The sequence below is a fragment of the Blennius ocellaris genome (assembly GCF_963422515.1).
Source record: "Blennius ocellaris genome assembly, chromosome: 13".
NCBI classification, from domain to species: Eukaryota; Metazoa; Chordata; class Actinopteri; order Blenniiformes; family Blenniidae; genus Blennius; species Blennius ocellaris.
This window is the reverse complement of record NC_137662.1, coordinates 22853664-22924463: the sequence shown is the minus strand read 5'-3', so window position 1 is coordinate 22924463 and position 70800 is coordinate 22853664. Positions and strand designations below refer to the sequence as shown.

Here is a 70800-nt window from a genome sequence, read left to right as displayed (position 1 = left end):
GGAGGAAACCGTGGGTGAGGAGGGTCACCATGGGAGTTCTTCACATTCATTATCGTGTGAGGAACTAATTAGATGTGTGTGGGAGTGCGTGAGCTGTGTGTGTGTGTGGGTGTGTGTGTGCTGGCTAAACACAACGGCCGAGTATGTGTTTACATGGTAAATAAATGTGTGTGTTCAGAGTTGAGGTTGTGGAATGTCACATGCTGATCGAATGCTTACTGGACAACAAGGCGGGGAAAGAAAACATGGTGGATCCCTTTAACTCTGCTGCTGCTTGGACACAATCACAACAACAGCTTTTCAACCAAATCTTTCAGAAACAATGCAGCCGCTGAAAACTGAGCATAGCTATGAGCACGTTTTTATATATTCTCCCTCATACGTGGCTTCAGTTCTGCTATGTTACTAAGAACTAGGTTGCTCGGTAATTCGAGTCCACGTTTTCACCCGCTTACGTCAGATATAGCTTTAATGCTAATGCTATATTGCGTGCTCTAAAGCTGTTGGCAAAACACATTTTCATAAACTTACCCTCATGCTTAGCTTAAATGCTAGTACTATATCACTCACAAAATGTTCAGTTTATTAGCATGTTTTTACAAACTTACCAAGTTATATATGCTGTATTGCTAACAATAAGGTAGCTTGCTCATGAGCGCGTTTTTCCCAAACAATGCTAATGCTATATGATAAGGTTGCTAGCTGATTAGAACATGTATCGCATTGCTAATAATGTATCCTGAGCAAAAAAATGCTGCTCGCATTTTTAGCTAGAAAGCACGTTTTCACAGAATTACCGTTTGGCTGTGATGCTAGCAATAAGGTTGCTCGCTAACTAGCACTTTTTTTTTTATAAACTTACCCTTGTGTATGACTTCCATGCTAGTGCTATACTATTAACAATTAGGTTAATAATAAAAAAAAACTACGACCGTTGGCGAAACTTTTCCATCACCTAGCGGTACTATCTTTTTGCGGTACTATCGTTTGCGGTACCGTAGCCTCCAGTACGCACTGCGCAGTGGAACCGCGGCTTTCATGTTGTATTATGACCTCTGTTCCTATGGAAACATTACAATAGTCACAATATTGGTTCGATTTTTTATTTTTTATTTTTTAAATGGACGCATGTACATGTTTGTTTTCTACATTCTCTCGAAATGTTGTCGCATCTAAAAATGCAACAAATGACATAAGTTAGTCTTTTTTTTTTATTGTCAAAATGTTCAAAGCTGCAGGACAGTGTTTCTCTTCAGATGTTTGCTGAGTTCGAGTGGCGCCCTCCGATGGATCAAAAGCTCGTTCTGACACATCGGACTCATGGACGTAAAAAAAATAAAATAATAATAATAATCATGAATGTTGACGCCGTAAAGAACCCACAAGTACCGAAAGCTTTGTTCTGAACACGGTGGATATTTTCGCTCTTGTGTATTTACTCTTCTGTGTGTTTGCAGGTGTCGGATTCCCCCCCCCCCCCGGGCCGGTTGGTAGTCGTTGCTACTGTAAACATCCTTGACTGGAAGCTGTTGTTGGATTTTAGGGCTTTCAGTCGGATGTTTGCAGCAGCCGACTGCTAGTACCTTCACCTGGTGGGACAGGCTGTTCCAGGAACCGGCGGGAAAGAAATGGCCGGCTCACAAATCGGCAGGTCGAGGAGGAGCCGCCTTTTTCTCGGTACAAGTAGAGCACAGCTGAGCTATCGTAGGGTGAAAGTACGTCCTGATCCCGGACGCGTATTCACAGCCACCTGGAGGAAACTGGACAGGAAGAACATGCAAAACCTTTGTCCTGCGCCCGTCCCGTCGACAGATTCTGATTTCAGTCTGATCAAGCACGTCCAGTGTAGGGGGGGAAGCTTTAGGGTCCGTCCACATCGTGAGACCGTGATGTCATCAAATAACCACAACAATCAGGGACTACAAGCTCCGGTGGAGCTGCGGAAGCTACATGATGCTAGCAGCAGGAAGAGCAGGGCCATAGACCTATATAACTTTTAAAATTGGGTTTATAAGCAAGTTTCTACTTCTAAAGATCTATGTGCTCTGTCATCTTCTGCGTTATTGGTGTGTTTGGTGAGTCACAGCGCCCCTAAAGGCCTGTCATGTGTACTACATGCCCTGAATACTCGTGTTGGGGGGAATTCAACGTGATCATGCAGCACGTACAAAGAAACGCGTAGAAATATTTAGTCAATGTCATATTTCCGTTTAAAGATCATGTCCCGTTCGCGGACGAGCCGGCTCCGTCTTCTCGGACTTTGGTTCCCAGTGGAAGTGAGAAGAGGGTGGAGTCCTCTCTCTCTCTCTCGCTCTCGCTCTCTCTCTATCGCTCTCTCTCTAGGGCTGCAGACTAAAGAGGAAGTGAAAAGGAAGGGAGGGAGGAAGGAAGCGTTCAAACATTGCAGACGGTCCACATTCATCGCGGCATGAATGGAAAACACGCCGGACGCCACTGAAGCCCCTCGCTCAGTTTCACCAAGGAACCGGACCCCCGTTGCCTTTTTATCTCAACAGTCAGTGGGTTTCCTTCCGGAGCAATCCCAGGAGAGGGAGGGGTAGATTTAGGGCTGGAATGTGGCGTTCTGCTCTGCAACATGATGCCTTGATGCTCAATTCTGATTCCAGATCAGATCGTTCGCACTACTTTTTAACCTCCTCCAAGAAGGCGTGGCTGCTCGCTGTTTCTGAAGTAAATATGGACGCTGGTACCGCACAAGTCGGTTACCAGGGTTGCCAGATCTGACTCAACTGCTGTAGAACCTCCGTCACAACAGTGAAACTATTATGTGTGTAATAAAGAAACACCATGAGCACACAAATGCATTGAATAAAGTTTTAATAAAAAAAGTGAGAAGAGGGGAGACACGCCCGATCTGGCAACACTGGTCGGCGCTTGTGCGAAAGAAACTTGACAGAATCTTGACAAAATGACGAAGGAAAGAAGAAGATTGAGGGAAACCAAAAAATTAAAAATATAAGCACAGCTTTTTAAGATTTTGCCGGAGCTGCTTTCAGGACTCTTCCTCTGCTGTGAGATGGAGTCGCTCCACTCTGAGCTCCAGGAAGTGTAAACATCCTACACTCTCGGCGTCTGCCCCCTGGTGGCCGGGAGTGGGACTGTTTGCACTGCCTGGCTTGGATACGTCACGACTTGGAACTCTTTAAAAAAAAAAAAATCCTGAAAAGGTTTCCGACATCTCGCTGAGCTTCCCCTGCGGATCCTTGAGGCTTCAAACAGACACAAGTTAAGCGACTCCTCCAGTCTCACGCCGGTCCTCCAATGTTCCCCACAGGAAGCAAGGGAGCGGCTCGTCTCCCACCGGCCCGTTTCCCCTGACCCCCCGACCCCGGCCACGACGGTCCCATTGGGACAGCAACACACACACACACACACATACACACACAGGATGTGACACAGTCCAGAGAAAGAAAAGGCTACAGGAAGTGCTCAGAACAAACATGAAATATGGAGTCCTATGAACTTTAAATACATTATCTGTGTGTGTGTGTGTGTGTTGGCAGTAGCAGGAAGTACAGTACATACACAGGAAGCATAATCAGTGGGTGTTATCCATGTGTGCAATTCAACTAAAAATAAACACACACTTTCTGTTAGCTTTCTGCTTGTGGCCGTGTTTATTTGCTGTTTTGACTTCCTGTTTAGTTTTTTTTTCTTTTCTTTCATCTGAATTTCCCATTTTGATATTTGTATACTTCAGTTTTTACTGTGTGTGTGTTTTTCTTCTTTCGAGGAGCTTAAGGTTTAATTCTGGAGATTATTTTGGTTACTGTGTGGAAGGCATTTGTGTTTTATTCTCATCCTGTATGAAAAGTTCCACAGGAATAAAGTTTCATGTTAAATCATTGCGACGCCCCCTTCAGGTTTTTCCCAAGTGTTGAAGCAAGAAAACTACATGAAAGCAGAACTCCATGATAAACTGTGAGAACGAGATTTAACCATGTTAGGTGGAATGAACAAGCTGCAAAAAGTAATTGAAACCAGCATCAAAGTATGACGATGAGGATGAAGAGCAGCCAGGCTTCCTTGTGACAGTTTGTCCCGTCAAGAGATAAGGGAGTGGAAAACATTTAAACTGAAACACTTCTGCTTCCTCTTCACTCACACGAGATGCAAAACGTGGAAAGAAACCGGAAAAACTCATGGAGATGAAAAACAAAAACCGATCATTTGAGATAAATCAAAGATAGGCATAAAAACAACTGCTGGGCTGTTGAAGATCATGATTTCATCAGCAAATATTTGATCCCTCTGAGTATTATTTTCCAACGAAGCAATAATATGTGATATAATATAACCGTTACGCTTTTGTCCACGAGGTGGGGCCCTTGTTCCTATATTTTCCTCAACACCCTTGAATGAGGAACTGCAAACTATTATTAAAAATGACAAAAATGCTGTGGTTTCCCCTCCAAATATCCAAATACTCTGAGCAAAATTAAATACTTTTAGCAAAATACTGCAGGTTGATCAATCAGTTAAGGAAATATGTTCAGGCAAAGGACAGAGGAACATTAACCCATATGTACAAATCATAAAGTGAGATATTACCAAATAAGATCAAATATAAAGCAGATAAGGTAAAACATAAGACAATATAAAAACAATAAAGAGTGATAACAGGCAGGTGTCTCAGATGGAGGGGCAGGTTTCTAGGAGGTTTTTCAGAAGAAGCCTATAGCTTGGACGAACTGGTCCAATAATGATGCACACGCTTCATAGAGCTTTGTTTTCTTGGAGACTCAAAGCACATTGGATGATTCATTGACCCCATACTTGATGGTGGTCAGGAATCTTCAGGCTGGATCGAGAGCGAACCAGTCAGATGCCAGCGTACGGAAACTGCGGCTGATCAAGGTGTCAGACGATGAAGTGAATGGTGGAGTAACAACCGAGGAACCAGGTGGAAGCTGATGGAGGAAACAAAGGACATGGACACGCTGGAGATTAGGGACGGGTACGGAAGTCGGCACTTTTATACCGACTGGATTGCGTTCGGTACGACTGAGCTGTGGCGTTTCTGGATGTAAATACTTGGTGGGGGAAGATTTTATTTCAGGTCTAGTGACGGGCGAGCGCTGAATTCCAAAGGAAAGTGGGTGCACAGCCTTTCAGCCACAACATTATCACAATCCCGTGAAAAAATGTTCAGCCTTGAAGAAAAAAAATCAATTAAAAAAAAAAAGAAAGTCAATTGGGCGTTGGTTCCAATGTGAGAGGTGTCCTAACTGGAATGCCAACATCATACCGTGGAACAGAAAGTAAAAGTTCCAGTCAGAGTTACGGTTCAGACATGTCGCCGTGTTTCTGTTGTGAAGAAATGTAGCCTCGGTTCATTTGTACTTTCACAGATACTGACTCCGACACTGGTGAGTACAGCTGATCTCATTTATTCTGACTCTCGAGAAACTGCATGAAGATCCTGGATAAACATCCTCTTTTGCGTGACAGAAATGTTTATACTAACGCTGAATGCGATCCAACGTTGACGAACAAAATACAGTAAATGAGCAGAGATGATGATTTTGATGATTATTTAAAGAAATTGGGTTGGAAGTTAAGAGGATCTTTCTCCTTGTTTGCAATCTCTATTGTTTCTGGTTTCTATGGCCTGGTAGACCTTGACCATCACGTGACCGTTGTGTTTATAGGAAACGTAGTCCTCAAGCAAGATTGTGACACAACTGTGTGTTAGATATAAAATATAACGATTCAACGTTCAGCCTGTAAAGAATAACTTCAAAATCTTTCAGTGACTCAAGTGTTTACAACTGGACAAACAGGTTCTGCCAGAGTTTTTTGGTCAGTTTGCTGTTTGGAGCGTCAACAGCGCGAACAATGACTTGAGGTTTCACTTCTCAGCCCGACATTAACGTACGATCCAGTGTGTGTCAAGATCGGGGATTGACACCAGCATCAGGATGAAGTGACGTGAAACAGTAGAATTGTTCACTATCGAAGTATTTGACAACCTCTTCAATCAATGTTGTCCTCAGTGTGTCGAGATGTCGGCCGCAAGCAATCGCCTGCGCTTTGAAGAGCAGTTCCAGTGCGCCATCTGTCTGGACGTGTTCACTGATCCAGTCACCACACCGTGTGGACACAACTTCTGCAAGAACTGCATCGCTCAGCACTGGAACACCCAGGTGAAATGTAACTGTCCCCTGTGTAAAGAGCTCTTCTGTAACAAACCTCGACTGAAGGTCAACACTTTGCTGTCGGGGATGATTGCTCAGTTCAGACAGGAAGCTGAACACCGAGCCAGCAGCAGCTCAGAGCAACAAGCTGCCGGACCAGGAGAGGTTCCCTGTGACCTCTGCACTGGAACCAGAGTGAAGGCCGTCAAGTCCTGCGGGGTGTGCCTGCACTCCTACTGTGAGACTCACCTGAAGCCTCATCTGACCCGTTCACACCTGAAGAAACATCAGCTTATGGAGCCTATGGAGGACCTGGAAGCCAGGATGTGTCCGAAGCACCAGAGACCTCTGGAGATGTTCTGTATTAATGAGCAGACATCTGTCTGCCCGATGTGCGCTGTTTTTGAGCACAAGACTCACAAGGTTGTTCTTCTGAGTGAATATGAAGAGCAGAAGATGGGGCAGAGGAAGACAGACGAAGATGTTGAGGTGTTCAATGCTCTGGTGGAGTATGTGGAGGGAGCTATGAAACAACTGATGGACAGAATGGATCAGGAAGAGGAAGCCATGGGAGCTCAGCTGAAGGGGACGGTCAGCAAAGAGTTGAAGAAGCTGTCTGAGCCTGAGCTGAAGAGGAAGCAGCAGTTTGCAGTGGATGTGACTCTTGATCCTGATACAGCACATCCTAAACTCATCCTGTCTGATGATGGGAAACGAGTGAGCCTGAGTGATGTGAGGAAGCCACTTCCAGACTACCCAAAGAGATTTTCCTCTGGTCAGTCTGTTTTAGGGAGACAGAGTTTCTCTTCAGGTAAATTTTACTTTGAGGTTCAGGTTAAAGGAAAGACTGAATGGGTTCTAGGAGTGTGCAAAGAGTCCGTCAACAGGAAGGGGAAGATCACACTGAGCCCTGATGGAGGTTTGTGGGTAATTTGGTTGAGAAATGGAAATGAGTACATAGCTTGTGAGAATCGTACTGACATTGATCTCTCTCTGAGGTCTGTTCCTGAGAAGGTGGGGGTGTTTGTGGATTATGAGGAGGGTCTGGTCTCTTTTTATGATGTAGGTGCTGCAGCGCTGATCTACTCCTACACTGGCTGCCGCTTCAGCGACAAACTCATCCCCTTCTTCTGTCCCTGTCGTAATTATGGTCGTAACAACTCTGCGCCTCTGATCATCTGTTCGGTCAATCAGACTGTCTGAGGAAGATTCACCAACAATTGGTTGGAAAGTGAAAAGATATACTCTGATTTATTTGATCAAATCCAGATGTTCAGTGTATACTAAAGTCACATTCTTACCTTCAAACATCTATCCTGAGAAATTGAGACTTTTTAATTTAAGACCTGAAATATTGCAATTGTTTTTGTGGTGATTTGCTTTTTGCTTGATAACAAAATATGTTTTTTATTCATGCTCTGGTTCACACACTGCAGGGGAGAGACTGTATAAGATACGGGAAATTGATCAAACATACAATAAAAGAAATTAATCACAACAAATATGAGCACTTCCTGTTTTATTTTGAAACTCACATCAGCGCCTGATGACGCGACGTGCCTCCAGCGCCGCCATCTTGGAGAGGTCTCCCGCTCGAGCCCAGGCTAGAAAATCCATAAAAACATTCGTAGCATGCTTGTTTGTCCCCATAGCAACACAAGTAATACCTCATTTTAAAGCTGAGGAAAAGCTCTTTTCCCCCCTCCCAATATTTTTTTCAAGAAGTTTCATGAAACACTTTAAAAACAAAGATGGAAGTTGTTTTGGGTGCATTTTTTTGCTGTAAAGTAATTTTTTCATGTGTGTTGGGTTCTACTACTGTGGTTGTACGAATAACTCCTTGCTGGTTCAGTGTTTTGTGTTTTCAGACCTGTTCCTGTGACTTCTTCATCTCTTTTGCCGTTAATCAGGTGCTATTTTGTCAACTTGACTGAGCTTCTACCAGAGCTCACATTTCCCAGCGCAGAGAAAAATATTTTTTTCTTTCTTTACTTTAATTTCTCAGGGGGGAATTGATGTCATTATTCACTGTAAATATGTGGTTTAATAATCGAGTCGTCCTCCAACAGCCAGCCTGCTAAACGTGGTGATGTGAAGATGTTTGGCTCCACCTGGTGGCCAACAACCGCAACAACAACAACAACAACATGAAAGGACCAAGCAAACCTTTGATTTTCTTTCCGACATTTATTATTGTTCCGATATGGTTCACCGATACTGACAGACGCAAACGTCACCGTTAAGTGTATTGTAGACAAGGAAAGGTCGTCTGTGAAACTCCCCGCACAGAGACGTATAAATATTCACTTGAAAAGAGCGAAGAAAGAGTGATTAATATCAACAGGGAAGAATTACAACGCTCCTCCTCCTCCGGAGGCCTGCACAGTCTACGTTCAGACACGAGTGCCAGTCGGCACACTTTTTCCCTTCCGTCGCCTCCCGCCTCAGTTCCCCCACAACACTTTCCTCTGCACGCGCCGGCGTCGGGAAGCGGCGGCTGGAACGCGACTTTCCGACGACCGAAGCCGAACGGACGTCTGGGTTCCAGAACCGTTCCCTCGAAAACCTTTTCCACTTCAGATCCGTGGAGGAGGGGAGCGACGCTGCAGGACTTCAGACCAGCTAACAAGTCCACGCAGCCTTTTTTTAAAAATGTATTTTCTTTAAAATTCTCTATTACTGACCACCATCTCTTTTATTGAAGAACAAATCTGTCAGTAGTACAGAAACCCGATCGAGAGCGAGCTCCACTAAACTCCATCCATGTGGTCGATCCAGCTTCTTTCCACATTACCTGGAGAGTCCAGAAAAAGACATCGACACCGGCAGACGTGCGTTTTTGTTTTTTGTTTTTCTAACGTCTAAGGATTATCATGTCAAGACATTTGATTCTGGTCTAAAAGCAAAAGCTTTCTCACGATGAAGGCACAGTTCGATTAACGTTTAATTCATGTTGAGATCAGATAATAAAGCTGCAGACACGGTGGCACGAGCGGAAAAAAACAAAACGCCACAAATCTAATGCAGTTCAACTGATTTTTTTTGTGTGTTTTTTTGTGTTTTAAACTTCTCAATGCCGCTTCAGAAACGCTTAAAGTAAACTATGTGACACCGTCGTGAAATAACTGGTCGAAAGAGACAAAACAACAGTTTCCGCGTCACCTCAAAGGTATGAGATCGGTCGAAGAGCAGATCGTGGAGGAAGAGGGATTAATTTGTAATCGGCAGGCCAAATGTGGAGGAATCCTGCATGTGCTGCTGGAACAGGAAGTGATTTAATCCCCGGCAACGGACCCGAACCGAGCTGCTGGTCAGAGCTTCACCACGTCCAGGACGACTGGTTGAGACGTCACGAGAACGGTTATCAACCTGCAGCTCATTGTCTTTTACGGTCTATTAATCTTAGTGAGAGGGGGGGAGGGGTCGGATGTAGTTTGAACCAGTGCTATAAATAAACCAGTCTTCTGGATAGAAGCGATCTGGACTGAGGAGAAAACAGAGGAAGTACGACGGCGATTACTCAATATTTGTCATGGATTTGGCTCCGAGGCCAAAATAGTAAAGCAGCACTTTGGAGGTTCGGCCAGGAGAAGATTTCTTTTCAGACTTTTGCGACAGAAAACTGAAGCGTCACAAAAAAAACCCCCCAAAAATGATGTTTAAACTTCAATCAAAGGAATCTAACGGGCTCATAATCCTGGGAATTAGTCATTTCTTGGAGCCACAAATACTCCGATTTAAATCGATTTCCTGTAAAAACATCAAAAGTCGCCACTGAAATAGAAAGTTTGAACGCTTGAAACGTCTTTAAAACACAGTTTGCCAGCAACTGTGACGAGTAAATCTCACTTATCGCCGACGGCAACGCGAAGAACCTGCATATTTGAAGTGATTCGCCGGCAGTAAAACCGCCGCCCTCGTTTCCGTCGACGACGGGAGGCGGGTGAGTCTTTTTAAAAAAAAATAGAAGAAGTCCGGCTTCGTGGAGACCGCTCCGCTCAGAAGACGGGGTTGGGGGAGGGGGGGGTGGGGGGCTCAGATGGCGATGGAGTCGCCGTGGAGGTGCGGCGGCAGCAGACTGAGGCTCAGAGTCGGGCTGAGGCCCGGCGCCGCGTCGGGCCGCGAGGACGACGGCGAGACGTCCAGCTCGTTCAGGTTGGCCGGGCGGTCGGGGGAGGTCACGGCGAGGTCGTTGAGGTTGGGTGCGGCGGGGCGGCGATCCGAAGGCGGGTGGCCTCCGTCGCCGCCGCCGCCGCCGTCCGCTCGGCGGAAGACGAAGTAGAACGGCGCGGCCTGCTGGCGGCTGTGCAGCTCGGCCTTGATCTTCTGGGGGTGGGTGTCGGGGGCCAGCTGCTGGCTGCTGCCCTCCATCAGCAGGAACAGGCCGTAGCGCTCGGGCGCCGACACCTTGAACTTCTGGGCGCACAGCTGGCACACCTCCTCCACCGTGGCGTAGGGCCGCACCTGCAGGGTCTTGGCCGTGCAGCCGCTGTCCAGCTCCTGCAGCGCCACCCGCAGGTAGTTCTGAGAACATGGACAAAATAAGAAAATATATAGTTTCAGCTTGTGTCGGGGCTTTATTCCTGCCAAATACGATCTGAATTAGTTTCTTTCGAACCTCCACGGGGAAGGGACAGGCAGAGCAACCTCACTTCTCTATTTGTTTCTTTTAGTTTCGTGAAAAAAACGAGAAAATTCAAACAGCAAACCAACAAGGAAGGAATTATAAGCGGTAGATACACGCTTAGTTTGTTGATGAAAACGTCGTTCAGTGTCTCTTTTTGCTCCGACGTCGTCAACCGACGCTTTCCTTCGTAGCTTCGATCGCGGTTTCAGAAGAGCTCAGGAGGCGGGACCTCGCCACGCGTCAAGTTTTGACTACCGCCTCACCTGGAAGTCGTCGATGGAGGGCGCCGAGCGCTGGGTGGTGCGTCGGCGGTGCCACTGGTGCAGCGTGTCCCGGGTTTCGGAGCTCAGCACCCGGGCGGCCTGCTCCTCCTGGAAGTTCCGGATCAGGGACATGGCTCCGTAGGCGCTGGTCAGGTAGTAGCCCCCTGGAACGGGAACACAGGGCCGTTAGAACGTAGAACTCGTGGAACAGACCGCGTCACGCCAACATTAGCTTCTCCTCCCAACTGCGAAATCTTGAATATGACAGAAATGTTTTTTTTTTTTTTAACTTCGAAATTGGAGGTTCAACAAGTCGGAATCCCACAGCTTGACCTTTGACCCAGCAGCTCCTCCTCCTCCTACAGTTAAGGCTGGTTCAGGCCATTCTCTAGTCAAGCTGCTCCGGGTTTAGACTGCCGACTTCTTTTCTTTCTCACTACATGTCGTTAACGCTCTCTCTCTCTCTCTCTCCTGTGGTAGCTGGTGTCTCTCTACCTTCCTGCAGTTTCTCTTAACGGTCCAACTAGAGGCTCTTGATCTGAGCCTCAAGTCGCCACCGAGGGAATCTGCTGCCTTCTAACAAACAATCTGTCGGTTCATTGCCCTGTTAAGATCGTTTATTTTTCTTTCTTTTGGTCCTTTAACCTCCGACCAGAACGGCGGAACGTCCGGTTCTGCCAACTCGCTAACTTCTCTGCAAAAAGTGCCTCGAGACGAGCGCGTGGCCGTCGCCGCCATACGAATGGGAAAAAAAAAGAAAAGAACTGGACCGAACCTTCTCCGTGGAGCAGCGACGGGTCCAGCAGCTCCATCATGTAAAGGATCTCGTTGTCCAGCTGGGGCATGTCGCACTGGGCCAGGACGTAGGTGAGCATGGGCAGGAAGTCGTCGGCGCCGTACAGACGACCTGAAACAGAGACACGGGGGGGGGGGGGGGGGCGGTGAGCACCATCGGTATCCGTCTCCGTCGACGCGGGGGAGGGTCGGCTTGCAGACCTGAGTTGTCCTCCATGATGGTGTAGATGAGTTTGCAGACCCTCAGCAGCATGGTGACCTTCTTCTCCGGGGAGTACAGTTTGCACATGGTGTGGAACTTGTGCTTGATCTTCTCTATGGCCACGGGGTCCGGGGGCAGCGTGTCGGCCACGCCCATCTCCCGCGGCTGCCGGGCCTTGGCCAGCGACAGGTTCTCCTGCAGCTCCCGCCACGCCCCGCCGCGCACCTGGAACTCCTGCAGGGCGGCGCTCACCACCGGCTTGAGGGGCTTCAGGACACACTTGTGCATGGCCTTCTCCAGGACTCGGTCTGCGGGGAGGAGGAAACGCCCAGCGTCACAAACTCAACTCAACTCAACTTTATTTATAAAGCGCTTTAAGCAGCCGTAGCTGAGACAAAGTGCCGTACATTGAAATAAAAATACAAGAGGCAACAGAAAAACATTAAAACAATAAAAAAGTTAAAGCAATAAAAAAAAATCAGATGGTAAAACAATAAACAAAACGAAGGCACTAAAACCAGAGCAGAGTCTCACGCTGAGGTAAAAGCCAAAGCATAAAAATGGGTTTTAAGACGAGTTTTAAAAATGGACAGACCATTTAAAGATTTAAAAACAAATAAAAGAATCTTAAAACGGACTCTAAAAAGCACAGGCATCCAGTGGAGGGACGCCAGAATGGGGGTGACGTGCTCGCAGCAGCGTTCTGCACCAACTGGAGGCGGTGAGGGAAGACTGGCTGACTCCAGAATAAAGTGATTTGTAGTAATCCAGCCGAGATGTAATAAAAGCGTGGATTACTGCTTCTAGGTGCCTCTGTGTAAGAAAGGGCTTCACCTTCGCCAGCTACCTCGCCGCCACCCGGACCTCCGCGGTTCATCTGCACATATTGTAGAACGACAGCGAGGCCAGACTGCTGTTGTGGCTGCAGCGCGGAGCGAGGTCATCATCGACACCGGCGCCTGACCCTCCCCCGCGACGGAGGCCAAACCTCAGCGGCGCTGAACGAGGAACACGTGTGAGTGTGCTGCTGACTCGTCACCGGGATACGGTGAAGTCAGCAGGTTTTTTTTATTTATTTTTTACAGCCGCGCACATCTGCAGACCTGGATTTTTTCTTTACTTCCCGCCACAGCTGGATGGCATCCAAGCCCATAAATCAGTCTGTATCATCACCATGGAGGGTGAACCTCTCCACCTCGGCGACTTCCACTCCCGCAGACGCCTCAGATGAAGAGCGAGGCGACACGCCAGCCTCTTGTCACCAGCACATACTCACTTCCTCATTCCGCCACCCCGCAGACTGGCGATCGCCTGTAAACAGCTCAGACGGTCGTGTGTTTTTGTGAACGTGAAGTGAAGACTGGCTGTGTTTGTGTGGCCATCTTTATTCAATCGACGCCGGAAGTCACGGCGAGCAACTCTATCTGACAGAAATCCCTCAGACGTGGCAGAGACCAACCAGAACGAGTGAATTCTCTGCATCGCCTTCACTTCGTTTGCTTTGCCCAAAAAGAAAATAGGAGCCGGGCCCCCGAAGCCCCCCACTGAATTACAAACAGGGGACACGGCATTCCAGAGTGTGTGTGTGTGTGTGTGTGTGTGCAGCTAATAGCCGTGTTCAAGTCACTCCAAAACAGGGGAGTGTCCAGATTTACACTCAAATTAGATTCTCTTAAGTAAAGCTTTTCAAACTGGATCGCCCCCTCAGCCAAACGCCCTGCACACTTTAAAGGAAGAGCCAGGAGGAAGTGTGTGTGTGTGTGTGTAGCACACACACACACACACACACACAGAGGCCTCTTTCATCCCGACATAAACATCCTCCCCGCCCACTTCAAGCTTCCCAGCCATCATCAGCGTCCAGCATGAACATCGGTCCAGCAACTGAAAACAGGAACGAAGGCGAAAACCAAAAAGACAAACAAGGACAGAGACACTGAGATAATGCGACTGTGTGTCCTTGACGTAGAAATATCCGTCCGAGCACCGACAGTCTGACGACTTCTCGCTTGATAAAAGTTTTTTTTTTTTTTTTTTAAATCAAAATGCTTCCTCATTCTTTGTCCCGCAGTTTTTTTTTCTTCTATTGAACTACGAGCAACGACCGGCTATTGTTCTGAGTCGCAGGGTTCATATGAACTCCACGTGTCCCTGGGACGTTTGCTATGGGCAAAAAAAAACAAAAAAAAAAAACAGTTATCTTCTCACCTTTGCACACACACAGATTCCACGAGCGTCTCGTCGCAGCTTTTCAGAGATGTAGACAAAACTAAGCAAACACTTTTTTGTGGCTCGACCTTTCTTAACGCTCGTACAGTCAGAGACACGTTTTCACGGGAAAATTTGAAGTTGGATGAAAAAAAAAACAAACAAAACTTTCCTCCAGAGAGTCACGACTCCCAGTCCATATTCTCCTGGGACTTGGTAGTTTTATTTTGACAGTCACCGTCTGTCCGCGTGCCGCCATTGTTAATGTTCACAAGCATATCCTTCTCAAACAGCGCCACCTCGTGGCCCGGCAAGACAACTCCGTCGTTTTTTTCCCCCCTGCAAACGGACGTCAGTTCCAAACGTTTGCCGCGTAAACACACAACCTCTGAAACGAAAAACGCAAACGCTTTCGCGTTTTCACTTGACACGTTGTGTGTGCTGGGCTTCAATCAGCTACTATGACGAGGCCAATGGGTTTAAACAGAATCGGGGGAAATCGTACGACCGACTACGTGATACATTAGCTATTCTATTCTATTCTATTCTATTTATTATGGACAAGCAACAGCTCATAATATATCATATAATGCCTATTGGGACCAAAATCATCATATTAACATCAATATTACACCAAATAAAACCAGCGACACTCAGACATAGTTGTATCAACATAATAAATCTATATCTGAAATATGCCAGACAGTATCCACATTTAATGACAATGAAACCTTAAAAACAAAAGTAAAATGGTTCAGAATTGAGTGGTAAACACAAACAAAACACCCGTTGCTATTTGGACGCTGGCGGCTGAAGTCGCCTTCACGCTGGAGCCACTGTAATATTTCACACGCCAGAAAACAATCATTGAAAGAGTCCAGTTGTTTCAACACAAGGCGCCGTGTGAGACCCCCCACAAAGACTTCTTCACGACGTGGAGCTGGCTCGGGGGGTGGGGGGGTGGGTGGGGGGGGCGAGCCGGACGACACAACAAACTATTCTGCCCTCGCCGCTCTCCTCGCCCGACCTCGCCCACGTGACCGGGCTGCTGAGTGAAGGACCACAACAAACACGTCTTCCTGTGTGAGCGCCACACACTGTGACGGGGGGGGGGTTGGGGGGGGTCCGGCCCCCCGGAGTTTCTCGCTCTGATTGGAGGGTAAAAAAGAGCCGGGGTACGCCCAGAGGTCGACCACGTTGGCAGGTTTCCACGCAGATGCATCTGGAACGGCCGAGGAGGAGGAGGAGGAAGAAGAAGAAGAAAAAAACAAAAACGCTCGCTGAAGCTGCCACAACAAAATGTTGCGCAACTCTGCCGTGAAGTGAATCGTTACGACTCTTCATCCATTCATGAGAAACAACAAGTTCATTTTTCAACAACCCAGACGATATCAAATCCAGGTTGTTCGGGACGTGATGTTACCCCACTAAACTCTCAGTGATGCTGCCTCCAATCATAACTCTCGACATTAGCAGAGGTTTTACACTGCAGCCCCACAAAACACCGACCGGTTTGAATTCATCGATAGTTGTGGAAAAGCAAAGGATTGTAAACAATCCAGATTTATGTTCAGAAGAAGGGTGAAAAACACAAATGGACTAAAATGCTTCAGTCATCAATGTCGTGCAAATTTTTCTTCTTTTTTTTTTAACAATTGCTCAATGAAATCACAATGACATCATCCTCAGAACAGACAATTCAGCTGTTTTAAGGAAGCTGACTTGTCGTAAACAAATATAAATATATCTCTGGCGAAATCTGCTTAACCTGGTTCAAATAAAACTATTTTTACTCTCTTCACGACTTGAGGATCACAAACTTCAGATGACCTATCGCAGCGACGGGGGCGTCAGAAACAGGTTTTCTGGGCAGAACCTCTTCCTCCTGGAATGAAACCGCTCTTTGTGCCCTCTTGTTTTCACGTTCCTCAGGCCAACGACCGCCGCCGCCGCCGAATCTTGGCTGGACTGACTCTCGTCCGCTCTTCCGGCAGGTGGAAGTGTGTATCTGGAGGTCTCCGAGACGCCGGATTCCGCCGGTGTTCCGGATTAACTCGATTCCCCTGTTAACTGGTGAGCGGCTTCCTCGGGTGTCGCCTTTTCATAGCAGATGTTCAAAACCTGACCGAAACCCTTGGCCGTCCCGGTGAGCGCCGTGAAACCGCATTTCCATTAAAGCCTAAAGTATCGTAGCGTTTCTTTGTCTTAACTTGACATCAGCTGCTGCTAACGGCTGGGGGCAGAAGTCACCAGTTAACAGGGACACCAGTGAATCCGAAACACCGGCCAGTGAAGCTCCATCGTAACAATCCACATTTTGTGATATTATCACTAAACATATAAAAATATATGTATACTATTTACTCTATTATTTGAGCTGCTATCAAATGTATGTTCACTCTGCATCATATGGGCGGTGATGACTTGTGCACGACGGCGAAAGACTCCGACGACTCCGCTATAGAGGCGAGGCGAGAACAACAGGTAGGTCCTCGTGGAAAAGCACCAGAAGAGGCGGCAAACATCGTGATCGGACTTTCCAACGGCTTCGGCTGCTTTGACTCGCCTCTCTCTTGTCATTCGAATCCTGCAATGCACGGAGCCTCCGGGTCACGGTACTTCAGCGGGACTGTACACATACATGTGCACACGCTTCCAGCGTGCGAACACGTGAGCTCGAGTTTTCCAACATCCCTTGCCGTGGCAATGCTGAAGTGAAACCGCTGTGTCGGCAGTAAACACGGTGACATAGTGTTTCCACAACAATCGCGACTTCTCCATAAATACGCCGCTCATTCACACTTCCCATAAATAGTCACACCATCGTATGCAGACACGGACGAGAAATGCCTGCAGCCACGGTTCCTACCTAGCGGCGCTTTATAGGTAGAAACGCAGCGGGAAATCCTGGCGAGTCAGCAGTAACCGAACAAGGGCTATACGAACTCGTCACGTCAAGTCCTGCAATTAAAAAACTGCAGCTGCTGCCGTTTCCAACAAGGAAACTGGTGAATCCAGTGAAATGAGGAAGACGCGGGGGGGGGGGCGAAACTTACCGATCTGGTCTTCGGGGATGAGGCTCTCGATCGGCAGCTCCATCTCGGAGCTCTGTCGCAGGTAGCTCTTCATCTGCGTGATGAACTGACGCAGGGTCTGCAGCAGCTCCAGGCCGGAGGCGTAGCCCTGCCAGGCCTGGGTGCCGGCGCCCTCGCTCATGTAGCTGATGTAGTCCTGCACCAGGGAGCCGAAGTAGGAGCCCTTGTCCCTGGACAGCTCCAGCACCCGGCGCACCGCCCTCTTCTCCGGGGTCAGCAGCGAGTTGAAGACGCCGCTCATCTTCCTCAGGTGCCCTCTCAGAGCTCTCTGGAGAACCAGGGCGCTGGCGCTCGGGCGGCGCCTGGTCCGGTGCCCCGGGGGCACCATGGTCAGGTCCTGGTCCTGGTCCTGGTCCTGGTCCTGGTCGCTCTCCAGGCTCACGCCGTAGTCGGGCTCCTCTTCGTCCTCCTCGTCCTCGTCCTCGTCTTCCTCCATGCTGCAGTACGGCAGGTGGGGCGGCGGGAGGGAGAGGGGCAGATGGGCGTTGAAGTCGGCCTCGGTGGGGGGGCTTGGGTCGTGAATGGGGGGGATGAAGAAGACGGAGGACTGGGAGAAGTCCAGCGAGTCCGAGGAATCCGTGGACAGGCTCATGTCGCTCAGCCGTTGGCCTCCGTCGCTGCATTCCTCCGCCGGCTCCTCCTCCTCCTCCTCCTCGCCACCCGCCACCTCGGCGCGCTTGCTCGCAGTGGCCAGGCGAGATTCCGGGGGGCTGCAGGAGTCCTGGAGGGAGGACCTGGTCGCATTTTGCCTGGACAGTCGGGCCCTAACCAGGGCCTTTTCGATGGTCTGCTCCTCCAAGGCCAAGTGGCACTGGGCGTCCTCCTGGCTGGACGACGGCGAGGCCTTGGCTCGACGGGGCGAGGAGGACAGGGAGGACAGGGAGGACAGGGAGGACAGGGAGAGCGGCAGGGACGGCCGGGGAATGGATATGGGGGAGCTGATGCTGAGTCTCTTGGGGGGCGAGGACGAGGGGCTGATGGTCAGCGAGGAGCCCAGGCGGGAGAGGAGGCTGCCGCCCCGCTCCCTGTCCTTCTCCTCCACCTTCTCCTTGGGGCCGCCGATCCAGGGGATCTTCTCCGGCATGCTTCTCTGTCTGACGGCGGGGGCTGAGCGGTGCGGCGGTGCTTGAGGTGGGGGCGGGCGAGGCGGCGGGGACCGAGGCGCGCCTTCCGCGCCGCTTAGCTTCTGGCCGGGTGGACTTTTGCCGTCACGCAGCGCCGTAGTTTTGTCAAGGCTCTGCAAGTTGTTCCGGTCTGCGCCGGCCGCCAGAGGACCGTCCTGACGAGGCTGCTGACCTCCCGGGTCCGCGGGTTCTCCGCCGTCGGGTTCTCCGCCGTCGGGTTCTCCAGTCGGGGCTCCCCGCTCCGCCGGATGCGAACCGTTGGGAGCGGCACTCAGGTTCCCACCCTCGGGGTGATGAACCTTGATGAACAGAGGGTTTATGAAGCAGAGCGCTCCATTGGACTGGCGACAGTTGAGCTCGGACGGCGTGCGAGTGTGAAGCGGCGAGCGCCCGGGGGGGGCGGCTGATCTCTGGGTGGGCGGAGGCGGTCTGTCCGGGGCGGCGGCGGCGGCGGCGGCGGTTCCCGTCAACGTGGCCGAGCTCTTCCTCCGGCGACCGCACTGATCGTCCCAAAACCCTGAGGAAGACACAAGCGCAGTCGTTAAGGTGGACCACTGGCAAGAATTCCCGAGGATCAAAAAGGAATTCATGATGATGATCATATAAATATAGGCCGCAGGAAATAACTCCTAAAAGACTTTGTGTGACAGCATCAACTCTAACGGGTCAATTGATTAAAGGATTAATAAACTACACGATGACAAATCCAAGCTTGTAGATAAGAGCTGCATGTTATCACAAGAAAAATATGCAGAGTATTGGGATTTGATTTGTGACGATAAGCCGATGAAGTTAATCCCATTTTGCCGCGACACTTGATCGTCCCAATAACAGCGCTGCTCCTCTCAGCTCAGATTATTGGGACTAAGTCACATGATTAATTGCAGGATTCCGCCATCCATTGTGACTTTGCAGAGTATGAATGGACGGTGCATGAAAACTGAATTTATTACCATCGCGTCAGTCAGGTACAAAGTCTATAAGTGTTGCACATGTGCATGTTGAACTCAAGCACAGGCTGATTCCACAGAAGAATAAAAAAAAAAAAAAAAAATCATTCAAAAGAAGGAAACAATCCAAACATTCACAAATGCCCAGAGTAAATCCCGAAGAATTAGCACACGGGCCAACTCATGTGTGATGTCATCGACAAAGTGGGTCTGTTTCAGATTAAATGTGAACACATGTGTTTTCTCTTAATCAGGGAAATTGTGCCCTTTTATTTTTTTTACACTGATTACTTTCTTTGTCTTTTTTTTTTTAAGTGTTAAATGCACAATTCTCTGATCAACAATGACCTCAAGTCATATAAATTTGGAATTTTTCCCCCCAATTCATGTACATTAAGCAGTGACTGACAGTTTCTACACACTCGCCGAAGAACAAGACTTTGCACGACGTCTCTGATGCTTCGGCTGCAGGTAGAAACTGGTTCAGCATTTTTCCGTTCCGTTTGGTTTTGGCATCCAACGTCTTGGAAAAACACAAACCTAATCCCAGAGGAAGTGTTGCCAGGCGGAAACGGGCCTGATAAAGTCGGGAAAGAGGAACATTTTCAGCGTCTTTGCCGACGTTTGCGTGGTTGTTGTTGTTGTGACGACATCCTACTGCAGACATTCGCTGACTTGATTCCACCGCCCGTCTGCTTTACTTCTAATCAAATTTGACCCGAGCGCGATGAGAAGATGTGCTGCTGAGGAAGTCTTGTCGTTTTTTGGAACACTTTGTGGTGAGCCGAAGCGACGAAAAAGTCGTTTGGGACCTGGATATTGACGCCCATGAGGCCCACAGACTCCGCGGATCAACATCGCTCGTCTTTCACGCTAAGCAACAACAGAACGAACGCACAAACTCAAAACAACAACAAGAGCCGATACTTCTACAGCCCAACGTCAAGCCAACACTCCGGCCGGCAGCAGCAAAGGACGGAACAGAAACCTGAACTGCACTAAGTTTTCCCTTCATTCTGGAAACAAGAAACCTGCAAAGCTTTTCCACAAGCGCTTTCGCCGTCCACGTCGTACCAGCCTGGGTAAAGCCAGCCAGGCAACATCTCGGGGGACACGAGACAGTAGCGGGACCGTCCAACAGCCACAGCCCAGAACAGAGCAACAGTACTCACTGTGATCGTGGAGCCGAAGCAAACTCTCGAGCGCCGTTGGGATTTCTCGGGTTCCCGTGAGCTGCAGAGCTGCTGTGAGTCTCGGCGGGGCTGAAGCCGGACTGGTTTCTGCGGCTGGCTCGCGCTCGCAGCGTGTTATGACTCAGCCGCTGTAATGTGTGTGTGTGGGCGGGCTGTTAGCACACTGCCGAGGACTCACTCCGCCCTCTCGGGCCCGGACCAGAGGCCATCTGTGACACAGAAAAGCTTTCTCCTGTCACCCCCCCCTCCACCCCCACCTCCTCCACCTCCACCCTGCTCTGCTCATATCTGTGGTGGATTGTGTTTGTGAAGGATTGCTTCATTGGTCTTCTGCATCTCTACTTCAGGCTAAAAAAGTTTTCATTTGTCCGTGACACACACCTGCAGTCGGCCTCCAGAAAGTTTCCTGCACACGTGAAAACAACTGTTTATACACCGCAGACGGGGAGACACACAAACTCTCAGTGACATGAAAACATAAACAAAAAAAAAACAAGGCAGTTGACCAAGTTCAACTTCTGCTTCAGGTCAGACCGGATCAGAAAGCCAAACAAATGACAGCAGTAAAAACTTTGTTGTAAAACTCACAAGAAGCTCAGAGGAGCTCCTGGAGCCGCTGCAGGTGACGGGAGGGGCGCGGCGGCGGTGATGACGTCAGCATTTTTGTGGTGGAGACGGAGACGCTGAGCGAGCGTTTTAAAGCTCATCCACTCCCGAGAGAAGGTTTTCCAAAATGAGGGGTTTGCTTCTCCGGTTACAGAACTTCTATCCAACGGCAAACTGACGTGAAGACGACTGAAGTCACGACGATGTGGGTCAAACTCCAGTCAACAATATGCAAATAGGGAATTATATAGATTCCCACTGGAGGAGAGAAGAATTGGGGCTTTTTAAAAAAAAAAATTATTTAGGGTTTATGTGTCTAAGCTCTAATTGCAGGAATCAAGTGATTGGAAGAATGAACATTTTGAGTTTTTCAGTTGCTGTACAGGCGGATCAGTTTTTCCCCGAAAGCCCACTTTACATACTGTCCACCGTTAGTGCAGAGAAGGTTGGAATTTCCATGAGAGGTGGGGTCAAAGTGTTTAAGATAAATGATGGGTTGATGAAGGGGGGGGGGGAAACCTTCAAAATTGAATATTCTGAACAAAAGGATGGATCCTTCTCCTTCAGCTTGTCCAGTTTGGGATTTGGACGTTTGGTCTCCACGGGTTAGCATGCTGGCAGATTATGGTCCCCACCAGTATAGGAGAACAAGCTGACACACAAACAAACACACACACCCACAGACACACACACATGTAAAACGCTGCAGTAGTCAGCCACGGGATATGGTGGATCGGTCACAGCCTCTCAGGATTTACATTCGGACACCCACATGGAGAGAATTGCCGAATAATGGTCAAACTCAGACTGTGGGGTCCAGCACACTGGTCCCCACAAGGTCGGTCAAACCCACAGACAGGAGTAACCCACAACCCTGGGACCCTGCACGGTTGGTAAAAAAAAAAAAAAAAAACCAGCCCTCATTTACAGACGGTGAAGTTGGAGCGGAAAGGAATGCGGTTTGTCACAGTAGGCGTCACATCCAGGAAACTCACCAAGGACAAAGATATGGCAGCTGAACTTGAAGCTAAAAATAACAACTATCAAGGCAGACGACTTGGCCACCATTATACACGTCTCTTGGTGAGCATCGGATCTGCTTTTTAAATGTGCAGACTGTTACAGGTTTGTTTGAGTGCATATTCACAATGGCGCGGGGGCGATTGGGGGAGTGGCGATACTGTAACTGCCCCTCCGGGGACAAAACCCGGGTACATCCTAACACCAAAGTTAGGGAAAATAAAACAATGACAGTTCCACATGGAAGTAAAACTGTGCAGTCAGATTCTGAATTCGAATTTGTAACTGAATTGTTTTTTTCCATCGAAATCAGACTTTGAATTTTAAAAGCTGTCGAATTTCAAGTACGTATCTATTTTTGTTTCAGATTTTTTTTTTTCAACATCTAAAAATATTCAGTGTGTAAAAATTCAATGTGTCTAAAAATTCAGCTGCAGAAAAATTCAGCTGCAAAAAAAATTCAGCTGCAAAACAGCCAGAATATCTGTGTCATCAGGACGATGCCTTTTTGCATTTTGCAGCTGAATTTTTCGCAGCTGAATTTGTTTTTGCGGCGGAATTATTTTTGCGGTTGAATTTTTTTACAGCTGAATTTTTAGACACATTGAATTTCTGCACACTGAATATTTGTAGACGTTGAAAAAAAATCAGAAGCAAAAAAAGATACGTACTTGAAATTCCACAGCTTTTAAAATTCAAAGTCTGATTTCGATGGTAAACAAATTCAGAGTTAGAAATTCGAATTCAGAATCTGATGGCACAGTTTTACTTCCATAGTTCCACACAAGTACAGGCGGCGATCACAGGTCGCAGTCAGAGTTCCAGGACTTTCCCAACAATGCTATGAGCTAAGCTAAATGCAATGCAATTCACGTGGTAAGACAGTTTTTTCCTTCAAACATCAATCAAACTGCAACCTGGTTCAGAGGAGAAATACTGTAGAAATTCTCACAAGCACATTTGAAAACGTGCAAAAGAGTCTTGTTTTAATTAAATGTAACCCGGAAGATGGATCTGGAAGTCATTGTGGGACTTTTGTTTGGAATCCAGCGCCGTGTTAGAGAGGAGGTCGGGCCAAAACAACGGAAAGGCTCTGGAGAACGTAATGACGTTCTGCGAGTCAACGATGAAAATGACGAGTGACGGTCCCGCTCAGCGCTTCTTCCACTTTCTGCCATCAGATGAATCGCAACAAAATCCACGGCCACAAAAGGAACGTTTGACCAGAAATCCTTCATTCCCAGCGTTCTTGGCGTTCTCACCTCATAGCCCAGCTTGATTCCAGGTTCAAAGGCTTCTCTGGCTTTTGTCCAGAGTTGAAAAAAATGTAATTTTATTTTTTAATAAATTGTTCCCGAGTCTTTCTGTCCAGGATCAGCGGGGACCGCCGCTGTTTACATGACGTTCTCAAGTGAAAACTGAAAACTTGTGCTTCGGGAGTCCGACAACACGACAAAAGCCACTGAAAATGCAACTTTTTGAAAACAGCTCCCAAGGTGGGACTTTTTGAAAATGCTCGGGCTCCATCTCCAAACCCCTTTCCACTCGAAACGCCATCTCAACATGTATGTGATCACATCCAGTGGTTGGTAAAATATTGTTGGTAGAATTGTAACGGGAAGAAATTGGCGAATTGCCAAATATGATCACTCGTCCCCCCCGTCTGTAATCCCTTAACACGTACTATTTCAGTCTAATCATCTCAGTCAAATCTAAAGACAGATCAGCAGCTTCCTGTACAACCTATCATAGTTTAACTCGGCCAAACGGACTTTGCATCATCAACAGGTGTGCACGGATAAATGAGTAACGTGACACTGCGACAGACGTCACAGTCCACTGAATACACGGGGTGGACAATAAACACACACACACACACGCCGGTTCGTATGGACGTCATGGCTGCCGTCTCCTCCCTGCCACTCGATTACCTCCAGAGAGACAAAGCCACTACTGTGCCACCTGAGCGCTTTTATGAATGAGAGAGGAAAACAAAGAGGAGCCGGGGGGGGGGGGGAGATCAGAGAATGAGTGTGTGTGTGTGTGTTCTGAGCGGGCCCACGTTAAAGCACTGAATGGTGGTGAGTCACACTGAAGGAGGACGCTGTGAGGACACTGTGAGGACGCTGTGAGGACACTCGAGTCCCCAGGACAGCTCAGAGCGAAGTCACCGCAGCAGTAGACGAGTCACATCAACGAGCGGGGAAACGAAATGAAATACTGAAGAAACCGAAATCCAGGCGGGACCATTGCCTCTGGCAGTAATGTGTGTGTTTGTGTGTGTCTGTGTGTGTGTGTGTGTGTGGGGGGGGGTTCAGTGTCTTGATCAAAGTCGCTTTAGCAAACGCTAGCATGTCCAACCACTCTGGCGCAGTGAAAGTCCATCTGCAGTATTTGCTCATTCCCTCCGTCACGTCGCGCCCGACTCTGCCTCTGATTGGCTCGTCACGATAAACAGACATTCAATTTGAAACAAGAGGAGTCATAGTTCACTGTGCAGGTTGAATATGTACACGAGGGAGCTTTTTGCATTACGAGTTTCTAACAAACGAATTCCAAAAGTTTCAATATAGGCCCGCGCCGTTAGTATTGCTGCAATATCCTAAATCATAGCTAGCACACCGTGATTTGTATGGTTTTGCCCCGAGGTGAGTTTACAGAGCACAGAGGCCCAGCGACTCATTCTAAATACTTTAATCCTTATAGATCAGTGATAACCTCAAGATGTCCACCTCCACTCGTTGCATTTTGGCCCCGGAAATGGTTTGTAATTGTGGAGATTATCTGGTGCCGTAATGATAGGATGCAGAGTTTATAACTGCAGACATTCATAAACCAATGGAAAATACAACAGACTTTCTACAACCCAAAACTATCAGAAGGAGCACAAACTTTGCTTTCAGCGACGGCCGGCTGGAGTTGGACTGGCCGGGGCCCTGAAAGGCGCTTTTGTCCTCCCAAGGTGAGTCATTTTGCACCAGTGCACTAGTTAACCCTTTAAGCAGTAGGGAATGCAGTCGAGATGGGTTTAACGAGCCTCACGCCTCGGGGGTGGACGAGGGCAGCAACTAAATCATTCCAGAGAGAACGAGCGGAAACCGTCAACCCCTCAGTGCAGTGGAAAGCAACAAGTGACCGACGACGATCAACCGCAGAGAGAATGAATGAAGCAAACCTCACCGAGGCTTCAAACACTTCGCACACGGCTTTAGACGACCACAGAAGAACAACCGGACAACGTGATGATCAGTAAACATTGTGACTTCTTTCTCCCTCTCACAATGCTGCTTCTCGTAATTGAAGGCTCGCCTCTTGACAAAAAAAACAAACTATAATCTCTCACACATAACCAACTTGAATCATTCCTTTCAGCACTTTCTATTTTAAATTCTCACCCGTCAGGTTTTACAGCACCGCTCCATTACTGGAGTCACGCTCCTTCTAAAATAACACTGAGAAACTTGGATTGTTGACTTTTCTACAGCGTCCGATACAGTTGATCTTGATTATTATCATCTTTTTAAATGCGTAGCAATGGGAACGCTTTAATTGGATTGTTCTACGATTGCAGGCGTCCCGCAAGGCTTGTCCATTGGTCCTGTTCTATTTAAACTTCACGTAAATTATGCTGTTCCTGCTATAACTGAACCTCACACTCGTCTTTATGCAGATGACACCACACTGTATTACACAGTCTGTAATATCTCGAGTGCTCCGATTTAGAAGTTGCACTCAATATCCTGAAGTTAAATCTATTTCTTTCAACCCCTAAAAACTGTCTCACAAGTTTCATTAATAAATTAAGAAATAAGATATTTCTTCAGTCATAGATTAAATATAAAACTCGGGATTAAGGGATCATTACGTGGATTAGGGTGACCTTCTGCACGCTCTCTGTTGGAGGTGAGAATTTGCAAATCTATTTAACTATTTTCATTGAGTCCATGCTTGTCTGGTCCTCTGGAAACAAGAACCAATGGGTGACTTAAGATCTGATGAAAATACGGAGACGGCAAAACAACGGGTTTTGGTTCTATTTGCACCTGGAAGCCGAACTGTAAGGAAGCTCCGAGCTCTTCTTTGTCATTCCTTTATCATTTGTATCTAAATGTTTTTTTTGCTGAGTTGAGGATTGTTTTCTGAGTTTAAATCCCGAAGAAGGCGCACTCAAACACGAAAAGCAACAGGCTTTTTGCCCGTCGGAGAACCAACCTGCTCCGAGCTTCGCGATCTGCTCCAGGTCGGCGAAGGTCCTGGCTGAAGCCACGGCCTCTGGGAGCTTCAGAGTAAAAGGCAACACGTCCCTGGAAAAAAAGGAAGGAAAAAGAAAAAGAAAAAGAAAAAAAAAAAGCGAGTGAGGAGGGGCGGGACGGACACTCTTCTACCCGGCACTGTGAGTCACCTCGTTGGCAACCTCGTGTGGCTTGGCTTGGACTGCGCTGTGCTGGCAGAACTGCAGAGTCGTGAAAAAAAAAACAGCCACACAGCTGGAGGGGGAAACACACGTCTATTGCCCTCCCTCACAAGACCGCTGCAGGGTTTCGGTCAAGTTTCAGTCAACATGAGAAGAATTCTTAGGAAATTTCCTGAACTCCATTATGAGATCTGGCCTATTTAAAAGCACTCATGACATGACATCCAAACAAGGCCGGAGCACCGACCACACCAAGAAATAAAGGAAGCGTCTATGTTTAGAAAGTGACGACTACGTCATGAAGGGACTTACAGGAGAAGAGCTGCTTCCATACATTTCGCAGAAAACTGGAGTGGAGGAATGCTTTGACGTCTCCAAAAAAAAAGCCTCAGAAAGCCTTAATGCCAAACACAAACTCATGTTTCTTTGATAAGTTTCACACGGTTCCGTCCAACCGTTGCTTTTATTTATTTATTTTTTCTCACAGAATTTGACCGGAGGCAGAGACAAAACAACCAAAACCTTCAATCAGGTGGACGTTTTCGTGTTCCACACGTAACATCAGCCTCATCTTATACCCGCAGTACCTCGTCTCACCACCAGGTTTCACCACCAGGTGCACACATGAATTGGTTGTTGGCAGTTTTCGGGACTCACCGGCTGATGCAGCAGAAAGCCATGAGACGGAACAAGTCAGCAAAGCTCAGGCCTGATCCCTCCAGGGAGAAGGCTGTGGGGGGGGGCAGAACAACAGATCACATTTAAAAATAGAAGTGAGTCTTTTATTGTGTTCAAACATTTGTTAACGTGTATTTAACTGGCAAAGAGAAGAACGTTTGCAAAAAGCAGCACTTTTACTTCCAATTCACAGAAATCCCACTGTACTGGAAAATACTGTCACATTCCCTGGAAACAAACTTGTGTTTATCTGATGAACTGAATTTATCAGGAAATGAACGTCAGAGCAAAAAGACAGGTTACCACAACGTTGGTAGAAAATAAAACCAAAAAAGACAATGAGAGACAACTTGTCTGATCTCGTCTCGGGCTCTTCACTCGCGCTGTCGGCGCTGAGCGTGACCAACATGTGCTAACCGACAGGCGAAACGCCACAAAGGCAGATGTGGAAACAAAACCAGGATTTCTCCTGCTTGGGGGATAAGGACAGTGGTTTAGAAGTGTGTGGTAAGAGCAAACCGTGAGGGGGCTAAGAAAAACACGACGAAACTCATATCAACTGTCATGTTTCCATGGAATATTACAGCGCTGAAACCCAACGCAACCATGAGAGTGTGCTGAGGCATCCACAACGCGGTTCAAACGACCCGAGTGGAGCACATTTATTGCGACACTGCTTGGCAAACCTTCTCGTTGTGAACCACAGCGTCCAGCTTCCGCTGAATCCCCTCTTCTCCCGTTACTGAGAGGAGCGTCTGCACCTCACCTGAAGACCAGGGGGCAGCGTCGCGCCGACCTTTCAATAAACCCAGTTGACAGAACAACCAGTGTACACAGAGTGCGTGAACAACGGGAGTGTCCATATGGCCCATGAGATTCTTAAGCATTGCTGCTACCATACTACTACTGTTGTAGCTCCTCGTTATGGAACCCACACGATAAGCTAGGTACTTCAACGGAGGGGTTATGACAAATGCTAACGATTCGGTACGGTACTTTTGGTACCATCGACAACTTTTATCAGTGGAAACCCCCAAAAAACTGTCCCTTTCTACACCGTACCATCAGACGAGGACAAGCGATACTTGAGTTCCCCGGTTTTACTTGTTTAAGCAGTTCTTGTATCTACAAACCGATTAAGCAGCTCACACATGGCCTCCATCAGATACTCCGTCCCGACTCGTTTTTCTTGCTTGCTTGGATTTTTTATTTTTATTTTTTTAACTGATATTGTACTTTACATACAAACAGACCATGAAACACTTTCTTTGCCAGAGCCATAACCAGCAGAAATTCATATTCTTTGATGCACACATATGGGATGTGGGATTAGTAAAGTCTGATCTAATCTAATCTTCTGCACGTCAACAAAGGATGCAAACCATCGACTGTGAAACAACAGTGAACCTGTTGCCATATTGCAATTTTTTTATTTTTTTTATTTTGCACTATTTGTGGTTGTTTTAGCTAATCCATTCCAAATAAATGCAAGTTTAAAATGTGATTATTGTCAACACCGTGTAGGAGAACATTTATTGTCCACGTCCAGATGTAACTGTAGATAATCCTGCGTTTCCAGAACCTTCTGTCAGGGTGTTCCTGAGCTCTGGCCATCGCGCTTTCAACCCACGATTAGCCTTCTTTGTTTTGAGACACAAGTGAGACATACCATCTTAAAAACGGAAAGGTTTCAGGAGACCTGCCCTTGATAATGAGTCCGAACAATCAGAAGTCTGACCCCGGAGGCAAAATCCTTGAGCAGCTGCTGTGACTGTCACTGAATGAAATGTGCTATTGTGTTGATTTCTTTTCTCTACACAAAGTAAACACAAAGTCTTTTGAAACTTCGGTGTGTGCGGCTTTCTTCAACTTGTCCCTGAACGTAAAGAGACAAAAGACGAGGAAGTGTGCCGCAGGCACAGATTCCCACGTCACAGCCTCTCGCTCTCGCTCTTCTTTGGAAATTCTAGTCAGTGTCTGACAGAGGCCGATCTCAGCACACAGGTAAAGGTGTGTGTGCTCAGGGGAAATCCTGCTTTTACAGAGGTAAAAATAGAACAAAGCAAAGTTTTTTTTTTTTTAACGAGAAAGGAGTCGGTCAAATTAGAAGAAGAAGCCTTGACGGGAACAACAGAATCTAAAGACTTCAGGACGTTCTGGAAATGTCAAAACTGTTCCAGTAATTTCATTCAAACAGAGCAACTCGCATCTTTGAAGAATTTCTGCATCAAATCCAAAGATTTGTGAAACAGAAAAGTCTGGGAGTTGGTACGAAGGAGCTGCTGAGGTGATGTAAGGTTCGGGGAGCTTTGCTTTTCCCTAATAGAGTCAGAGTTTGGTCAAAGAACAGAGGGAAAGGTTTTTGACGCTTACTGTACTGGCTCTCTCGGACGGGGAAGTCTTTGACGGGCACGGCCGAGTCTTTGTCCATGCGCAGCGAGATGACTTTCCTCTGCAGACTGCTGGACTTCCTCACCAGGAACGACTGCAGGACCAAACCAGGAAACAACAAAACCAAAACTTCACTTTGTTCCGTCATCACAGGCACTCTGCACTTCAAATAGTATCTTTTTTTTTTTTTTAGTTCTGAGGAAAAGCCACAAGGAGAACCAGTTAATAATAATTTATCTTATTTAAATCAGGACAAAAAACAAAATAAATGAAGAGTGAAAACCAAATTTTTTTTCAGTACAATTGTTAGTGTTACACAATCTAAATGATTAAAATAAGCTTTTGTGCAAAGCCGTGTGCAACAGTTTTCACTGGAACAGCCGAAATACGGAGACTTTATCATTATTCACAAGTCAAAGCATCTGTTCAGCGCAAGACGAGTTACAGCGACGCCATTAACAAAAACAATCTGTTGAATTGATTTAAGTTGGTTAATGTGGAAAAACAAGAGGAAGTCCAGTATAAATGACTTATAAATGACTCGGGGGAGACGTTTATGTCACAAAGTATAATAATAAAGCAATAAACGTCAGAGAGGATCAGCAGATCTGGGCTGAAGGTAAACTGGAGGTTGAAACCCGAACCCGGTGGGCTGACCGGTGGGCTGCTCACCCCGGCCGGCTGGCTCTGGAGGATCCGCGTGGCGTCCTGACGGCGGAGGCCCAGCTGCAGCCACACGGCGTGCGTGTGCTGCAGCCGGTCCAGGACGCTGAGCCGGCGGTGGAGCGAGTCGTAGCCCGAGTCTCGTACCCCGGGAAGCCCCGCCCCCATGGCGGCGCACGGCGAGGCCTGCAGGAAGAGCCCGCCCACCTCCTCGCTCAGCCTGGGAACAAAAGACGACCGTCAGGTTTACGTTCTCCCGCTGTGAGGATTTTAAAAACCGGGGTTTTAATCGCAGCTTTAACGAAGGACTCTTAGTGAACCGTTTCTCACACGAGCAAGCAAACGGTACGAGAAACTAGAAATAACCTGAGTGGGTCCAGATGAACTGTGAAGTACTTCACATGCACAAGTCTTTCTCCTCCAGATATTCTCCATAAATCATCTTAGTAAGAGGAATCAAACTAACATGGTTGTTATAAACTCATGCTGCTGTTCAGACCAGAGGACGACCTGCTGCTGCCTCACACCCAGCGCCAAGGTCGCCCTCTGTGGGCAGCCACAGAGAACTGCATGAGTGTGCACACACACACACACACACACACACACACACACACACACACACACACACACACACACACACACACACACCCACGCACGCACACACGCACGCACACACACACACTTTGGTGACAATCTGTCATGCAGTTCACTTAAAAGCCTATAAAATGAAATTCTGATCAAGAATCCAGATCCGGATCGCCTCCAAAATTTTATGGACTCTCCCGCGGCCTAATATCGTTCTGTGGGGAAAATTTCGACAAAATTTGTGCAGTAGTCTTGAATTAATCTTGCCAACAGACATACAGACCAAAAAACAACAACCACTAATTATTTATTACGTCCTTGGCGGACGTAGTTAAATACCAAAATACAGAATATTCTGGAGTACAAGTTATAAGAAAACATGACTTGTATATCAAAATATACTGATAAGATACCATCCGGTACCACAAGAATGGAAAAACCTCCATTGTTTGTGTTTTTAAGCAGTTTTAGCTGGGTTTTTTTAATCAGTTTTACCAAATAAAGCTATTTTAGTTATTTAAGTTCATCAGGTACAACTTATAGTCTGAAACATCCGGTACCTTCAGTCCTTAATATAAAATATCTTCAAAATGACGTATAGTTCCCCAAAACTGTAGTTTTTGTTGCATTTATCAATTATTTAAACGACTGCACTGAAGAACTACTGTCACTTTATTCATATATTCATCCTCAAAGGGCCAGGTACGACTTATAGCCTAAAAAATATGAGAAATGTGCAGAAATGTAATGTGTGGATAAATCGTAGGTCCTGATCTTCACTTCCTTCTCCTCTCGAGTCGATTCATGTGACGACTGGTCGGACTCATATGGCTCCGGCCATGTCGCTCCTCTGACGGTAAAAGGGAAACGGGACCTTCCCAGCTGGTAACTTTCCCACTCCCCAGTTGGTGCAACTCCCTTAGGAACTCACGGACACACAGTGTGAGCTCACCCCAGGAGACCCCCGTCCGTCTTCGGCTTCGAATCTGCAGACTCCGACTTCTTCCCCATCTCCTTCTTCAGAGTGCCGATTTCCCAGGCAAACGAGTCGATCAGCTGCACACACACACACACACACAATATATTTTTGATAGCCCAACGTGTCACTGAATTATTGAGAAAACGCTGCTTTTGTCATCTTTTTTGGAATCAGTTGTTCCACTTCATTTGTTGCCTTCTGCTGATGAAGTTCACTGATGACCTGTGGGGGCAGTGTTGAGCAGCACAGCTCACGTGGGACCAGAGAAAGGAACAGGAATAAGATTATACTAAGTTTAATATTGTAAAATAAGAATTCCTTCAAAAAGAAAAAAAACTGTGTGAACATGCAGATATATAGAAATCTCCAACATGGCCACCCCAGACTAAATTTGAAACGCAAATACTGATTTCGAGACTTGTTTTTCAGTCTTGCTGCAAGTCAAACTTAAACTAGACCTCAAGACTCATTTTTTTTTTAATCCTTCTAATAGTTTTGTCTTTTTAAAAAAAAAAGCTCCCCAAAAAAAGTTTTTAAGCATCAATGTGACTCAACTCTGATGTGAAAGGATGACTCTCATGATTCATATGATAAAAAAAATAACAAAAAACGGTAACGTTTAAGGATAAACTCGTTTTCGGTCTCATCTTCTCTCAAAACCCGGTCAACTCCCGTCAGACGAGCGTTTGAGCAGAAACGTCCTGGGATTGGAAGTGGCGTCTTTTCCAGCGTGACGCCGACGTCACCCGTTTCGTTTCCTTCTTCGGTCCGTCTCGCTGCCTCGCTTTTCTGCAGCGGCAGCAGCTTGAGGAAAGAATCGGCTCAGCTGTTTGAGAGGAAACCACAGATCCGGACCTCATCTGACTCCGTTTGAACGCAAGTTGAACGGTTCGTGACCTTATAAATGTCGACATTCGCCACAGAGAGTGACGCAGTCCTGAAATAAAATCATCCTGTCATTATGAGTCCATTTCTACGGCGTCACAACACTGATGGCTGCACGTTAAACAACACGCAACGAAACATGGGAGGTTATTAGAAACAACAGAACCGCTACTTTCCAAAGGAGCCAGTTTAGCCATGTTCTTATCATTGGTGACGAGAAAAGAAGATACACTACTTTTTTTAAAGGGTTTCATTGAGTTGTGAAATCCTCCTCCTCCTCCTCCTCCTCCTCCTCCTCCTCCTCACTACCCACCTTAAAGAAGCTGCCCTTCCTCTCCTGCTTGCTGCTGCTTGCAGACATGGCGTCTCTCAGTTCTGCTCGGTTCGTCTCAGTACGGTGAATTCTCTGCCAAAGGACCGTCGGACATGTTAGTGTCTGTCGAGCTCAGCGCCGAGAAACTTTGGAAAACTTGTCTGCTGTTGACGCAGATCCCTCTGTCTTGAAAGCACACACAAAATATGTTTATTGGGATGCTTTCTTTACATTGTACATGTCTAAACCTTTTTTTTTTTTTTTTATGTCTTTAAGACTTTATAGAATCATAAAGTATCAATCTGTGACCCCCCCACCCCCCGTACTCTGTTCTACTAGTAATCACGACTGACAAAGACCAGCAATTCTGACTCACTGTGGTTCTTAAAAAAAAAAAAAAAAAAAAAAAGCAGTTCAAGCAGCAACACGGCGCATGTGCTCACACTCAGGCCTGACCCAGATGTTGTGCTGGTTTCAGTTACAGCAGCTGATCCCGGCCAGCTGTGTCGAGGTATGCGAACACATCCCAGAGCTCGCTTTTAAGGAACACGTGAGCTCGAGGAAAATACCACCACCACCACCGGCACCACCGGCAGCAGCCGTCTCCGACTGACCCACAAGCCCATCGGCTGCAAGCCTGTTGTGAAATCTCCTGGCCGTGGATGTGAGAGCGTTTTGAAGAGAAACCAAACAAGTTAGCGCAGGGATCGGTTTTAATACAACACCCCGATTTGGGGAATCTAGCGATGACTGCTGCATGTCACCCACCAGATGTAAAGAGGGTCAGATAACAGCTTTTACGTGAAAATTAGAGGTATTTAATATGATGAAGGTTTACAAGAAAATTCCCAAACACATAAATTAGCTTGAGGTATCGATCCCAGTACATTTAGAAAAGGAGTCTCCCTCTGAGGGCCTGTCCACAAGAGCCAAAACAACATTTTATTTTTTTCTCCCTGTCGTTTCCCGCCCACACATGACACCATGACAACTACTAGAACGATGTAGTACATAAACCAGGCCTGTAGGTGGTGCCAAAACACTGCCAAAGAGTCACGGCGCAGGTTAAAACTGAGAAATCGACAAATCTACCATCTGGCCTGATCATCCATCGCGTCAACAGCTCGACCTGGAGGAACGTCGTCCACCATCGCTTTTGTTGTCAAGTCGCGGTCCAATGGTGGCGCGACGACATCTTTTTTTTTTAGCTAAATGTGCGTCTCGAAAATCCGAGGCGCCGTTTTAAAATGTCCCCACTCTGGTACCCGTTATCAAAAAAAAACAAACAAAAAAACCCCCCTGTTTTTAAGGTTCTAAATCGCTGCGCCGTGTGGATGATCGTCAAAAAACGACACGGTCACATGTAGACGTGCGAACAGGCCCTAAAACACTCAGGACAGAGAATCTCCACACCACAGCTGGTTCTGTGCTTCCATAGCAACTGACAGTCACAACACCGGCTCCTCCAGAGTGTCTTGTGTGTGGCTTCGTTACAGAAAAAACAAACAACAGCACCCACTAGTGGCAAAACGGGAAAAGTACATCAGAGAGCATTTCTGCCTGTGATGTGTAAACGAACATAGTTTTCAGGATGTTGCCTCGTAAGCATGAATGTTTGCTGGAAAAAAAACAACTAAAAACAGAGTTTTCACGAGACCCAAGTCAGACCTGACAGGATTAACAACTATAAGTAGGTACAAATTAAAGTGCTTCAGATGTTCAATTGTTGATGTGACGGGAAAAATAAAAGACGATTCAGTAGTTTGGCTGGAAAAAGAAATCCCAACATAGGTAATTATCAACAGTTTGGTTCAGTAGTTGATGTTGAGGCGGTAGGTTGTGTCCAAAAATGAATTTCAAGACAATCCGAACATGAGAAGTGGTTAAAAAAAAAAAAGGCAACAAACTAAAATGGACAGACCAACAGAAAACATGTCTCTGTCCTGGAAAGCAGCAAAAGCCACCGGCTGTTTTCGTCCCCCTTTTTTTACCCCTCCTGTCAAAACACAGCAGCAGACTGGGCTTTGGGGAGGGAAGTGGGGAGGAGGAAGAGGGGGGGGGGGGTTTGTTGTGGTTGGAAGCAAGAAGTGCGAGTGTGTTTTCTTGTGTCGACGCAACCTTGCGAGAGCTTCGCAGGCCAGACCCGGTAAACAGGAAGGCTCCTGTGGTCGTCGGTCTGCGAAAACCAAACATTGGGACTGCCGGTTGTCCAGAGACGCAAACTGTGTGTTAGAGGGGCTGATGAAGCTGCATTTCAGTCGCACTTCTCAAGCAGTTTTCATTTTTTTTTAAAAAGCAAAAAAAAAACCCAATGTATTTTCTAGAAATAGTCTGTCAAACATGCGGCTTATTAGCAAGTCCAATCAGACCACAGAGGACTAAAATGTACCCTGCTATTTTCAGATGGGCACTTTTTTTTATTTCATCAGAGGTTTGCTGGAAATGAGTGTTATGACAATACACCTCTATGCCATCACATTATAACCGCTGACATCATGGCACACAGGCCATACTAGTGTAAATGCAGTTGGAAACATTGGTATTATATATATATGGTTAACCATACAGGGCAGCCTTCACTCTCCACATGCATCAATTAGCCTGTAATCAATACGAAGGGTATTCTTATTAGTGCTTATATAAATATATATATATTTTAAAAGAATGCCATCCGGTAATAAATCTGCTTAATGATAAATGCCAGCGCTCAATCTATTGCTGAGGCAGCTTGTCAAATAACGCCCAGCCTCTCTTACTGTCGGTGACGTCTGTGCGCGTTTAAAATAAGGCGAAATAAAGGAGTCGTGCGCTTTGAAGTAAACACGGTGGTTCCACCTGAACGCCCGGCGCCGCCTGGAGTCACGGCGACGTGTCGGAACCTGCCGGACACATTAAGCAGCTCAGCTCAAACGTTTAATCGACTCAATCTTGCGGTTGGTAATAATTACCTGGAGACGTTGTGTGAACAACCTCGCCTCCCAACCCAACACTCTGACTTTTGTTCATCAATCCTCCCAGAAGTCAAACGCCACTGACAGTTTCTCTCCTTCCGACTCTTTCAACAGTGATAATAAGTTTTGGGTTTTTTTTGCGGAGGAATCCGTGGTTTCTCTCATGGTTTTCCCATCATCCTCGGAGTTTACGACCTTTCCCACAGAGACGGTTTGAGACCTTGAACCCGCCGCGTCAGGAAGTCACTCGCCACACAGGCGGAGGCGAAGCCGCCCTCGATATCACGCCGACCATACGTGGAAACTGTCAGAATGTCACACACACACACACACACACGCACACACACACACACACACACACGTATCAGTCGTCTTTATGATAAAGACGGCAAAGAGCGAGTGCCGCACTCTACTCTTTGGCAAAACTGAAATTGTCCAAATCCAATATGGAGGCCGATCCACAAGTCAGTCGGGAGGGCTTTTGTTTTCCTGAAATCTGCCGAGTTGACATGGAAAACCTAAAAGGACAACTTTACTCGCAAATACAGGAACTTTCCCTGAAAAAATAAATAAATAAACCTGTGGTGGGTTTACCAGCGAGCACTGAACAAGTGGCCCAGCAGGCTGGTAACTGTGGAACAAAGTCTCCAAATGAACCTCCTGACTCCGTCCGCCGCCATTCCTGCCGCCGCTTTTCCTCTGATGGGGGGTTTCCTTGTGGGCAGCGGCTGAATTGGCGGCGGCGGTGTAACGGCCGTGTGGCTCAATTCCACAATAAAATGATTATGTTAAACCTCTGGAAAAAAAAAAAGTGTGTCAAATGCTCGCTTCTACATTGGCAGGGTGTGTCTCGCCTCTTTACAGGCCAGAGGCCCCTGAAAACCCTCCACACACACGAGACCACATGTATATATATATATATATATATATATATATGGCTGTTTACATATAGTAAACAGCCAAACAGCCAGCTGTTTACATATATATATATATAAAACTATAATAACATACAGACCATCTGTTGTGACTGTTCTCAATCAACTATGTAAATCAGGCTGTGCCGTCCCGACGACCTGATTGGCTTAGCTCAGAGGGGCGGAGCCATCTTTCATTCTGCTAAATGGTTAAGAGTGCAGTCAGTGTGTGTTTTCTGTTGGGCCACTAGTGGGTGCTGTTGGTTGGTTTTTTTTTTGTAAAGAAACCACACGCATGCAGCAGAGAATAATACGCTATAAACATTAACAACGGGACAGACGACCAAGTTGGATTGTTTTTAGAGCCGTTTCAAAAACTCCCACGTTGGCGACCGTTTTCAAAAAGTGGCTCCAAGCCAAAATGGACCCCCCCCCCCCCCCCCCCTCAAACCAGAATTAAAGTCATCTATCGTTTTTTTACCAAGCCGTGTCCACAATCTTACCATATAGAGTTTCGACAATTCCGCACACTGAAAGTCATTTTCAAAAAGTGGCGTTTTTGCACAGACCTGCGACACCATTATGACGTAAACAGCCAAATGAAAGTTCAGTATTTTGACTTGAAAACCTTTTTGAGTTTCACTAAAAAAATGTCCTTAACATCTTGTGATGGCCACTGTTGTGATAATCTACTTCCGACAACCTGTTTTTCAAGGAAACGGCGTCACTCTTTACTGGGAACTTCTCCGTCCTGAGGCGCTTTAGAAAAGTTACATGAGGGTGGAGGCATTTCAGAAGAAGTGGGGGGGGGGGGGGGTTTGTACGGTGAGAATTCTGACAGACTGAAACTTTTAACACAAACGACGAAGGGAGATCTTTTAAATGCTTCGCAAATGTCACGCCATGCTTTGGATTCCTGTCCTCTGTGATCTTCTTAAAAATGTTAGAGACGTTTTAGACCGTTCAGAAAGGCTCATCCTTATTTGAAACTGTAATAAATCACCAATAACCTCATGTTTGCTCCTAAAAACATGATAAAATCACAAATTAGTAATGTAATTAGGTATTTACCATCAGAATTGAGGAAAATGATATTCCCCTCGATTTTTTTTTCTCTTTCTTCATGATAGCTTGAATAGATTTGGTCCGATTCCGTGTTAAACTCTTTCGTTTCAGAAGAAAAGACTAAAGCCCGACGGCGAATGAAAGAGTGTCCAACCTTGTGGCGACATCTCATTTCCTCAAACCAAAGAGAGAACGACTGAACTGTCCCCGAATATCTGCCATTGCAAAATCGCTGATTCGGCCGAATGACTGTACGACACATGACAGTATTTCTGGTGAACAGTCTGTAGAAAAATAACCCAAAATACTAAGTAATCGCTGACAGAAAAAAAAAACCCAGAGTTAATCCACATTCAGGCAACGACTGACTAATACCTTACGTGTGGCAAGACGTCACAACAGACTTCAAGAAACTAGGTAAAACCTTTTTACCGCAATACAGAGACGTTTTAATATCTACTCATACGTTCACATTATACACGTGGTTCATGTCACTAAACCTGAGGCAGTTCATGAGTTCTTATCCACGAGGAGACACACTGGGCCTCCTGCCGTGGCGCCAAAAAGCGGTTTCCCCCTGTGAATTCCTGACCTGTGATTCAGGTTAGAGGTCTGCTTGGGTACCGACACCCCGGCGCTAAGCACATTAGCAGATTTCAGACTGGAAGTCCAGGCTCTCGGCCCGCACCAGGAATGTTTGTTTTCATGCTTCTCGGAGACTCCGGAGAAAACGGACAACCCTTTGTTTGGAAATCTGGCGTCGGCGGGCAGCCCCGCGGCGTCTGGCAGTGAACTTTTGAGTCTGTGACCTGGAAACGCTCAGAGTTATCGGAGGACAAAAACACCGCCGAGTCGCTCCGCGACCCCAGCGTCAATATCCAGCAATTTGCCGACGTACTGATCCGACGCAGTCAGGTCCGCGCAGACTCGAAAAGTCCACTCTCCACCCGCAACCAGCTCAACGGCGCCCCCTTCACTACAGACAGACACTTTATTAATCCCCGAGTGAAAATTTAACAAATTCAGAGAAGGTTTAAAAACGATATCTCGTTTCCACGGTGGCGGCAGAAATTCTGAAAACAATGTAGCTAGCATGTTAGACTACAAGCATGCTAGCTACGTAGTGCAATGTAACAATGTAGTTAGCATGCTAGGCTACAAGCATTTTTTTTTTCATTTAAAACTGTTACAGTTGTTGTGTATGTTTTTTTAAAATACATTTTTATGGTTGAATGCATTTTTACTTAATCAAATTTTGCCTATTGATTTAAGACAAATTTCAGATACATTTTTAAAAGTATACTATTACTATTGGTATTATTATTATTATTATTATCACTGATATGAACTCCATATATATATATATTGTTATTGTTATTATTTGTTATTTTATTGCTATTATTGCTACCATTATTAGTAGTACTATACACAAGTATTATACACTATTGCACATTGTTATTATCTGTATTATTGTTATTATTATTATTATTATTATATAATTCCTACTTCTAATGGCTCTGCCACTGCACCTTACTTACTATTTATTTATCTTGCTTTTATCTCGTGCTTATTTCTAAGTGCCCATGTTCCATTCTGTGTTTTACTTTGTCTTTTACCCAGATATTTTAATATTTTTATTTTTTACTTTTATTTCTATTCTATTGTATTTTATAATATTCCTATGTACCAGATTGCTGCAGCAAAACAATTTCCCTTCGGGGATGAATAAAGTAATTATCTATCTATCTATCTATCTATCTATCTATCTATCTATCTATCTATCTATCTATCTATCTATCTATCTATCTATCTATCTATCTATCTAAAGCAAACACAGCTGTGGTATCGGAATAATATCGGTATCGGCGGATATTCAAATTTGGCTATCGGGATCGGATTGGACGTCAAAAAAACCTGGATCAATACATCGAATATGAATTTCCTGCGGAATAAGTAGTTTACAACACATTTATCACCTGTGAGTTGACGTTTGGTAACTTTACAACTGGAAGTGTTGGACAGTAAAAAAACAAATAACTTTACAAGCAGTTTGTTGTGAAATCAGGGTATTAAAAGTGGAATCTGTTGCTTTGTTGTGGTGGATTATTTAATCCCGCGTGAGTTTTTTTTTGTATATTTGGAGGTGCCGCAGATTGAAATCCGTGTGTTTTGTTTGTGTTTTGCCAGAGTGTGTGTGAGACTTTGGAGCGACTTGAGGAGGGAGGATCTCACCTGGTCTAGTGCGGGGAGCCGCGTCCTCCAGCCGGGCGGAGGGAAGGTCCAGTCGGGAGCCGGGACCCGGTTCTGGGGCAAAGTGACTCCATCGCATCGGCAAAACTCTCTGGATCTTCTTCACAAACTTCCAGAACTACAAGTTCCGCTGCGGAAACAAAGTCCAGTCCATGGTCGCTGCGGATCCGATCCGGCCGTTTGTGTCTTTGTGTAAACTGAGCCCCCGGAAGCTACGATGAGTTTCACAATAAAACTCCAGAACTAAAAACGTCTCCCCTCCTGCGACCGGATATAGCTCTACAAAATAAGACGAACGCCATAAAAAAAAACGTTTTTTTTTTGTCTCGGAATTCTACGGAGACGTACTGCAAAAGAGCCAATTCTTTTATTTTTTTCAGAAAATATTATCTCATAAATTCAAAAACAGCCATTTAAAAAATATTTTTTTAATCTCATAATTCTGAGATGAATATGTCATTAATACAGAAAAACAGAGTCAATTTGAATTTTTTCATGTGAATGCAATACGCTTCCGTAGAATTCAGACTAAAATAATTTTATTTTTAAATCAGGATTACAACTAGAATCTGAACTAATTTATTTTGAAGAGTTCTATCTAAATCGGATTAAATTCAGGATTCAGAATTGAAAACAAATTGCTTTGATCGTGACTTTTAAAAAAAAATTCTAAATCCGATTCATTTCTCATGATTCCAACATGAATCTTCAAATTGACTTTTTTCAGAAATAATTCAAGCTTTTTTTTTTTTCCTCAGTAAGAAAATATACTTTCTCTTTCTCTCTCTACACACACACACACACACACACACACACACACACACACACACACACACACACACACACACACACACACACACACACTTCAAGCTTGCATTTGCATACATTGAGGGAAGAACCACCTACATGGGGTCAGGAAGGCCATGCCAACTGAAAGCTGAGAAACAAACCAAGCTATCTGCACCGTGAGGCGACGGCTCACGCCACTGCTCCACTGTGCCAGCTTCCTAAAAAGTCCCAGTGTGAAGCACTCAGTTTTTCCAGTTTCCGATTCTCTCTCTCTTTCTTTTTTTTTTAGAATCTTTGTCCTTCCCAGGCAGTAGCCGTTACTCTGCAGACAGAGCTGCTCCACTTCCTTGTATTTCCGAGCTGAGGATGCTTTCCTCCCCCCACAACTCCCCGAAAGGAACAAAAACACACTCTGCATTAACTTTCACGTCACGTGTGCTCAGTGGGAAAACAGTGTCGGCCCTCCTCCACAGCCAGACACCAAAAACTGAGACCGCTGGGCAAAAAAAACAACAACAAAACACACATTCACAAATTAATTGCCTTACATTATCACAAAGATTTACTTTATATCTTAATGCAGCTAAAGAGTGGGATAAAATGTGTAAAATGTTTTGTCAATGGTGTGAGATTCACTAGAAGAAGTTCCCAGTTTCTTGTAAAACTGCAACGTTCACGCATGAAAACCAAAGATGATTGTATAAACATGCTAAAGACTTTGACAGCTGTGGTGACGTTGATCTCCTGCTTTTCTCTCAGTGAGATGACCAGATTCATGTTTTTTGGGGAAATTGGAGGAGAACACTTAAGAACTGAGCTTTTGCACTGTGCTCATAAAACTTGTGCAAGTTTTGGAAGGAGCATTTTTTTTTCAGTATACAAGCCTAAAAAAAAGATACAGGGTGTTTTGTATGTCTGGGTATGACAATAAACATGGCAAGAGATGAAAAAGGAGAATAGAAGACATGAGAGCAGCACTGAGTGGAATCGTGTGCCCCTGGTGCTGTCAAGCTGATCTTATCGCTTCTGCTTCACCTGTTTTTTGTTTTTTTTTCTGTCTGCTTCAGAGTCCAAGGGGAGGAATCACAGCTCACATCAACAGAGGTCTAATGTGCTCAGTGTAGTTCTTTAAACTGTATTTGTACTACCATGGTGGTTGGAGCCTTCAGATTATGTTTCTGGGGATAGAGTGACACCCAGTGGTGACTGGTGGTCATGACACTGTAATGTTTCCAAAAGCCAAACTCAAACCTCTGAACAGGATAAAGCGGTGAAGAAAATGGATGGATGGTTGGATGTGAAGCTCAATTCCTTTGCTCTTTTTAAAATATGTTTTTAATTGAGATTTACAGGGTTTATCATGCAAATGGTCAGGTCATCTTCTGTGTCTCCTCCCGTCTCTGTGTTTCATTATTATTCTGAGTATTTTAGTAAAGCGCTAATTATTAATTCTCTACCAATTTACAGACTGTTTACTGACTCATTGCAAACTGAAATAATGTCAGTTTTAGTTACTTACACTCTTAACACTCAAACATATCAACCTTAAGTTTAATATGGATGATTTTGTGCATTTGGATATATTTTACCTTCGCGTCGTCTTGTCCCTCAAACCCAGAGCCAATCACGAGCAGGATCGGGTCTTTAGCCCCGCCTCTTGCCTGTAACGCGATAACGTATTGTTTTACAATTTATGGCGTAAAAGTTATCAATTTTAGGAACAAGCGCGAAAAACCTCACAACTACCAATATGTACAAGTGAAAAAAACACGCTCGTGAAGTTAATAAAAAGCGCGCTTCAGTCAGTATTTTGGTGTTCATTATTTTGTCCAAGCCGAGTTCTCGTTCTGCTCCGAGTTCTCGCGGGACTTGGCGCGGAGCGGCTGACAGCGAGCCCAGCCTGGACTTCCTCAGAGCCGATGGTGAAGAGCCGCCGCTGCGCAAACGGCCGGAGGAGAAGAAGGAGCCAGCAGTGGCACGGGAGCCGAGGTTCCGACATAGTGTCAGAGATTTAACAGTGTATCATTGGATCCACCTAAAAAAAAAAAACCCAGAAGGGAAGGGAAGGGAGGAATCGTGAAAGATGGCGGCCGCGGCCTCGCCGGGCTCCGGCTCGTCCACCTCCTCGGATTGGATTGTACTGAGAGACGGATGCCTGCGCTGCGACGACGAGGGCCTGCGGAGCCTCTCCTACCATCCGGCCCTCAACGCCATTCTGGCGGTGACCAGCCGCGGCAGTATCAAAGTGATTGACGGGACTTCAGGGGCCATCCTGCAGGCCTCGGCGCTGCACGGTAAGCACCGGGCCGCTCTGTCGGCTCCGCACAGCCGCACGTTGAGCCTTGACAAGCCGGTAACAGCTTGTCAACAGACGCCGTAGCCTCAGCCCGCTAACGTTAGCTCTTCCTACCGTCGGGCCTACCCTGGCCAAGCAGGACCCGTTCAGCCGGTCCTAATGTTCTGAAACGGGCAGTTGACTATCCACGGACGTCGCCTGAAGCCGGGCCCGCAGCTCCTTCCTGGATGCCGGTGTGAGATACTGTTTACCTCCGCGGCTACATGACACATCCACCTCGCTATAGCCAGGAGCTAGCGAGTGGGGTTAGCATCCTCGGTGGTAATGAGCCGGGTCACCTGTTCCGGCCCACTCACAGTGTTGTTGTAGCTGCGATTTACTCCGTGGACACTGCAACTCGCACATTTAGCGTCACCGTGAGATCGGCAAGTTCCTAAACGTCACAATGTTGAAGTGTGACATGCCGGGAGAGGCTCTAATCAAGCTAGCAGCTCCTCGGTTACTTAACTTTCGGTCGTTGGGATTCGCTGATGTGGCTGTAAAGCAAGGATCTGTAGCTACATGTGGCTGTAAAGCAAGGATTGTAGCCACTTGTGGCTGTAAAGCAGTGACCTGCAGTCAGTGTGGCTCTAAAGCAAGGCTCTGCAGTCATTGTGGCTCTAAAGCAAGGCTCTGCATTCATTGTGGCTCTAAAGCAAGGATCTGCAGTCATCGTGGCTCTAAGGCAAGGATCTGCAGTCAGTGTGGCTCTAAAGCAAGGATCTGCAGTCATTGTGGCTCTAAAGCAAGGATCTCCAGTCATTGTGACTCAAAAGCAAGGATCTGCAGTCAATGTAAAAAAAAAAAAAAAAAAGGGTAAAAAGTGAAAATGTTAGTTGCTTTTAAAGTATAAAATGATGAAACTATATTAATACGATTCAGTGTGCAGGTTTCTGGATGTATAGCAAACCTATGTGCAGCTTTATGAGCTGTGGCTGGACGTGTTTCTGATGAATTGTTTGGTTGAAAGTGTGTCTTCAGGTAGATCCCGGAGATCCCCAGTCCTGCGTGTTTGTGGCCTCTCCCTGCTGCCACACACCTGATTGTAAATGAGGGTTTCCTTGTTAGAAGGTTGTCATAGCGCTCCGTTTGTTTACATCTGGACTTAACATCTGATACTGACGGACGCGGTCACTGAAACGTTTGCAGCTGAACACGCGCTCGTCAAGCCCGAGCGGTCATTTTCCCCACCAGTTTTCTGAAAAGCATGTGTTGTGAGGAGTGTCAGAGGAAGGAGACTCACAGCAGAGTGTGATAAGCACTGAGCTTAGACTGTAAACATTATCACTCCACACATTTTTTTGAAAACCTGTACACACTGTGCTGAGTTGAGGCCGATCAGTACAGCGAGTTGTGAGCTTGTATATCAGGGGCGTCAAACCTATGGAGCGCTGGCCAAAAGCGGCCCACGAGGAAATATTGTGATTCACAGGATGAGCCTGATTTAAGTGTGAAAAAAAAGAAACTAAGAATTCACATGATCATGAAACCATTAACAGTGTTTTCCCAGCGACTCTGGAGAGAAACATCAGAAAACTGGATTTTAGATGGTTTTCTGTTCTCCCAGGCTACATAATGTACTTCTTCTAGAGCTAATCTAAACACTTCTTGTATATTTGTATATATTTTTTCCGCTCTATATATATTTTATTACTGGCTTACCGGGACCTGAGTCCAAATTTCGTATCATTTCTTTTTGATATGACAATAAAGAATCCTTGAATCCTTGAATCCTAGAGTTCAGACTGGTCGGTATTTGTACATTATTTTGTTATCTTTTGGCTTTATGATGGCCAAAACTAAATCACATATATGAATGTGCACTAGTGCTGTTTTCCAGGATTAAAAAGGAAACGTTATTCATCAAACTATGTAATTGTATCTGTTAGCCAGAGACAGTCGTCACATTCATACTATTATCAGTGTCTTAATTTGATGTTTCCGCTGTCTCGGATTAACATTGCGCTAGTTGGATTGTACGCTAGTGCTGTGAAGCTGTGGCTCTTAAGAAATAAAAATGAGCCACACTATATATCCTCCACGAGCACAAGAGTCCGTCCGTTTTCATGCTGGTTGGTGAAATTAATGGGAGATGTATTCAGAAATTGCACCAAACTAAGATAACGAAGCAGCAAAATAAGACAAGAAGGTAAATTGTGAGAGATTGTTCAAACTGAGAGAAATAACTTTCAGAAGATGGCTAAAAAAAATTTGCATGACAAATGAGTTTATTGTTAAATGAACAAATTTAAAGCACAAAGTTTAATATTGCAAGAGAAAGATGAAACTTAAATTAATATACAAATATAAAACAAAATGGTATATACAGATGAAAGTAATTGAGACACCACGCCGATAAAATAATTTAGAAATCACATGAGTTAAAGAGGACATCAAAGTTTATGCAACTAAACATTTATCTAATCTCAAGTCTACCTCACTACCCCATCAAGAAACAAAGGAATATGGACTTGAAATTGTTAGACGGCTTTCAAGCTTTGTCTGCAAAGTAAAAAGGCTGTATCAACTCTCAAGCTGGAAATGTTTTACCCAATTATTATTACAACTATAATCATTGAAACGCAGGTCGTGGTGATGCCGGTGGCAATAGTAAATCCATGTATCCTGTCCTCTCTGGTCAGAGTCGTGACACTGGTGTGATCCTACACACCCGTCTGGTGGAAGAAGCACTTTTCCCAGTGAAAAAGACAACAATGGTAAAACTAAATTCTTTAAATGAAAAAAAAAAAAGAAAATTCTTATCGACTTCATCCATCTGTTTGAAAACAAACAGGGAAGGTAACCTTTACTTAATCCCCCAAACAAAGATTCGCTTATCTCGCATGCAAAATAATTCAAACGAGGTATCATGTATGTTGTTCAAGGGAAAACAAAAATTAACTTCAGCTATGCACTGACCACATGAAGACGCTTGGTTTCTCTCCTGTTCCACACAGTTAACAACCCGATATTACTTTTTGAAGCCGGCAAAAAGACGAGCTGCATTTGTCACGTTGAGGCCAAATGCTGCCCCGCACTGTGGTGTGAAGATAGAGGGCGGGGGGGCATCAGGGGCCAGCCAGGAACAAAACCTCCTCAAAGTCCAGCTCTGGATCTGCTTCGTTATCTGAGAGAACTTGTTATATATATTGCCATGTTATCTCCAACTATTTAGAGCATGGAGGACAAGCGTATGTTCCAGTCCATGACCTGGAACACACACACTGAAGTGTCGTCCCTGTAGTGGACGTGCATTGACCCACCCTCTTCTAGGATGCGGCGGGGCAGCCACATTGGGGCGCTCCAGGGGGGGGTCAAGGCACTGGGGACCAGTCAGCTGTGGAGTTTGAACCTGCAAACTCCTTTCAGGTTCAAATTCCTTTCAAATTTCTAAGAGCATCGATGTTGAAAGCTGCAAATCGAAGTTCTTGGTTCGTCGACGCTACGTCCAGAAGTGGGTGTCAGACAGGGACAGATTCGGCGGCGTGGGTCTGTTGTTAGCTAGCTCTTAGCCTGGTTAGCACGCTGGCTCTCGTCAACTTCTTCCGCCGTCGATTGTGCCGCCGCATGCTTCCGCTCCGCCGTTTTCCGAAAAAAATCACTGTCTTTTAAGAGTCCAAAACGCCCCAAACGCTGCCTTGAGGTCTGCCGAGACGTAGGTCATGAGTGCTGTACTCCAGCCTCGCTCTGTTGCACACACTGGCAGTAGAAGTAGAAAAAGGTAGTACACTGGCCTGGAGCTGAGGAACTGCGGCACCACTTATCTTAAAATAAGTGGGGGAAACAATCAAAGGGAGTCGCGGCAAGCAGAGGAGTTGAGACGGAAATCTGAAGAAGCACCGGCGTCATACAAATCTCCGACGCGCGATCGTTTGTTTCACTGTAACGACAATGATGGAGTGACAATAGTTAAGAAAAATCTCACTGTCCGCGAATGTTGCTTGGAACAAATCCCACACGTGAAGGGAAACACCAGCATGCATCTTCAGCGTGACCACTTTGATGTGACGTTTGATGATAGACGAGGTCTTCAGAATGTGCCAGCAAAAAAAAAACAACAACTGTCTTAGCACGTAGCGAAACGGAGCCAAGCAGAGGTTCAGACCGAAGGTTTATTAGCTGCTCAGACGATTATGTTGTAGTTAATTCTGTCTTCATGAATGAAGCTAACAGGAGCTCTGGTTCCGCAGTGTTTATATACAGAGAGAAATGTTTGAAAAAAAAAAATGTAGCTTGGAAATAGGCCTTGGATGTGGTGCATACTAATATTCTCACACTGTCTGGAATCGGCCATCTGGGAACTTTCCTCGCTTCCCAACAGAAGACGCCACATTTGAAGCCACATTGTTTGTACAGTATCTCCGCTCGCTCACAGTTCAGGCACCTGCCGGTTTGCTGCCGGTTCTGATTTTTGACAACGACATGAAGGTATCCGAATTTACTGTAGGACAACTCTTTGTACACTAATAAGTTATTGTAATGTCATTACACAAATGACTCAAAAGTCGAAGTCTAATATAAATATTTGGATGAACAGCAGTTTCATTATTGACGCTAAAAAATACAGACAGCGCTGCATGATATATTGGTATTTTAGCTGCATCAACATTCACACTATACCGATTGCAAAGGGCTGAAAATAAACGTTTCCATGCACTCGTTCGTGATCTTTAGTCCAACATGTTTCACTGTTCAGATTGTGTTGACAAGAGATTGTATTTAATCAAGTGTTTTCAATATTATGTCTGGAGGCTGAAAACGTAAAAGCACAAAAATCAAAACAGAAATGATCAAAAATAAATAAATAATAAAAATAGTGTGATGTTGTGAAACGCTGCCGGTGAGAATTGAGACGTGATTAAACACGACGGGGATGAGATCCAAGAAGAGCGAGCACTGTCAAACACAACGACATCCTCATACTCGTCATCAAGTATTTGTTTATGTTTTTGTTGTTTGCAAGGCGTTAAAAAAAAAAATCCTCAATTACAGCATCAATTATTAGAATCGGCAGGCAAGAGACTTCTATCATTAAAATCAAAGAAAGGTTCTATCGTGGTCCGGTCACACTCTGGTTATGTAGAGCTTTAGGTTTGCCATTGTTTTCCATCCAATTGGATTCTAAAGTATGTTTTAATAATTAACAGCAGAGTGTAGTTATGAGAAGTCGAGGTGACCAGTTGGACTTGTTTGTCAGGACAAATATTTGGTCTTGATTGTCTTCACGTGCAAGTTACAGAGCGAAACTCTGAAAAAACCTGCTGCCGTCTCTACATGACTCCACAGAATCAGGTACTCTGGAACCCTCCGTCCACCTTCAGCCCTCCTTCATGCTGTCCTCTGTTGACGTTGCAGCCAAGCCCGGCGGCCGTGTCCGGTGTCAGTACTTCCCCGCGGTGGACAAGGTGCTCTTCGTGGACGACTATGCAGTGGGCTGCAGGAAGGACCTGAACGGCATCCTGCTCCTGGACACGGCCCTACAGCCTCCGGTGGCCAAGCCCGAGGACCTGGTCCAGCTGGAGCTGCCGGTGACGGAGGTGGGTGAAGAAGCACCCGACACCCGGCGGGCGGGTTACATCAGCCTTTGTTTTTTTTTTGTTCCACCCTCAAGACACTCCCACGCCCAGTTTGGGCCGCTTACATAAAACACGCTGCGTTGTTTGACCGCGAACAGAGTGAAAGTCGTTCCATCACTTTGGACTCGGCGTCCCAAGTTTCCACATGTAGATTTAAAAAAAATGTTTTGATTTGATCGCCGATCAGACGGCCAGTTATAGGAAAACATCCTTAAGACTTTGTTTCACTGTCTCGCAATGTATTTATATTTAGAACGTCCAGGATCCACTTGTTGCGTTTGGGATTCTGTGACAACCAATAACAGTACCATTGTAGTCAAGTGGAATAAAGTACATCATGTCTTAACTTGCCAATAGTGTATTTGCATAGTTGACTCACTGAATTTTGCCAATAATCTAAAAAGTCGCTACGTAAAGGAGTGGCATTCACAAAAATTCCATTTTTTGTTGTCATTATTTTAAGATAAAATAACTGCTGCTTATAATGTAGTAATATATGTTTTTCTTGGAAATAATTGTTTGTTTTTCCAGGTTTTATGCCGAGTTTTTCTACATGGGTGTAGTTTATGGGAAAGTCATCACTCATTCGTTGAAGAAACAAACTCTTTTAATCATCGTTATTTGACCATTTTATTACGTCACTAGTAATGTTATTGTTATAAGCGCTTGTTCTGACCCGTGGTTATTTCAGCTCAACCCTGCTATAAATGATGTACGTGGCCAGTGGAGCAGTAATAAAAGTGACAGGTGGAGTTCAGGACAACTATCCTGACCTGTGATCATTGAACAGTGTGACCGGTACTGTTGTGTTAAGGTCTCTGACTGACCTCAGCTCATTTAGTGAGCTCCACACCCAGAGGTCCACAGATGTGCTTCAGTATGTTTGGTATTCAAATGGATCTTCTCAGTTTCGTCGATCCTGATCTGGGTTGCTCTTTGCCCTCACACGCGTACGCACACGATTCTGCTCCAGACTAAAAGCAAAACCGAAAGTTGAAATGCTGCACACAAGATCTACTATCAATACGGGTCCAGAAACTGTAATCACAAGCTCACTTGGCTCCAGTGAGCGTTGGCGGGATGTTGTGGAGTCAGGAACTGCTGAGACAACAGGTTGTGGGTTTATTGGGCTCTCCCATATAAATGTTATTATTTATTTTTGTTATTGTATAAGTTTGTAATGATGTTGGCGATAAACCAAGTTAAATAATTTTACATTTGAGCAATGAACAGTTGAAGTAATAAATAATACCCACTGGAGTTCAGTAGTTTGATCCATCAAACCTTCACGTTCAACACGAGGCGAGATCCTGTGAAAACAGAACCTCCACTGTGTCGGTTTATTATACGCCTGTATCTTATACTGCCGTGGCTTCATGTGTTTGCGTTCAGGCCCAGCAGATGCTGATGGCCTGTCAAGAAAAGATCGACGTGTCCAACACGGAGGGCTACGAACTCTTTATCACCCAGCTCAAGGAGGGCCTGAAGAATACCTCACACGAGACGGCAGCCAATCACAAAGTGGCCAAGGTGAGTGTTGCCTCTGCTTTTTGTTCAGTCTTTCTCAAAGTGCAGGACACATCCAGATGCTAGAGCATCTTCCTCCCACAAACTAATGTATTTTCAGCTCTCATCCAGATTCTAGAGCAGGGGTGTCAAACATGTGGCCCCGGGGGCCAGAAGCGGCCCGCCAGAGGATCTAATCCGGCCGCCATGTGATTTTTTTTTTTTTTTTAAAGCATAAATATGAAAACTGACAGAGGCTGATCTAAAAACACTGGATTGGCAAAAATGACATTGAAAACCGCCCTTGGTCAGAATTTATTAATGCATCTGTGGAGGACACATAACGCAATACCTTTCACAATAAAACAATGAGTCCAATTTATGTGAAATTATACTTTAGACACGTAAACTCAAAACAATTTCCAGATGGTGACAAATTGTTTTAATCCTGAATAAAAATAGGATATCCAGATACAGGTGACTGAGGGTTTTTTTTGTTGCAAATGTAATAATATCTGATTTCCTTTAATATGTATATTTCAGAATAGACTGGCAAATCCTTGCAGTTACAAAAGGATCAAAAGAAGGAAAGACTTTTGCATTTGTCCGTATCTGCAGTTTAACATGTTACGTTTGACTTGTTGGGCCCTCCAGAGGTCAGGTTAGGGTGGATGTGGCCCCTCAACTGAAATCAGTTTGACACCCCTGTTCTAGAGCATCTTCCTCCCACTAATGGATGTAAGCTTTAGCTGAGTTGGCCAATCGGTTATCAGACTGACTCAGACAGTGCAGCACAGCTCAGCTAATTTATCAAAGCACCACAACAATACGTGAACTCTCTGCACATTACTACAAAGTGAGTAAAAAAACTGAACTAAAACACATTTCCTTTTCCAAAGTAACTACTTTTTTTTAAAACGCAGAAATCCCCTCATCCCAGTGCTCCTTCTCAGCTAATGTAGTGCAGCTCTAATACTTTTCATTTTAATCTTCTTGAAAAGCGGAGAATCTCAGGACTTGAAATTGTACTTGTAAAAACCTGGAAATCTATTTATAAGCCTGGTTCCCTGGCTAACAGCATCTGTCCACACAACACACAGAAATGCTATTATGATGATGCAATTATCGGTTTAACTAAATCTAACATGCAGGGGAATTTAATCACGGTAATGAATGGTAGCAGTCCTGTTATCCATCAGACGCTTCATGAAGGGGAGACCCGGAGGAAGAGGCTGAAAAGTGAAGCAGCGGTTTGGTCGATTGTGGCAGTTTAACACTGACGGATTCAGGATTTTTTTGTCCTTTTTTGGTTTGTTGTGATTGGTTAAAAAGTAGCAGCAGTGTGTTTTAAGCTTTGAGGCCTCTTGATAGAAAGATGTCGTTTCCTCATTGTACCAGCAACCTGCTGCAAACCACAGACAACCGGTTCCAATGGGCGTGAGAATAAACAGGGAGATGCTCTGACTTCATGAGGACACAAAACACTGAAATCACTGTCTTTTTCTGTGTCAAAATAACTCAATAACTGTCTTCTTTTAGTAGACTCAGATTTCTTTTTCTCAATCTTTGATATGTTGTCCTTTTTGGTCTTTTCATTAAATTTTCCCAGATTTTATGTTTTTTTTTTACATTATTTTGTGACTTGTGCCTCGTTGTCAACAGCTTAAAATGTTAAAATAATGATGTGAAATACACGGATCTGTGAGGCTCTTCAGATGATCACGCTCTGATCAGTCAGTGTTCAGCCACGCTCGACCTTGTGTCGGCATTTTATTTGTGTTATTTACGTAACACGAACTACCGTGTGCCCGCCGTGCTGCTGCAGCTGATGTGACGGGCCGGCCAAGCGGCCACGCAGTGCTTCTTCACTGTGTTGCCGCAATTTTTTATCGTTCACCGTTAAGAACTCGTGAAGGCCTCTTCATACAACGTCCTGTCGGTTTCTGGAAAAATTATGTCTGTAATGCATAACAAATTGGGCAGCGCTGCTCTAGAACACATCTGGGCCCACCTCTGTGTCACATGACCACAAAAAGTTATCACGTAATGCGCGGCGCCGATCAGAACAACGGAGACGGGACTGTCGTAGTACCGTTGTTGTAAGATACCAGACCTCCGAGTACTAACACATCCCTCCCTTTTCCCCCCCAGTGGGCGACAGTCACCCTCCATCTTCCCCACCACGTCCTGAAGCTGGTGGCTGGCGCCATCGTCAACGAGCTGAAGAAGATCAACCAGAACGTCGCTGCCTTGTCTGTGGCCTCATCCATCATGGACAGGCTCTCCTACCTCTTGTCCAGCGCCAGGCCCGAGCTGGGAGTTGGGCCCGGGCGCTCCGTAGACAGGTAAGACCTTCAGTGACCCGGGACACGGTCCCGGTCCGGCTGTCGCTGAACTGAGCCTCCGGTTCGACACGTGGCCGGCTGGGCGCATCGCTGACAGGTTTCCCCTCCCATTCAGGTCCCTCATGTACAGCGAGGCCAACAGGAGGGAGACGTTCACATCGTGGCCACACGCCGGGTACAGGTGGGCCCAGCCGGACCCCATGGCTCAAGCAGGGTTCTACCACCAGGTGAGAAGAACCAGCCCATCTCCACTGGAGCTCGCTCTGGTCCGAGGACCTCTGTCTAGATTCACTTTATGTTTACAGCATGAGCATCCAGCAGAGCAGTGGCATTCCAGGAGTTTACATAAGGAGCCTGAAGCTTTCTTTCAAATTTGCTCACGCAAAAAAAACAAACAAACCCTAGAATAAATTGTACAAACCTGCACGACTGCAGATTTTTTTAAAGCTCTCAGCATTTGTATGTTGGTGATAGTGGATGTCATCACCAGCTTTTAGAGGATTTACTGTAATATTCTGGTAAACGTGGACTCTATCGATTTAATCGATTTTTCAAATTTGTAGTTTAAAAAGATTTATTTTTTGTACATTTGAGTCCCCCCCCCCACAGTTTTCCCATATTTTTCACTTCACTCATTCCTTGTGGGTTTCCTGAGTTGCTGTTGTTTTGCTTAAACCTGTGTTAAAGCTTGAATTTGTTGAATAACTGAGCCACATTTGCTTTTTATTTTGGGATTGTTTAAATGTATTTTCGCTCTGAGGACAATCACAGCAACAAAGATGCTCTTTTGACAATATAACTAATATTTGCAGTCATTTTTAAGTGCATTGAGAAAGAAATCGAATTGAAACACACATTTTTCTTTAAGTGCATTTTAAGACGTGTCGTCACATCTGTGTGCAAACAAGATCAAGCTACTTGCAATTGCGTAGTTCTGTGTTTTCACACTGCTGACGGTCTGTCCTCAGCCGGCCTCCACAGGCGACGACCGAGCCATGTGTTTCACCTGCAGCGTGTGCCTGGTCTGTTGGGAACCGACCGACGAGCCCTGGTGAGCCAGTGGAGCCGTTATCTCTCCGTTCAGCTGCAAGAGCGCTTGCCGCAGGATCTAAACGCGTCCTCCTCCTCTTCTTCTCGCCCAGGTCCGAACACGAGAGACACTCGCCCAACTGTCCGTTCGTGAAGGGTGAGCACACGCAGAACGTTCCGCTGTCGGTGACGCTGGCCACGAGCCCCGCCCAGTTCCCCAACAGCCCCGACAGTTCGGACAAGATCGCCTGCTACGGCTTCGGCAGCTGCCCGCAGTTCCTGGCCGCCGCCACCAAGAGGGGCAAGATCTGCATCTGGGACGTCTCCAAAATGATGAAGGTGGGAGAAAAGGGGAGGTTCAGAAAGTTTCCACTTTTCCTCCAAAAAAGATGTGAACCTATTAAAATCTGGGCAGCTGTTCTGAGACGCAACATCAGCATTAATCCTTCTGTTTTGATCAAATTCCGATCGTACGCTGCACTTGTTCATTTCCTCTTGTGAGACGTTCGATTTACTTGATGGCTGCGTTCACATGTTTATTCGAACCAGGTATCAGTGCATTCAGCTCCACTTCCAGCTTTGATTTGTGTCGTGAAGGGATTCCCGCTGTTCACACTCCTCCACACAGTTCACTGGAATGATCAAACTTTATTTACACAGCAGTTTTCTAAAACAAGCTGAGGAGCACAATGCTCAGTAGGAAAACGGTTCTCCTGTGTCCCCACACAGAAGGACCGAAGCCTGAAGAAAGTCAATACAACTCAATACATGATCTATAAAATTGTCAGAGCCTCCTCGATTTGGATTGGGAGCTCGAGCTTTACACAAGAAATGTGTTTCATGTCTTCCTTCCATAAAACGGTGTCCTTTAGTCTCATTCAGATGAGCACTGAGCGACAAATCATACAACTTGCTGTTGTTTGTAATAGTTGTTGACTCCAAAAACACTACGGCTCCGTGTTCCCTGATTTGAGATTTCCCGCTCAAAGCATAAAGCCACTGCCTCCCGTTTCTCTTTTTTTAAATCAACTTCCATGTGCTTCACATCAAAAGGAATGTATAGATAGATAGATAGATAGATAGATAGATAGATAGATAGATACTTTAATGATCTCCAAGAGAAATTCACAAGGGCAATATAGGGCAATTCCGTAGCATTTTGACTCTTTACTTCTATAATCCAAAAGAAGGTACTTTCCAGGACAAATATCTTAATATTCCTTAAAATAAAAGGAGACTGAGAGGTCAAAAAGCTCTGCATGTGCTCACTACCACACCCAGTCAAGATAATGAATAACAAGAAATGAAAAAATTGTTTAGAACATAGAAAATGATGTTTTGCGGGAAGAGACAAAGAAAGAATTTGAGAAAATAAAGGAATTTGACATCAGCCAGGAGATGAATGATCAGGACAAAGACTGGAGATTTAAAAAAAAAAAAAAAAAACCAAGAGAAATGTATTGCTCATGGGGTCCTCAATGTGTGGAACAGGTGCACTTGAAGTTTGACATCAACCCGTATGACCCGGCCATCCTGAGGCAGCTGATCCTGTGCAGCGGCGAGCAGGGCCAGCAGGCGCTGACCGAGTCCCGGAGACCAACCCTGGCGTGGTTGGAGGAGGCGTCTTCCTGCTCCGACCTGCCCAAGTTAGAGGGAGACAGGTAGGGACGGACACGTTCAACGCCGTCGCCCCATGTTACCGTGTGAAACAGCCAAAGAGCCTCAAGGCCTCTCGTTCACATTTGTCTTTGCCCGTATCGTCTCATCCTGTCCTCCTCTTCCAGTGACGACCAGCTGGAGGATTCAGACAGCGATGAGCATTCCCGATCGGAGTCCGTGACAGGTACAAAGTCCCAGCGCGGTCGTCTTCTTTCCCACGTTTGTTGGACCCCCTGCCGGGTCGTGTGTTTCGGTGTTGAAACCTCAGTCGTCCTCGCCTCTTGTTTCAGGTCAGCCGTCCCAGTGGGAGAGCATGGACGTGAGCCTGGGCGTGACGGCGCTGAGCGTGCTCCAGCAGCCCGAGAAGCTGCAGTGGGAGGTCGTGGCCAGTGTGCTGGAGGACACCGTCAAGGACCTGGAGGAGCTGGGCGCCAACCCCTCATTGAACCAAACCAAGGCCCACGGTCAGGCCAAAACGAAAGACAAGGTCCCCGACCACCACAACATTCCCTTTCCTTGCCTGCTCGCCGGAGGCCTGCTCAGCTACCGCTCCGCGTCCAGCACGCCTCTGGCCGGAGCCCTGCCCGCGGCCCCGGCCGCAGCTCGCAGGACCACAGACGGCCCACTTAGGACTCAGGGACCTGAGCCTTTTCACTCCGGGCCCCTACAGGAGCAGGGCCCCATGGAGATTGAGACCTGCCACCCCCAGACCACGGCGCAGGAGCAAGGCTTTTCGAACCTTGCGGGCTCCCAGCCGTCGAGCCCGTCCTCCCTGCCGACCGTGCGCAGGACTATTCCCGTGCTGCTGCTGTACAGCATCCGGGAGGTGGACGACAAGTCCTCGGGACAGGTGTTCACCCAGATGAACAACCTGATGAGCAAAGGGCTCCACGAGGAGGGCTTCACCTTCCCGCAGATCATCGAGATGGAGTTCGACACGCACGAGCAGCTGCTCCTCCAGGACCCCCCCATCACCTACATCCAGCAGTTCGCCGACGCGGCGACGAACTTGGCGGGGCTGGACGGCCACGTGGACAAATGGAGCACGCTGGCAGCGGCGACCGTCTCCACGCCGCCTCGCCCCGGGGCACTGGTGCAGTGCTTGAGGCTCCCCAAGCAGCTGGAGGAGGAGAACCTCTACGTGGACTCCATCACCCCCTGCTGGGACGGGGTGCACCTCCTGGTGGGCCTGCAGCCATGCGGCTCCGAGTGTCTGAGCGCCACGAACCAGGTGGAGGCTCTGAACAACCTGAACCGCCTGCACTCCGCCCTGTGCAGCCAGCGCAAAGGAGACGCGCTGCACCCGGTGGCCAACGGGGTGGAGGGGCACCACCAGGGCGGCTCGCCGCCCCAGACGCCCCTCATCCTGCCCCCAGGGGACCAGCAGCAGCAGCAGCAGCAGCAGCAGCAGCAGCAGAGGGCCCCCAGTAGCGGGAGCGGAGGCGGCTACCTGGCCCTCTACAAGCTGAACTACTCCACCCGCATCGTCACCTTGGACGAGGAGCCCGTGAAGGTGCAGCAGATCTGGGACCCTTGCGACGCCATCACCTCGCTGATCCTGCTCCCGCCAGACGTGCTGGACAGCAGAGAGGACGACAACGAGGAAGCTCCCGAGGAGACTCTCCCCTCGACTCCAAAGAACGGTTCCTCCGCGTTTGGAGCCGGCCCGCCCGGAACTGGAACTGGGACTGGGACTGCGTGTGGAGCAGCCACCGCCGGTGGTGGCGGCAGCAGCAGCAGCGCCCCCGTCACCAGCCCCTCCGCCTCCGCCTCCGCCCACAAGGACTGCAAGCGGGTGGAGGTGGCGGGCCTGGGCCACCTGGTGGTCACCACACGGGCCGGGTACATTATGATCCTGGACCTGTCCACATTGGAGGTCCTGGCCAAGGTGGAACCACCGAAAAAGGAGGGGTCGGCAGAGGAGACGGACCCCTTTGTCTCAGTCACGTATTGCTCTGGGACGGACCGCCTGTGTGCCTGCACCAAAGGTGAGTGTGGCGCTGCCTCGCCCTCCACAAGGCACCATGACTCAGCACTGGGATCCAAAGTCTCTCATGATCATCGACTGGTGCTCTTCTTTCTGCCTTCTTTTACTTTTACTGATCAATTTGAACACAGGTGTAGTTGTAGCTCCATCTGGAAAAGTGACAAGACCAAAATCATGAATTCTTTTGAAGTTCCACAACAGAAATGCAGCCTCGTTATTCCTTAACATAACGGCTGCAAAAAGCTTCCAAACATCCGGCACGTGGACCGAAACTGACCATGACCTTGCACAAATGACCAAGTCACTAATCTTCTGATATTCTGTTGTTGTTGTGGGTTTGATTTAGGTTTTCATCATGTAACCTTGTTAAATAAATGTAAACAATTTAGGAATACTCATCCTTCCACGAAAATAAAATTTTCAATCCAAAAGTGAAAGATCACCAATACAACCCGGCAGGTGTTGCGTAACAGAGACGACAAGCGATGTCGGCTGTTTGGAGAGTCTTTAATTAATAATGAGAATGACAAAACGTGAGACGGACTGTAAGTTGATGTTTTGTCAAAGAATCGGGAGGAAGTGGACGACGGTTCACAGTTTGTTGATCACCACAGACGTTTGGGGCAGCAGTTCGCCTGATGTCCCTCTTAAGCTTAAACGCTCGGTGGATCAGGTGGATTTACGCTTCGTGCTACGGAGTTTCAGAGATCACACACCCGCGACGCGACGCATGATGAGAGTATGACTGGTGCACTCATTGACGGCGAGCTGAAGGGTGTGGCGGCACAAAGCGAGCGCCGTCCCCCAAGCTCAAGGTCACTGCTGCGTCTGTAATACACAGAGGGCAGTCGTCTACATGTGCACCGCAGTCCGTCATCCACTGGAGCCTTCAGGAACTCGGAGGCTGTGCATGAATGAATGAACAATGAATCATTTACTTCTACATGCACGGTACCGTCTTTCAAGATGGTTACCATAATTAAATTTGCGTTAAGAACTGTCAGAGGGAGTGCATATGATGAAAGTGTTTGTTTTCCTGTAATATTGTCTCTGCTTCTCCTTTGAAGGCGGAGAACTTCATTTCCTTCAAATTGGAGGCGTGTGTGACGATATAGACGACGGAGACATGTTTATTGATGGCCCCCTTTCTAAAGGGGCTGAACTGCTGCTCGAGGGGGCCAAGCCCTCCTCCAACCCCTCCAGCCCCGGCATCACAGGTAAACGCACACTGCAGATCATAAGACACATGGCGAGGCGGCGGTTGAGCGACGGGTGACGGCGATGTTGAACCGTTGTCTCCAGGAGTGGACCTCCTGGTGGACCAGCCGCTGACCACGGAGGGCCTGATGTCCCTGGTGGAGCTGACGCGCTTCGAGACGCTGACCCCGCGATTCTCCGCCACCGTGCCGCCGTGCTGGGCGGAGGTGCAGCAGGAGCAGCAGCAGCGCCGGCACCCGCAGCACCTCCACCAGCAGCACCACGGGGACGCGGCCCAGCACACCCGCACATGGAAGCTGCAGAGCGACGGGTAGGCTCCACACGCAGCCTCCCGATTGGCTCTCTGGGTGTCGTCGTGCCGTCTGCCGAGCGACTCCGCCTGTTTGTCTAACCTCAGTTTTATGTTGACTGAACTACCAAGGCTGGGATTGTTGACCTGGCATCGCTGGCTGGGTTAGCGCCACCGCTTGGTCATTCAGGTCAAGTGATGTGGCCTGTAGCATTTGGCGAAGGAAGTTGGCATCAGCGCTGGTAATACCTGGATCTGGCTTGTACAAGTGTTTGATCTTCAGGCTAAAAACATTGAATTTTCAACACCCGAGCTACAATTAAAGCTACAATGCTATCAGACTAGTGTCAAAGCCATGCTGTCAAGGTTAGTTTTTCTCATAATGCAGTTTTGGGTGATATTTCACTGCATTTTCAACCAGAAGTTTTCGTGAAAATCGGTTTTATGTTGAGCTTGCGCTAATTTTTGGTACAAATTGTTCAGATTTTGAAGAATATAGACTTTTTCGTCACATAATACTCGTCATTACAACAAAGAAAAACTTATTGTGGCACTATTTGACCTCTCAAGAGGAAACTGGGCTGAATGTGGCCCCTGAACTAAAATGTGTTCGATCCCCAGACTAGAGTTTCTCACAAATGGGCAATAATTTTTCGTGTTTTTTTTTTTTTTTTTTTTACATTCCTTTTGTACATCAGTTAGTTTCATTTAAATCAGCATCCAAACCTTTCAGCCGTGTCACGGGTCGCTACGTCTCCTTCACCGGAGAGTCTTTTGTGTAGCTGGAATCGCCTCGTCCTCCAGTGTCCCATCAGTGTTTTCGTCGTGTGTGTGTGCGCAGCTCCAGCTGGGACGAGCACGTGTTTGAGCTGGTGCTTCCCAAAGCCTGCATGGTGGGCCACGTGGACTTCAAGTTCGTCCTGAACGCCAACATCGTCAACATTCCTCAGATCCAGGTCACTCTGCTGAAGAACAAAGCTCCCGGGCTGGGCAAAGTCAGCGGTGAGGACGCGGTGGACATTCCAGTCACATGTTGAGCACACACTCTCCGGGTCGATCTGAGAGTTGTTTTCTTTTTTTCTTCTCTGCTACAGAAACGGCGGTGGACAGACAGATCTCCTTTCCTCTGTCCAGCGTCCTCCACACCAACGGGGACAGGAATGGCCAGCCTCTGTTGCACGACTTCACAGAGGACATCCAGTTCATGGACATCGAGGAGACGTCAGGTGAGCCGCAACAACACAGCTCTGGAATTTCACACCACGACGGCAGATTCGGTACATTTCCCTCATTTAGATTAAAGTGAAAAAAATTCCAGGCTTCCCTCAGGCTGTAAAAAAGGTTCCCGCCATCCAAACCAGGGGTGGTGAACATATCGGTCAAATCCGGTCCGCGGGACGACGACAGGAGTGGAAAAATGAAAAAGAAAGCAGTCTTCACAATTGATTTTATATTATTTAGCCTTTATTTAGCCAAGAGAGCCACAGTGGGATTAATAATCTACAATCAATAGTCATGAATCCTGTTCCACTGGAAGTAAGACTTCACAATGTTAGCAAATCATGTGATGTGTGAAAATACCACTGAGGATTCCAACAACCAATTTGCAATAAATGCAATTAAAAAACATAATTAGTTTCAGAAGTTTGTTTGTTGACTTTGCTTTTGCATTTCTGACTTCTGCCTTGTCCAAGTAGGAGACAATCAGGGATACATTTATTCATTAACTGTTAGTTTTCCTAATCAATTGCAATGATTCACTCATATTTAATATCCTGTCATTTTGATTACGTTCTAAATCGTTACATCCCGACTGAGTGGTGGTCGATGTGCTTGCTGCAGGCTCCATGCTCTGTCCATTCCTCGAGGACCACAAGGAGGACATCCTGTGCGGCCCGGTGTGGCTGGCCAGTGGGCTGGACCTCTCTGGCCACGCGGGCATGCTCAGCCTCACCAGCCCCAAGCTGGTTAAAGGTAACCACGCCGGCTTCGGGTGGCTGAAAAGTGCCTCGTGTTGTGTTCTGTGTTCTGCTGCCTGCTGTCGGTGTGCCCAGTGAAGCAGCACGCCCGTTTCTGTGCCGCAGGCATGGCGGGAGGGAAGTACCGCTCCTTCCTGGTCCACATCAAAGCCGTGAGCGACAAAGGCATGGAGGACAGCCCCCGGCCTGTGGTGAGGATGGCCAGCGCAAAGCCTCAGGGCAACAAAGCCCACTCCCTGTCCACGCTGCTGCAGCGAGCGCAGGCCTCCAAGGTGCCCACTCCCCGTCCGACTCGCTTCTCCGGGAAGGGAATGGACCTTTTCAGGCTTGATGAGTCTCACCTTGGTGTGTGTGTGTGTGTGTGTGTGTGTGTGCAGGACAAAGTGTCCGCGGTGAAGACGGAAGGCTCAGCACCTTCCAAGAAAGTGGAAAACCTGCGAGGCTGCGACCTGCTGCAGGAAGTTTCCGTCACAATCAGAAGGTTCAAGAAGACGTCCATCCCCAAAGAGAGGTCCGGACTCCGCTTCCGTCTTTCATCCCTCCCATAACGCATCACAAGGTCGCCTTCCAACGCTTGACTCCCTCTCGCTGTCGTTCCCAGGGTGCAGCGCTGCGCGATGCTGCAGTTCCCAGACTTCCACGAGAAGCTGCTGGACGCGCTGTGTCGGCGCGCAGAGGGCGGCCTGGCCACCGAGCACGCCCAGAGCCTCGTCCTGGACATCCTGTGCTGGCTGGCCGGGGTCTTCTCCAACGGGCCCAGCAGGTGTGTGTGAACTCGGACCCAGCGAGACGCCTCAGCTCACACATTCAGGAAGTAACTGATGCATCTTCTGGTCTGATTCCAGCTTAAGAGAAGGAAAAGAGGGCCTGCTGTCGAAAGCCCGCACCAGGCTGATGGATATCGTCCGGGTGTGTTTCTTCGAGGCCGGTCGGAGCATCGCACACAAGTGTGCTCGTTTTCTTGCACTTTGCATCAGGTAAGAAGCCTAAAATGCTTAAATTCTGCATCGATCCCGCTCGGGTTATTCCCCCCCAAAGGACTTGAAAAATATTATTAGGACCGAAAGCCAAAATCTGATTTCTGACCCTGATCCTGTCTCTTGGAGTTCTATGAAAAAGGATTAGCGCAACCCCCTAAGAAAATCTATAGATACATAAATAATTTTCTTTTATATTCTGACTCAAGTCACAGAATTGATCAAAATCAGCATTCTGTATTTTAATGGACTAATCTCACCCCAAGCCTCAGCAGTTCTCCTCTTTCCCTTGTTTTCTGGTGCTGATTGTCATTCCTTGATGATTTTGTGTTGCGAAGCGACTTTGAGTTCATAAAAAAGCGCTATACAAGTTATTATCATCATCATCATCATCATCATCATCATCATCATCGTTATATTTTTTTAAATAAAAGACAGTAGAAAAACGCAGATTTCAGCAGTTCTGAGAATAAAAAAAGTTCCCCTCACTTCCTTCTAAAACGCTTACATCTCGCATTTATTATAATACCAGTTCAGTGTAAAATAGGATGTAAACGATTGATCGTGTGAGATGAATTGATCCATTAATGCTGTATTGCAGTATAATAATCAAACATGGTTAAATACAGTATGAAGCTCCAAATGTGTGGATGTCACATTGTTATACATGTTAAAATGTGGTCCCACAGTGGTTTTTTGGGGTCAGTTTTTGATTTCCAGAACTTCCCTCCCACTTCCTGGTTCATAGTCTTGATATTAGCATGAAATCTGCAGCACAAACGAGTTCAGGAGGACAAAGTGTTGTTTTCTTCCCTGCAGCAATGGGAAAGGAGACCCCAGCCAACAGGGTTTTGGTGTGAGCCTCCTGAAGGCTCTGCTTGATAATATGCCTTACTTGCCTGCAGCGGCGACAGGAGGTGAGTACCGGAGCGCCGCTCCACGTCTCCGTCCAGCAGCGTCTTCCTGCGTCCCCCTCACATCGTCCCTCTCTCTCTCTCTCTCTGTCCACTCAGGTTCAGTCTTCTGGTACTTTGTTTTGCTGAACTACGTGAAGGAAGAGGACCTGGCGGGCTGCAGCACTGCCTGCGCCTCCTTACTCACCGCCATCTCCCGGCAGCTGCAGGACCGCCTCACGCCACTGGAGGCTCTGCTGCAGACCAGGTGCGTCTGAGCTCAGCGCTCCGCTTGGCCCTCAGCAGGTCAAAACACCCGGAGGATTTCCATTCGGGACATTTTTATTAATCTTATTCAAGTTTTCACAGTGAAAAACAACAACATTCCAAATTTAAAGTCGTATTAAATAATGTTATTAAGTTATTGACCCTCTGATTAATCTATTAGTGGTGCTCGATATTGGAAAATTTAGAAAATGTGTGTTTCTGGCGCTTTTTTGGTTTTTTTTTAAAGGTTTACATTCTCGCTTTCTCCACTTTGCAAATCCACACACTGAAATACTAAGAGTTTTTCCATCTGAAAAACATAGTTTTTAATCTTTCATTTATAAACATTGTCTCTTTCTCGAAAGATTAATTGTTACCCGATCTAAGTAACATAAAACAAGAACAAAACTGCATTAATTATGTAGGTAACAGGCTGAACATTATGAAAAGAAGGTGTGATCTGAATAAAAACAACAATCCCAGCTCTGTTGACGAGATCTCTTCCCCGTCCAGGTACGGCCTGTACAGCTCTCCTTTCGACCCGGTGCTCTTTGACCTGGAGGTCAGCGGATCCTCCTGCAAGAATGCCTTCAACAGCAGCATCGGCGTGCAGTCAGACGAGATCGACCTCTCTGACATCCTCTCAGGTACCGGAGACCATTCACCCACCGCCACGGCTCTGGTCATCACGCTGACCTCTGGTCATCACGCTGACCTCCTTGATCTCTGGTCCTGATTCTGACCCCTTGGTTTTCACGTTGACCTCACGCTGACCTCTGGTCTTTGAACTCACCCGTGCTTCACAGTCCACAACCGACTTCATTCAGACACTGATGGAAATGATTCCAGTTGAAATTAGTGCATAACAGAGTAAATGAGTTTACTAGAATTAGTTTGAGTCGATGTACTTTCCTTGTTACCAGTAAAAATTTAAATAGTTCAAATGATCTGCACGAAGGTATTGAAAGCGCTAAAGACTCTAAAATCACATCCAGGTGTTTTTGAAGCTCACGTTCTCAAACTGAAAGAGTTGCAGTCATTTATTTAGAGTTGTATTCGTTCAATCTGCAGTCGTGTTGTTCCGATTTGTAATTTTCAGAATCACATTTACTTCCCCTAATTCACACCCTCAAACTCGTATTAACCGCTGAGCAATTTAGCTGCAACGGTTTGCTTAACGTGCACGTGTTTGAAGGAAACTATAGCAAACCTGAACGTTGCGAAAGTAAAGACTCATGAATCCAAAACCCAATAATCAAACTGGAGAGTTTAATTAAAAGGACAAAGACCGGAATGTGTGAAATGAACGAGTTGCACCGGGCAGTGATATTTAGCGTCGTGACGTCCCGGTGAGAAGCTCCAGCGTGTTGCGCTGTTCACGCGCCCGGAGGAGTTTGCACGTCGCCCTGAGCCTCTCTGTGTTGGACGCGTTGCAGGGAACGGGAAAGTGAGCAGCTGCGCGGCCGCGGAGGGCAGCTTCACCGCGCTGACGGGACTCCTGGAGGTGGAGCCTTTGCACTTTACTTGTATCTCCACCAGTGACGGCACGCGGGTGGAGCGAGACGACGCCAGCATGTTCACTGGTGAGTCCCCGTTGGCTTTTTGGTTTCATGACTCCCAGTCGCCCCGCACCACCCTCAACCATTTGCTCCCCCCCCCCTCCCCCTCCCCAGTGAGCACGTTTGGCGTGACCCCGGCGGTGGGCGGTCTGTCCACGGGGCCGCTCAGCGAGGCCTCCACGGCGCTGAGCTCGGCGGCTCAGGTGGCGCTGCAGTCGCTGTCGCACGCCATGGTGTCGGCGGAGCAGCAGCTGCAGGTCCTGCAGGAGAAACAGCAGCAGCTCCTCAAGCTGCAGCAACAGGTGATCAAACAAGTGTAGAGTCCGTCTCCGTACCCGCACGCCCAGCAACACCAAAGTCCCTGTTGGTTTATCAGTTGTTGCAGCAACTGATAAAGTGAAAATGAAGCCCCTCAAGTCTGGATTGAGGGTTTGTAATGCGGCTGCAGATTCACCTCCTCGTCTCTTCTGATTGTGATCGCAGCCACAGCCGATCAGATCTGCACAGCGTCGTCGCCCAGTTCCACTCGTAACACACTTGTCTGTCTGTGAAATCTCCAGGAAGGCTGTGAATGACGCACAGCTCTGACCTCGTTGCTTTCGGTTCCTAGCTTCAGCTGGTCGCACGTAGCATTATAGCCTTGTGATTATATACTGCTAATATGGTAAAGAAACATTTCCACTGTTAAGTTCAGTTCAAGAGTATGTAAATGTGATCTTTCACACTTGAAGAGGGGAGAAAAAAAAGGATTTTGGTGAAAGATGGCCGCTTCGCTGTCAGTTACTCCTCTCTGTGTCTGGTTTAGAAGGCCAAACTGGAGGCCAAGCTGCACCAAACCACCTCCGCAGCCGCCGCCGCCGCCGCCTCAGGCGTGGGACCCATCCACAACTCTGTGCCTTCGAACCCCTCCTCCACGCCCGGCTTCTTCATCCACCCGTCCGACGTCATCCCGCCCACGCCCAAGACCACGCCCCTCTTCATGACGCCCCCTCTGACTCCGCCCAACGAGGCGGTGTCCGCCGCCTTCAGCGCCGAGCTGGCTCACCTGTTCCCCGGCTCCATGATGGACCCGGGGCCCGTCAACTTGGCCGCGCACAAGAACGCACAGAAAGCCAAGCCGGTGAGTGAAGGAGGCTCCTACCTTTGACTTCAGGAACGTTCGTCTTTCTTATAAACCAACTTTGGGTACTGACACCATCTGCTGATCACCTGATTCCTCGTTGTTCTTTCCACAACTGCAGCAGGTGTTGTCAAGTGACAGATGTTCAGACTTTTCCAGAACCAACTCGCACCCCAAGTCTGTTCTGAACGATCTCGACAAACAGACGACAGTTAAACATCTTCTCCAACACTTAAAACTCAACTTGGAACTGACATTGAGAACTCGTCGCTAACCTCTTGTGACGCACGAATGACTTTAAAGTCTTTAAGAAGCCCCAGTTAGACACTTTGACTTGTTGAGCGATTTTGACTGATGTCCAGAACCGTCCCCACGAAAAGAAAACACTTCTACCACATCAACAAACACCAGTGACTGACGCGTGGAACTTTTCTTGAAGCACCTTGAAAACTGTTTGTTGCACTAAAACAGAAAAATGTCACCCCCCCCCGCAGAGTCCAATGGGCAGTGGTCTGGCTCTGGCTATTTCCCAGGCATCTCACTTCCTGCAGCCTCCTCCACACCAGTCCATCATCATAGAGCGGATGCACTCAGGTACTTGAAGGAAGCGCTCCGTTGTAGCAGCAGTAAAGAGAAAGTCTTGTTCATTTCGTGTTCTTAGTGTACAGATTGTCTCAAAGTGAACTCTCGCGCCCCCCCCCCCCCCAGGAGCACGGCGTTTCGTCACGCTGGACTTCGGCCGCCCCGTCCTGTTGACCGACGCTCTGATCCCGACCTGCGGCGACCTGGCCTCTCTGTCCATCGACATCTGGACGCTGGGCGAGGAGGTGGACGGCCGCCGGCTGGTGGTGGCCACCGACATCAGCACGCACTCTCTCATTCTGCACGACCTGCTGCCGCCGCCCGTCTGCAGGTTCATGAAGGTCGGTCCGGCTCGAGGGGGAACCGCAGGTCTCGTCTCTTAGCACCAAACCGCGTCTATAATTTCGGTCTCCTCCCACCCTCTCTTGCACCAGATCACTGTGATCGGGCGCTACGGCAGCACCAACGCCCGGGCGAAGATCCCGCTGGGCTTCTACTACGGCCACACGTACATCCTGCCCTGGGAGAGCGAGCTCAAGCTGATGCACGACCCGCTGAGAGGCGAGAGCGAGGCCGCCAGTCAGCCCGAGGTGGATCAGCACCTCACCATGATGGTGGCGCTGCAGGAGGACATCCAGTGCAGGTGAGGCGGGAGCTGTAGAAATGTGACGCGTACAACAAAAAAACCCCCACAGAATCTCGTCGTGACTTGTTTTAACGTGGGGTCACAGGCCAGTGATTAAATATCCCAGCAGGTAGAAGGAACAGTGGAGCTCCCTGCAGCTAATACAATCTAAACCACAGAGCACATCGAGGTGGAATTACTGAACTCAACAGATGCAGCGATGCCAGGAGTATTAACCTTTAGCTAGTTTTCAGCACCAAGTACCGATAGAAGTACTTATTAAATGCCATTTCAATTAGAGTTTTTGAGAATCTTTAATTTTCATCTTATGCTTTCATATTTCAGATGGCATCTAACTCGTACAAAAGTTCACTTTCCTTCCCTTGACATTGCAACACATCTGATTAAAAAAAATAAATAACTGAAATTTTAAGAATAATGATGTTACTTGTTATTTTTAGCAGTGGTTTATTGAACTGTAGTGTCTTTTCTGCTGAGCAGTGAGGTTATCATGGTTGAGTTTGTGCTCTGGTCCAGAGAGGGTGTCTCATGTATTAAGTGCTATTCTAACAGGTCTTTACGGGCTAAAAGCTGACGGTTCATAAAGATCCAACAACTTTCCGTCCATGTAAATGTGACGCTCGTCTCTGAGCTGCGTTTCCTCCCCCCCCCCGTCCTGCTCCCAGGTACAATCTGGCCTGCCACCGGCTGGAGACGCTGCTGCAGAACATCGACCTGCCGCCCCTCAACAGTGCCAACAACGCCCAGTATTTCCTCCGCAAGCCGGACAAGGTGGTGGAGGAGGACCAGCGCGTCTTCTCCGCCTACCAGGACTGCATCCAGCTGCAGCTGCAGCTCAACCTGGCGCACCACGCCGTGCAGCGGCTGCGCGTGTCGCTGGGCGCCAGCCGCAAGTCGCTCTCGTCCTCCGCCGCCGGGTCGCCGGAGGCGCAGGAGCTGGTGCACAGCTCCTCCACCGAGCAGCTGAGGACAATCATCCGCTACCTGCTGGACACGCTGCTCAGCCTGCTGCACTCCAACAACGGTGAGACTCGGCTCGGACCTCGCGTCCGCTGGACAAATGACAACACAAAACTGTATAAATGTAAACGATGTAAAGCATCACGAGATTCAATTCCGAGGGTTCTGAGGTCAGCAAAGTAGTTTTTGCAGCGAAATCCTGACGCGTTTCTTCGTCACAGCCTCTCTGCAAGTGAACTTTGAGCTTGAAAAGACCAGAAAGACTTGGTCTTACCAAGTAGTGAAATACGACGGGTTCAGTGGTTTTCTCCGGGAGTTTGAGTTATTTTTAATCTATTTTTAAATCAATGTGAGCTGAGGTGTCTTGTACAGCATGAAAAGCATCCTGACGCCGTGTACGAGCAAAGAGGGGAACACTGGTGTTCTATAATCTTAAATAACAGCAGAAGCGTTCATCCTGGTTGATGAATGATGAGGTTATTTTAGTTTTTTTCCAGTCGGTATCTCAGTGAAATAAGGCGAGTTTGACACTCCTGGTCAACATTTGAAGTTTGTGATATATTTACTTCTTTGTTTTTAGTTAACATGACTTTTCTACGGCGCACCTGACAACTGTAAAATATGAAAAAACATTTTAGTCGTATGTAGGGGAATTGACATCATGTAGTTATAGAAATTCATCTAACTGAGGGAATTATTATTGTAAAAATGTCAATTTTTTTTTTTGCATTTCAACAAAATATTATTTAAAATCAGTGGCTTTTAATTTGTATGATATCTTTAATTCACACTTGCTTTTCGAATAACACCGCCTGCACGTTCTCCCGCTCTCCTCCGCCGGCCCCCCAGGTCACTCGGTTCCCTCGGTGCTCCAGAGCACGTTTCACGCTCAGGCCTGCGAGGAGCTCTTCAAGCACCTCTGCATCAGCGGCACGCCCAAAATCCGCCTGCACGCCGGGCTGCTGCTGGTGCAGCTGTGTGGCGGCGAGCGCTGGTGGGGGCAGTTCCTCTCCAACGTGCTGCAGGAGCTCTACAACTCGGAGCAGCTGCTCATCTTCCCCCAGGACAGGTACGAACCAAACCAGGACTTCAGAACACGGTGGACTTCAGATTATAAATACATTCAATAATGTATATATATAAATTTTACTGGTAACAATATAAATTGAATTTCAGTGTTTTTATGATCCCCTGTTGAAAACGTTAGTGAAACTTTCAACAATTATATTTTTCTCTTTTGTTTAAACTAATTATTTTGTGGGATTGTTGAGCTTTCTAGGGAAAGATGCTGAGTTGGTCAGCAGCTCGGCCGTCGGCGTCACCCAGGGTTTCTAGAGTTGTCGCCCGGCTCACTGCCGTCCTGTGTTCCCTGCAGGGTGTTCATGCTCCTGTCCTGCATTGGCCAAAGATCCCTGAGTAACAGTGGCGTGTTGGAGGGTCTCCTGAACCTGCTGGACAGCCTGCTGTCGCCGCTGCAGCAGCCCCAAGCCTCCGCTCAGCGCAGGACCGAAGGTAGAGCTGGGTGCCGCCCAAACCCCCCCCTACAGATCCAAATGCCTCAACGGGAGCCAACAAGGACACGTGTGTGTGTGTTTTCCAGGTGTTTTGGATATTCCCATGATCAGCTGGGTGGTGATGCTGGTCTCCAGGCTGCTGGACTACGTGGCCAGCATCGAGGACGAGGCCTCGGGAGGGAAGAAGCACCTCGGAGGGAAGGAGCGGGAGAGATCCCTGACAGGTAGAGTGCTGCCACTTGAAGGAAGGAAATTAGTGGAAGTGAATTTCCAATCGAATTAGACATGAGAGAGTTCACATACCGACAAAGTAGCTCTCTTCTTTTTGGTTGTATCATCCTACATGAGGACAAAACGTGGTAAAATGCTCGTTTGTCCGCCAGGCATCCAGTGGAGCTTCATCAACAACAGCCTTCAGTCTCAGAACTCCAGCCGGGCGGCCAAAGGCAGCAGCAGCCTCGACCGCCTCTACTCGCGCAAGATCCGCAAGCAGCTCGTCCACCACAAGCAGGTAAATGTGTCTCGGCCGCACAAGCGGCTCCACAAAAGTCCCGCCGAGTCGAGGGGGCCGACGCTGCCAGACAAGAACGCATGTGTGTGTGTTTTTTCAGTGCTTCTATTTACCGTAGCCTTTTCATTGTAGCAGTTAAATCTATTGAAAGCAAAACAGAAAGCTTTGGTGGAGCAGATCGAGAAGGAGAAGATCCAGAGCAACAAAGGCTCCTCCTACAAGCTGCTGGTGGAGCAGGCCAAGCTCAAACAAGCCACGTCCAAGGTGAGATCAGGAACTCTGCGTCTTTAAAACTTGATTTTATATGAATCTAACACTCAGCTTAGCTGCTGAATCCTCCACCGAACATAGAATAGAATAAAAAATACTCTATTAATCCTGGAGAAAAGTTCCTGTCGGACCGTCAGACCAGCCGGGGGTTTGCATGAATGCCCGTTTTGAGATGTATTTAATCTCCGTGGCGGCTCAGATACACTCTTTAATTCCAGACGCTGTGCTCAGGTTTGGATTGGATAATAGTTGAGCTATTTCTATGTTTATATTTTGAAGTAACAAATGATTATATACTCTATTATTGTGGCCAAGTTCATTTCTTTTCTGGCATTCGGTACTTTCAATAGTCATTTTTCCCACGCAGGCTTTTCAGTTCCATGTCTTAGAGTTCCAGTGATCTTACTGACCAAGTACAACAAAACTAGATACAACTGCAAATATTCAACTATTTCAGAAA

General features: G+C 47.0%; 3 protein-coding genes across 4 annotated transcripts in view; 2 read left to right on the top strand and 1 right to left on the bottom strand.

The window, feature by feature from the left end:
• Positions 1-6026: 6026 nt before the first annotated feature.
• LOC308138401 (E3 ubiquitin-protein ligase TRIM21-like) lies at positions 6027-7543 on the top strand (the record flags this gene model as incomplete). Its single annotated transcript, XM_080507490.1, has 1 exon — positions 6027-7543. The coding sequence occupies one exon, from the start codon at positions 6027-6029 to the stop codon at positions 7359-7361; it is 1335 nt and encodes a 444-aa protein (XP_080363616.1). The 3' UTR covers positions 7362-7543.
• Positions 7544-10097: 2554 nt separating this feature from the next.
• LOC308138399 (ras and Rab interactor 2-like) lies at positions 10098-40620 on the bottom strand. Of its 2 annotated transcripts, XM_080507487.1 has the most exons (12): positions 40312-40620; positions 33150-33242; positions 31925-32028; positions 30397-30607; positions 29707-29818; positions 27313-27385; positions 26454-26545; positions 17310-18989; positions 12045-12353; positions 11824-11955; positions 11049-11212; positions 10098-10682 (listed from the first exon to the last, which is right to left on the bottom strand). In XM_080507487.1, exons 2-12 carry the CDS (start codon positions 33195-33197, stop codon positions 10194-10196), a joined length of 3414 nt encoding a protein of 1137 aa, XP_080363613.1. In that variant the 5' UTR covers positions 33198-33242; positions 40312-40620; the 3' UTR covers positions 10098-10193. The 2 variants fall into 2 exon arrangements, with proteins under 2 accessions (XP_080363613.1, XP_080363614.1); XM_080507488.1 differs by lacking the exon at positions 33150-33242 and having other exon boundaries at positions 40312-40619.
• Positions 40621-43026: 2406 nt separating this feature from the next.
• The window catches only part of birc6 (baculoviral IAP repeat containing 6), an 88345-nt gene continuing 60571 nt past the window's right edge, over positions 43027-70800 (top strand). Inside the window, 34 exon segments of the mRNA XM_080507482.1 lie at positions 43027-43412; positions 48809-48990; positions 50422-50559; positions 52687-52880; positions 52996-53107; positions 53849-53931; positions 54023-54248; positions 55401-55570; positions 55694-55752; positions 55859-57556; positions 58623-58772; positions 58858-59083; positions 59904-60064; positions 60157-60288; positions 60905-61036; positions 61147-61313; positions 61419-61552; positions 61643-61804; positions 61887-62018; positions 62838-62935; positions 63032-63179; positions 63692-63825; positions 64615-64761; positions 64852-65039; positions 65543-65857; positions 66352-66451; positions 66566-66780; positions 66874-67082; positions 67751-68109; positions 68895-69114; positions 69421-69557; positions 69646-69783; positions 69943-70070; positions 70203-70334. Coding sequence (XP_080363608.1) covers positions 43202-43412; positions 48809-48990; positions 50422-50559; positions 52687-52880; positions 52996-53107; positions 53849-53931; positions 54023-54248; positions 55401-55570; positions 55694-55752; positions 55859-57556; positions 58623-58772; positions 58858-59083; positions 59904-60064; positions 60157-60288; positions 60905-61036; positions 61147-61313; positions 61419-61552; positions 61643-61804; positions 61887-62018; positions 62838-62935; positions 63032-63179; positions 63692-63825; positions 64615-64761; positions 64852-65039; positions 65543-65857; positions 66352-66451; positions 66566-66780; positions 66874-67082; positions 67751-68109; positions 68895-69114; positions 69421-69557; positions 69646-69783; positions 69943-70070; positions 70203-70334 — 7137 coding nt within the window. The 5' untranslated portion in view covers positions 43027-43201.

Bases quoted from the DNA above. Each gene is read 5' to 3' on its own strand.
- LOC308138399 (XM_080507487.1), bottom strand. From the start codon at position 33,197: ATGTCTGCAAGCAGCAGCAAGCAGGAGAGGAAGGGCAGCTTCTTTAAG. The intron at 26,546-27,312 runs GTGAGTCCCGAA...CTTTTTTTCCAG, and splicing joins GCTTTCTGCTGCATCAGCCG to GGACGTGTTGCCTTTTACTC. The intron at 11,213-11,823 runs GTTCGGTCCAGT...TTCCCGTTCCAG, and splicing joins GTCGCTGCTCCACGGAGAAG to GGGGCTACTACCTGACCAGC.